Here is a 71309-nt window from a genome sequence, read left to right on the forward strand (position 1 = left end):
CTTTTTCTCCCCCACTTGATGGTGCGACACATTTGGAGACGACAGGATCATCGTTCGAGGAGTCGGCATCGTCATCGACTCTGCCACCGACTCGCATCCAGCCCACACGGCAAGCGAAGGCGACGACGCGCGCACCCGGATTCAAATATCCCGGGTAATGACGCGCCATCTTCGGTCCCGTTTACCGTTCTCGTTTTCTACATTTGCATTTTCTCTCGTATTTCCCTTCTTCGTACCAGCATTGTAGCAAGGGGAAATTCCTCTATGAGGATATTTGCCCCTCCTGTTTTGGGTCCAAACCTCTCTTTTGCATTTTCATTTTGTAGTTTTAAGGGGGCCCATCCACCCTATAAAGGGAATGGGTGGGCGCCATACCAAAGGCACTCTTGAATTTTTGTTGAAAGAAAAAGAACGTCAGAAGTTGAAGAGTCACTCGTGAAGGGAGTAAGGAGGAAGAAGAGGAAGAGGAAGAAGGGAAGATCAAGGGGCCCTGCTGCCGTTGCCTCTAGGTTCGCGCCGCCGCCACGCCACGCTGCACCGTGCTGCCGCCACACCGTGCTGCACTGTGCTGCTTCGCCACGCCCGCGCCCCGCCGCACTCGCACTCTGTCGCGCCGGCGTTGCTGCCACGCCCGCGCCGTCCCGGCAGCCAAGCATCGCGCCGCTTCGCCGCGCCTGCGCTCCACTGCGCCCGCGCCATCCCGGCTGCCAAGCCGTGCCCGCGGCCAACTGCCCCAAGCGCCCCGACTGCCGACGTCCTGCCCGGCCCCTAGTACTCGTGTGCCACCCGCAATCCACAGCGCGCACCACGCGCGACCGGGACACGCACGCAACCGTCCATGCGCGCAATCCCCTCGCCGGCGCCCATCCATACGGCAGTGCGGCCACCCACCTCAGTCGTACCCTTCTGCACTTGCACCCCCCCTCAGACTGCGTGAGTCACTAGTTGCAGTAGCAGTCACCGCCCTTGGCCGTACGGTGCGTCCTCATCTCGCCTGTGTGCCTGGCATCCTGCCTATCATCTTTGTAAAGACGATAGCCCTCAGCGTGCCAACAAGCGTCCACCAGAACGCGACCACCGGCGCCTGCTGCCACCCGCTCTGCCGCAGTCTACGATCGCCCCATCGCCGACGAAATTGCAACGAGTGGTACCAAGATAGCTGTCACCTGACGCGACAAAAGGTACCCTACCCTGCTCTTTTCGTCTCTTATCTTTTCCAGTATGCTTTCTATTGCCTCCACCGCGCTCGGATTAGACGTAGGTGAGAGGGACAGATTGAGAAAACGATGAAGAATTAGTCGAGACTCTTACTTGTTCGGTGTGAGCCGGGTTTGCCCGTCCCGTGTGAGCATCAAATGCGGGAAATTCCCGTTCGGCCGCTTAGTCGTCCTCGATCTCCTCGGACGAGGATTGAGCGGCCGGGACTACCCAGCCCTGGGTGACCCCGTTGAGTCACGGGAACGGCACTCACCGTTAGTCGGCACTTGCACATACCACATCTAGACATTTCGCATTCCATCATATATCATATCTGTCTGTTAGCATCATCGGACGATGCTCCAAACGTAGTCCGATAGAGCCCTTTTGACACCAAATCGTGACCCTTTGATGACGACCGGATGACGTCTTAGCGACGTCCGGCATCACCACTTTTTAACAATTTAATATCCTTGTTTTTTGTTGAGCAATCATGATTTCAATGTTAGTGAATCAGGTTAAATATTACTTAGGATTTACCTAGGAATCTCTGATTTTAAAATAAACCTCTAACTTCAATTTCATGTCCCCAGTTCTATAAAGTTCATCTTTCATTTGTGCATGTTCTTAAGCATCCCAAAATTGAAGGAACACTGGCCCAACTTCTGCGTTTCAGTATTTAGACATTCCTGTAGTGTATTGTTTATTTTTTCCTTCTTGGAGGACATTGTATGGATAATATTGAAACATTAGTTATTTCTTATACATTGAAAGCAGACATCAATCGAAACTTCTGAGGAGCCAAGAACACACGAGGTAGAGGAAGATCTGCAACTTGGACCTGACTTTTTTGTTCTATCAACAAACATAAGATAAATTATAAATTAGAACTTTTGTCCTGAACAAACTTTTATCTTTATAGTTTATTATTTATAGTTACAAAATAATGACTTTATCAACTCTTCATGTACAATTTAAAATTAAAGTCAGTTCAAATTTAGTGAAAATATTGAATTACAACGTCTTAAATAAAGAAAATAGGGAAAAATAGAAAATTTTGACAATGGTTTTGATCCCTAAAAGTTCCTCCAAATAAATTAATTTTTTAAAAAATATAAAGTTTCAGATCCCAGTTTTAAATTAACCCAGTCCAATTTAGATAAACATAAGGAATTTTTAGATGATAAAACAAATAGATGCCAAAATTGGACGTATAAATTAGGTCATGGTTGACTTTTTAATTAATCACAATAACTGGACTGTGGAGAATTCAGGTATTGTAACATGAAGGATGCGGGGATCAAACGGCTCGTGTTACACACAAGGCCATCTAGTGGAGACGACTAATGTGGGTGTAATGCAATTGATGTTGCAACAATGAAATCAGTGAGAAGTATAAGTCCGGCATCCATGAACACCAACGACCACTAGGCTACTTTAAGTGTGACCTGGGAATGCCACTAGGCTCCCGATGACCCGGATGCTGGGTTGAGGGTGGACGGTGCGAGTACAACTATTGTCGCTCGTGCAAGCACCGTTCGAAGGGCCAACCAAGATCGTACCAATAGAAACCTATTCCCACTAACTTATTCTTATCTATCACTAACCTAACCCCAGCGGTGGAGACACGCTCGTGAGGCATTGAAAGAAATAATTGAACGCGTAAGAGGGAAGAAGTGTGGGCGTACTCGATTCGTTACAACTGTTCTAACGTTTGTATCACTGATAACGGGGTCGGTAGGCGACCTGGCCAGCAGTCGGGTGATGATGAGCTACGATGAGGCACTGATGAACGACAGTAGTGACAGGAGCAGAAACGTCCATGAGGTGCGTGGTGGCGTCGTCGATGAGCACGGAAATGGTGACGATGGTGCGAGAGCAGAGTGGTGCAGGCGCGGCGGGAAGGCCGGAGCAATGGCGGGTGCAAAAGTGAGGCATAGCAATGGGTACTGCGGCCAATGTAGAGGCGGGCACACCAAAGGAAGATGCGGCAGGAGCGGCGTTAGGCACGACGGCGTAAGCTTTAGCAAGGCTCAACGGCATACGTGGCAGCAGGCGCAACGACAGTAGGGCGCGGTGGCATAGAGGCGGTGGAATGATTTGTCACGACGATGCAGAAGAAAGTAGGGTGCGACAGCTAGGTGATAGCAGGGTACTGCAGCATGGAGGTTGTAGGGCAGAAAGGCACGGTGACGGCTAGGTGCGGCGGCGATGGCAATGCATGGAGGTGGCGGCAAAGTGCGGCGGCGGCAATAGGTGGTTGGCGGCCACGACTACGATTGCGGTTGTGGTTGCGGCCGTGACGACGTCTGACAACTGCGGCTGTGGTTGTGGCGGCGGTAGCGGTTGGTGGCCGCTATTACCGCTGCGGCAGCTGTTGGTGGCTAGAAGGTCGTGGCGGCAGCGCAGTCGGCCCGGTGGCAGCACGGGCAATCCACGAGATGGCAATCGCAGGTAATGCGGCGATGGCGGTGGCGTCGGAGCTCCGGCAAAGATGGCGGCAGTTTCCGACGACCTCTAGGGTTTTTTCTCTCTCCTTACTTCACAATGGCATTTTGGTAAATAATCCAAAAACCTAAAAATAACTAAAAAAACAAGAAAATCCTTAAAAACTCACATTTGTTTCAATCTTTTGTTCCCTCTCTTCTCCTATGGACGGCCCCACCTTTTATAGGGGAAAATATGGCCTTCCCCCTTAGAAATAAAGGGGAGAAGGCCGAATTAAAGTAATTAGGGCCCTCTAATAGGAGAGAGAGACCCCTAACACGCCCACACATGGGCTCACACATGCACAAAAGTGTAGATCCATACAGTGGTCCAAACACGTGAGAACAAACAAACGCATACGCGGCCGACATACATGGCCTACTAAACAAGGAAAATGCAAGGAAAGATAACGTAAAATCTTTGTAGGGCGTTGACTAGGCCGGGTACTCCGAAGGCTGGGTCTCATGCATGAACCCTCGCTCGATGAACTGGTTTGACGAGGTCTTCGAAGTTGGGTGGTCCCCCATCATCAGGGATGAAATTTTATTTTTATAATATGGTTTTCTAACACTTTCTATTGGCTGAGGCATTCAATAGAATTTGAGACATTATTCAGTTGTTATCACCTACTTGAATAGGGAGAGCTTGGTCTTCTGTCTTTGAGATCTTGCCATGATTTATCCATGGATTTTTAAGGAAAGGCTTCTCATATTGGTGTAAGACATTTAGGTATAATCTGTATTTGAAAAATTGTTTAGTTAAATAAAAACTTGGTGTTAAAGGGGTTTATAACTCTTTTGAGTCTATGGGTTGTATAAAAGTATTAGCTTGAAAAAAGGTGATGAAGAGCTATAATAGTTGCTATGTTTTTCTAGGGTATTCCTTTTTACTCTATAAATCTCATTAGGTGGTATCTGACACCTAAGAAAGCATATAAAGTCATTTTTGGCAATTTATGGAAGATAGTGAAAATAGGTTTTAGGTAAGACAATATATAACAATAAATTAACTTCATGGTATCTAAAAAAATAAATGACCATGAGTCTCTTAACATGGACAAGCCCCATTAACATTTGAATGCCATAACATCATGGGCTAGAAGTATCACTCTAGTAGTGGATCGCCTGGTAAACCTGAATTTCCAGAATTTCAGGCCACAGAATGTTGATGGACTTTTTTTTGTCACTATTTTAAAACTTACTCACATCAAGTTCTAAAACTATGTCGGCCTTAAGGAATGGATCGTATGAAAAGGAAAAAGAAGACAGTAGGGACCAAAAAGTGATCTCATGTACTACCATTCGATGTGCCAGCCAATGTTTGGATTGTATGGCTCAAGTGGTAAGGACATTGCATTGAGGCTGAGAATGGATGTAGGCTTGGAGTCTCATTTCTAGTCAGCTTTTTTTCTGATGGATCTCTGCAGCATGGTGGGTCTGATGAAATCTTAAAATTATAAAAACATTTTTAGTTCTGCATTAATCAATTAAATACCATGCTACTTATAGGTGAAAAAACATCATTTAATCATAGGTTTAATTAGCTTTTTTGGTGAAATTAGTTTATTTATATACAAATTTATAACTAAAAATACTCAAAAAAATCATTGAAATAATAAATTCAAATTTTGATCAGACCTTTTGGGACCTTTGCATGAGTCAATGGTCATTAGTATTTTTAGTGTTAACCTGTGGGTCTAAAACCATTTGATTAATCCCACAAATTGTTTTGATTTTCACAGTGGTAAATCATAACTGGTATTTTACACCATTGAGAATATAAGCTCACTTAAGTCTGTGCCCTCCATCAAATCACATGGCCGCCACTTTGTAGTTGACACAGATGGTGAGAGGTTTGTTTCAAGAGCTTACCTAGCAGACAAGCAATTTCTTTGTGGGCTATTGTGTTCTGAAAATAATCTTATAAAGAACTATTATTTTAATATATCTCTAATAAGACTAATTTTAGTTGAGAAAGTCTATCTGTGATTCAAGTTTTCTTTCTTAATTCTACTTGCCTGCACATTGAATTATTCTTGTTTGTAGTTCTGAACTATTATCATATTACTTCCTAGTGAAATAATTTTGAGACGAATATGTTATTGGGATACGTAGGTAAAATTAAATTTATATTTTAGTCACAGTAAAAATATAAATATTTTTATAAATAAACAACATAATTAATGTATGTTTGAGAAGAAAATGGCCAGTAAAGTGAAGGTCAAATTGCAGGGATAAAAATTAAGCACCATTTTCCATGAATATTTTATAGAGAAAGAAAGTAAATAAAATTGGTAAATTTTTTCCTCTATGATTTTTTATCCAAGGAAAGGAATGAATTTGTATCGTCTCCTGCTTTTTGGTTAAACTACACCACAACAAATCACTTTTGAAATCCCATTATGTACAACAAAAAAGATGAAGATAATTACTCATAAAGTCATAAATTCGAGTTCATTTCATTAATCATAACCAATTCATTGGAGTTGAATTAGAAATTAGCGCTTAATAAAGCATCACGCCGTCTAATTTCACTCTGTCCCCCATAATTCCAGCTTTCAAGTCGATCTAAGCGGATCATAGCACGATCATCAGGCCCTTTCATTATTGTCATTTTCTTTCTGATAAAAATTCAATGAAACTATCAAATCAGTTAGAGATTAATCAAAACACAACAATGAGCATACTCTGTTCCAAGAACTGGGTTTTTCCAAAGACTCACCTCCCTCCTATTAAGAATTAAAACCATCCTAAAACAAAAACCCAAGACAAGATATCAACAAACCCAATAAGCAGTAGCCCATCCCTTATCCAAAAAGCCCATTAAAATGCAAACGAAGCTATCGAGACAAAATTCACCACCACTGAGCAATTGGTCGAAGCTCGCATCGATTTTCAACATCTCCGCCATGCCACTCTACTAGAAAACCCTTCCTCCGATCCTTCCTCGACGTGGGCATCTCGGAAATCGATCAAAATTCCAATCTTTGAAGCGGGATGAACGAAGAAAAGTCCGGTCTTCCCTTGGCCGCCTCGCTGCAGCTCCGCCCCAGGCGAGAAGTGTTCGAACACGGGCTTCTTCCCATCCCGAAGCTCATTTTCACAGATGGGTCTTTGATTCTTGGACCCATCAAGCAGAAACTTCTTCAGAAGGCCGAATCTCGCCAATCCGACGCTGTTAACGCTGCTGATGTCGCTGCTGCGCTGCAGATTTCCGACGAGCACGCTGTTCTTGTCATTGAGACCTTAGCTTCGATTCTTCCTGCCGAAGCGGAGGCGAGGACGGCTGAAGGGTCTGCTGATGTGCACGATTTGTTGCTGTTTATCTTTGTGCAATCATATAAGCGGCTTCTTCCTCGACCGCATAAAGATTCCGCTGCTGTTGCTGATGTCTGGCCTCATGCTTCTGCGTTTGATGGATATCTCTCGGCCCTCTCTCCTCTCCAGGTTTTTATTCTTCTGAAAGATCTGATTACTTGTTCGTAATTTGTGTCTCATGGGTATATAAAATCTCGTTTTTCGGATGCATTCTGTGGAATCAGGGTTGATTTTATTTTTTTGTATATTTACTGCGTGGAATCTGATCATCTTTTACTTTGCTTCTCAATTCTGGAGACTTGATGAAGCCAATCAAATATTTTTTGTCACCACTGATCAAACTCTCTCATATCTTTCAGCAATTATTTTAAAGCCGCAACTTATGATATTTGGAGATAGTGTTTGCCAGAGATATGGGTATCGAATAATGTTTTTTGAAATTGGTTGAGAACTTCTTTTAGAATTTTAAAAGAGTTTTTACTTCGCTTATTTTCTAGGAAATTATCCTTGTAACAATAATTCCTTGGAAAATATTTATAAATCGCTTGGAAAATTCTTGGAAATTTTCAAAGCTCTCATCTACTCAATCAAATCGGTGTTTTTATTTTCTGTTTTTATCTTTCGTGCTTATTTTCCTTTTATAATTATTTCATTGATTTGAGAGGATTTTATCTTTTTTATGAATATGGTTTTGACCTGCTAATTTGCTCTTGGATACTTTTGTAATGTTCATGAACTTCGTTAGGCTTACTTCTGAAGATAATTTTTTTGTTTATTTCTATGTTTTCCGACAGTTTATTCGCAGCAACAGTCGCCGTCTCATGCCGTCACAATCTGATGAAGAGGCACATCAGCTGTCATATCTTCAGAAGCACATGGCTAACATCCTCTCCCTTTTAGGACATTCAGTCGAGGGTGACGAATCTACGGTGCGTTAATTAAAGATATGTAATGACTTGTTGAGCTGCGTTTTATTTATTTATGTTTATCTGATAGTTCTGGAAGACCTTAATTCAGGTAAAATTTTGAATTATTTTATTGTATAGGCTTTACCAGTCATGTATTAAGATTTTAACTTTTCCAGATCTCATGGAGTAACATTGGATCCAAAAAGACCTTTGAAAAGAAGCATTGGATCTGAAAATCCTACAGATTCTTTTTGTTCCTTTTGATGTTTGAATTTCCTCCTGAGCTCTTTCAAAATAGAAATGGCTTTTTCCTACAGTCTGGCACCCAAAAGTCACCTTTTTGACCAGATCACTCTATTACATTAGTGCTCTATTCTGCCCATGATTTTGCAATTTGTTTTCCACCTGAGTAGGCGAGTAAAATGATGGCATCATAGCACACTGAGAGATCTTACAGGTCATTGGAGGCTTAGAAATTAAAGTTAATATTGGTTTCAGTTATGATAGAGAGGAAGGGGTGCCATGAATTTTGAGCAGGAATAATAGGCATCTTCTACGTTTTAAAGAGCACAAGAAAGCAGTCTTGAAATTACTTTTTTATTCTGCCATTACGGTTTGGCATCCTTGATGATGATGATGAGAGGACGGCAATTAGTTGTCGCTGTATTAATTCGTCCATTCCAGGATGATGATGATAATGACAACGATGATGCCAATGGATGATCACTATGTCATGGGTAAAATATCCATTATGACGGGATCAGTGCGCAGCTATAATCAGAAGCTATTCTCTGTGGAGTTAAGTGGACTTTAAGAGCCGGCTTGTGTAAGTCTTCTTAGCATGATAAGACCTGCAACTCGGAGAGTCCCTCCACCAGCTGTGATAACATTTCGGGATCATCATCTTAGGAGTAAGTTATGAACTTTTGAAAGTAGGGGGTCGTATGATCTGTTGCTATGGTGTAAAGGATCCAGCATAAGGGAATACGTTAGAGGTAGAAGTGATGGCTAGGGTGCTACACTCACAAGAACAGACGAGGAGGGAGGGTCTGAGCTTGCTCTTCAGTGGGTACATCATACGACTCGGGCTTGTATGAAGAACAACAATCTAATACTGGGAGGATTCAATGCAAGAGTTGCCACAAGATCTTGTATACGACTCTTCCACGCACATATGTGGGACGGAAGAAACGCACCAAGCCCACCCGTGCGGAGACACGCACGGGAGACGATTAGAGTCAAGATTCAAAGCTATAAATAAGGTGTGGGGATCGAGCAAGGGGGCGACAGCTGACTTTCTTGAAGAAGAGCTCTGGACACTCCGACGCTCTTGTGGGCTGGGCTAGGGAGATCCTCCCTTTCCTCCAGAGGACGGCCGACCAATTTGGTTTGGCCGTATTGTTTTCTTCTTCTCTGCATTCTTCTTTTACGAACTCTATTCTTGACTGCATTGATCAAATTGTTACCATTCCGAGCTATAATCTCAAATTCTTTGGTCCAAGATTCGTTCAGTATTATCTCATATTCGTCGGGAGCGTAACTTCTTGACAGGTGGAGAGAGGAAGAGAAATGAAGTGTGAATGAGGTCAGGGGGAGGGATAGATGTTGGAGCACTGCCAAATCAGAGTTGCCCCTCTGACTTGGGAGGATCTTCCATGGCCAGCGCAAGATGTTTCCTTAATGCAACCTTCTCAAGATGTCCAACTAACTTCTTGAAGGTGTCAGCCCCACTTAATGTACATGCTCTTCTCCCATGCCTGAGTTGCCATCTTCTTGCTTTGGTATCTGTTGATGCAACTCTGGCTTCTATCAAGAAAAAAATCCAATATTGAGAGAATTCAATGATGACTGGGGGGGAACTCGGTATCCTCACCATCCTCTCGTCCCTGACTAGGATGACGATAACGACAAAAATTTGTGTGGATGACCATGATGAGTACGAATTTGTCACTGTCTACCTACTGTTTCATCTCACAGCTCATGTTTTTTACATTTTTTCATGTAGTCATGTCTAGTATTGCATCCTAGACTTAATCAAAGAGTTAAAAGTTTGTCACTATCAAAAAGTGTTTCATTCTGAGTCTCAACGGTCAAAATTTCCATGTGGACTTTGTCGATGTTGCTGACCAGAAGACATTTATTCAATTTGTTAAACTAATTCTAACCTCTTAGTCTTTCTATTATTGGGTTGTCGGATATCCATAATTTTTTCCCCTACCTTTATTTTGACTTCCTTGTTTTCCATTATTATATTTGCATATTTTCCTGTAGGTATTGACACAAGAAATGTTCGAACGGCTGGGATTTCTACTTCACTTCGGGGACAAAGATCGCGAAAGAATATCTCTGACCAAGGCTTCACCTTTCTTTGTAAACTCTGATGCTGACATGCCCGCCGCCCCCGTCTCTGCTGCGCAGGTCTTGGAGTGGGTTTCAGATAACATCACAGTTTCTCTAGAGCATATTGCAGAGAACCAATATGCTAAAGACAATGGAGGAACAAATGCATCAGATTCTGATGTTGCGATGGCTGATGCCTGCCCAAGTCCAGTTAAAAGCCCTGGTCTGTCAAGAAGTCAGTCTTTTGTGGAAGGCGTATCAAAAACGGTTGTGGTTAGGCAACCTTCTGAACTTGGGGGAAACGCTGTAAAGGTGAGGATATGAAAATAAAAAGAGCTTGAGATCTGATAAATATCTCTTAATATTAGTTTTTGTTAACTTTTGTCTTGTTAAATCCCAACTTTCTGAAATCCGTCATATTGATTTAAATAAGCTTTTGGCTGGTAATGTTCCAGCCCTCCTAGAATCTTTATAATGATTTATATAAGCTTGTGGTTAGTTATATTAGCTTTTGGCTTGTTCTATCCTAACTTTTAGAGAATGTTTTCTGTTTTTTGTAACTACTAATGCTACGTGGACTTTGCTTTTTAAAGTAAGGCTTCATATGTTTGAATGTCTTACTGCAGGTTTTGAATTGCCACGACTCAGTTATTTACATCCTCGCACCTCTGAGATATGCCACAGTTTATGGATGTTCTGATACTACGATTGTTCTGGGTGCCGTTGGTAAGGTAAGTGAATCATCGTTGTTTCTAGTGTTTGCCATCCTCTGACAATGAGGAGTGATAAGTCATCGTCCTCCTTGTCATTCGTATATCCCACAATGATGAGCTGTCATCATCTTCGTCATTAGTCATCATCATCCTCTCTCATCTCTCCCTACGATGACAATAATCATTATTGTCGTCATTAGTCATCATCATCCTCTCTCATCTCTCCCTACGATGACGATGAAATCATTATTGTCGTCATATAGACAGACCATGTAGAAGATAATGACAGTAGAGGGATAAATTCCCCCATTTGCCCACTGCCACGAGCTTCTCATCATTGTTCAAGATGGCAAGTGATATAATTCCCATTGTATCTTGGGGTATTCTCGTCATTTCGCCTGCTAGGGGTATTTCATCATTTTCCTCTTCATATATTCTTCTTTAAAGAGGGCAGTTTTTTCCTTTTGGAGGCAGTCAAGAAGTAAATGGAAGTTGTTGGTTCTCACATCTCCTTCCTGGTGATGTTCTTCTTCCCCCTGCCTACCTCCCTCCTTCAATGATCTTTCTGGTGTTCTTCCCCTCCTTTGAGTTCCAGGTGATTATCTTACCGCCAGGTTGTCCTCCTCTATCCCCAATTCCCAATAAGAACTCTTGAGTTCTCGTCTACAAGATAATGATGACAAAGCCTCACCATCCTTGTCATTCATCTGATGACAATGATGAGATCTTCATTGTCATCTTCACTTTTTCGTGTCTACGATGACGATGACAGTGATAATTTATGATGACTGTAACTTCAAGCACTATTAACTGCTATTATCCACCTTTGGCTCCTACTTCGAAATTCTCTCCTGGCATAAGTTAGTTTGGGAACGTCTTCTTTGCAGGCTGTGAGGGTTGAACACTGTGAAAGAGTACAAGTTATTGCTGCTGGCAAGCGCATATCCATTGCTAACTGCCGCGAATGTCTCTTCTTCTTACATGTTAATCAAAGGCCTCTTATTCTTGGTGACAACCATAAACTACAGGTTTCATCTCCTCGCCATCATTCATACGTTTTGAATTTATCACTTCCTTATCTTCTGTAATGGGCATTTATTTACTAAAATATTATTTATTTTTGTATAGGTGGCTCCTTATAATACGTACTACTCAAATTTGAAGGAGCACTTGACAATTTCTGGTCTTAGTTCAGCTGAGAACAGATGGAGTGATCCAGTCGTGCTCGGAGTAGTCGACCCACATGACTCTTTATCTCATCCAGCTGGAGTTTCTGATTTTCAGGCAGAATCTGCCACGTGTCTTGAACCCGACCAATTCACCATGTTCTGCGTAAGTTTTCTTTTGCAACTGTATTTTCTTAATCTCAATTGTTATAAATAGTCTTTATATGATTTTTAACCTTTTCTGCAGATTCCTAGTTGGTTTGGGGGCGAATCTACCCAGCCCACCAGAGAGAATCCCTTTCGGCTTCCAGAGAAGTACTTGGCATCCCATGAAAGACGAGTCTGTCCCTAAACCATATAAACCTCTTCCTCGCTGATTTATCTCTACTCGTTTGCCTTTTCTTCACAAGCTTTTCTCGCCCTTTTCCTTTGTTTGTGATCAAGATTATATAACTATGCCATTGGTTGGCTTTATTTTTATAGCGGTCGGGTTTGGATGCTATCAAACAAGCTTTGAAAGAATCACAGCTCGGGGAATACCGAAGACAGGAATTATCATCTGCTATTCATGTACATTTCAAGGATTGGCTCTACGGTAATGGGCTGAACCCTCGCACATTTTAGTCTCAATTTTTCTTCCCTTTCGTTTATTTATATCTGCGTTGAAACCTTTAGTTGATCCAGCTGTACATCAATGATATCATATGATCAGTCAACAGTGTGGTTAGCTGTATAATGTATTCATCCTCATCATTCCCAAAAAATTCATCGTCATCTTGTACGAGGTGAATAACGAGAGAACGACGAGACACGATGGGGTGATGATGGAAATTCGGAAGGATGACTCAGGTGAATGGTGACTTCGATGATGATTCATCATCTTCTTAGTCATCATCCCCAAATTTTGCCGCTCTCATCAAAGTATGAGAGAGATGATGACAGATTCTTCATCATCCCCCAGTTGTGTAATCGTCATCGATGCCAGGGCAACGAGGAATCAGTCATTGGATAATTTGAAGGAAAATGATTAGTCATCGCCTTTGTCATCATCATCATCAACATTATTGGTGATGACAATTTCATCATCATCATCATCTTGTATAAAACGAATGTTAGAGGTGATGACAAGGCGATGATGCATTCGTCATCAGATGATTCAGATCAATGATGGGGACGATGACAATTCACCGTTGCCATCATCCTCTTGTAATCGCCATCCTGGTCGCAAAACCCTATTTAGCATAGCATAATATGAAGAGATACACTTTGGGTGTTTTGTACTTTTTTTACGAGAAGAGGAATCTGATGGGGCTCTGTTATGCCTTTGAACTTCATTTCTCTTCCGTTTCCTAAAATTTGAGTAGCTCCTGTTGTGTAGCGATGATAATTTGTATGATATATCATAATGAACCCAGCATAGGTAGGATAAAGAAATAATTCTCAGATGTCTTATATTTTTTGGATGTTTCTTTTGGTGTGCAAATTTTCATTTATTTGGGCTCTGTTTATCTTTTTGTTTTGTATTTTTGAAAATTTTATGATTTTGTTGTTCATCAGCCACAGGGAACATCCGCCAGCTCTACTGCCTGCAGGGCGGCGACTGATAGATTTTTCGCTGCTTACACTTGCCCTTGTACATGCGGTCAAACTCATTCTGGGAGTTTCCTCAATCCCCCAATCATCTGCCATGTTCATCATGATCGCGTGTTCTTTGTCAAATGTATTTTGCCATCTCTCAGTAAATTTTGCTTTTCTCTTGGATAATAATATTTTTCTTTCTCCATTTATATCCAGTTTCTGTGATTTTAATGCCATAAAATTTGGAATTTCCATTCTGCGGAAATTACCTACATTTTTCTTATCAAATGAGCCATCTCTCGGTAATTTTTTCCTGGATTATATTTTTTCCATTTTTATCCAATTTCTGTGATTTAAATGTCATAATAATTTGTGGAAGTTACCTGCATTTTTTCTGTCAAGTGTGTTTTAGAATATGTCGGTAAATTTTGCTGCTTTCTTGGATAATAATATTTTCTTTTACCATTTTATCAAATTCCTGTGATTTTAATACCATAAAATAGGAATTTCCTTTTTGCAGAAATTACCTGCGTTTTTTCTCCTATTTGTTTTGTCAGATTTTTTTTGTTTCTTCTCTGTCATGTCCCTCATCGTCTGAGTTTGGTTTCCGGGACCAAGAAATGAGAATCTGTAAGAATTGCATGGCAAGTGAAACGTTATAACTGTAATTGGTTATAATAGTGGTTTAATGAACTCAGTTTTATGAAACAAATTATATCCTTTATAATAAAATGTATTCACTTACTAATTATAAGATAAGTTAAACATTTATTGACCAACCTCATGTGTACTAGAAACGTAAAATATGATACTCATTTTAATATGAATGATGATTATATGATATAGGATGAGATCAGCTTGATAACCAAACAATCGGATTGTTTTTTAAACCGATAATTCATTGTTTCTATACATTCAAACTATATTTGGAGATAAAGGTATTGAAACTTCCATTATTTCTGCAAATGTTCTATATTGTGATGAATCCTTAGATGTGATTAGAAGTATGTAATATCATCAGAATCAAGGGAATAAGGCATGAATACTATTTTCCACTAAGTAGGTGATAACACTGTTGGGAATTTTATTTTATTTACTACCACTATCTTTCAGTGACCAATTCACCGGAAAGCCCAATTCAAATTGGACTCGAAATTCACAATACCGTTATTGGTGGCAAATTTTTATAAGATTCACAAAATTTATTTAAACATACAAAGTAGAATAGATAACAGCCTTACAAAAGGTTTGTTAATCGGATTGGAGTCAAATAAAATATACTGGTATCCACTTGGATATTATACTATTGGATTAATGTGAGCCAATTAGGTTGAATAATGTTAGGCCCAATTAAGATAAATTGAGCCATCTTCTATGAATTCAGGATATGTAGGACTTATATGTTTTTTCTCTATAAATATCTTTCAGTAATCAGTTTGTCAAAATCACAATAATAAGTTTTTAAAAAAATTCATTAATTTTCACCAGCCAAACACAAGGATGGACGTCTACTTGGAGGAAACCTTCTGGGACTCTGTACAGGGTACTACAAGTATTGGAAACATGGATGTATAGTTTACAAGCATCGGCCAGTCTTGACTCTTCATAGTCAAAAGGGCTGAGGGTGTGGTAGCTAGTAATCGCCCTTCCTAAGCCTGACATTGGATGACAATATTGGGATGGATGCGAACCAGATATTTGAAATGGACTAAAAATATCAGTAAGTTTCAGGGGCTAGATGATGAACCATCATCCGTCCCTAGATTACACCATCATGCATAAGTCCCACCCTCAGCACAAGCCTTCATGGCTTTCCATTCCATTATATCCAGCCTATCAGAGAGCAAATGGAACGGAATTGCAACAGATGATTGACTCCATTGCCGTCCCCTTTTGTCCAGTTCGTTGTTTACATTATCTATCATCTATCGTCTCCTCCCATTCCATCTCATTCTATTAGACGGAAAGTGGAATGCAATAGCCGATGACTAACCTCATCACTGTTCCATCTTGTCTCTTCTCATCCTATTATGTCATCTGACTATTAATTTTTATCGCTTGATTTATGTTTAAAACTATGACTTGATATCTTTGCCTTTGATACTGACTAGTCAACCTTACTATGATTCATCACAACTGATAAGGAAGCCATATCTACTTTTGGATATTCAAATATCAGCTTCTAATGATAGATAATGTAGTAGGATGGACTAGGTGTGATGGAACATGTTAGAAATTCTATGGCAATGTGGTTAGTCATGTATTGCAGTTGTGTTTAATTTCTTGTCGAATGTGCGAGATGGAATGGGTAACAAAATGGGAAGAGAAGATTGATGACAAAAGACGTAAATAACGAATAGGAGGGGACATAACAACAATGTAGTTAGTCACCTGGTTTTCTTCCATTTTATATTAGATTGACATGACAGAATAGGACAAGATGGTAGATGACGGATGGCATAACCTGAAGGATAATATGTGGGCGTCAAGCCAAATCACACCACCATGTTTTTATTGTAGTTTATTGAATAAAATATTAGTTCATTATTATTTGAGTATAAAGTTTACAATGAAATCCATGAATACATGTAATGAATAAGTGAGCTATGGTGAGATCATAATACAGTGATCACTAGTCTTTCAACATGTATTCAAAATATTCATGTTCGATGGATTATCGAGATGATCTACCTATACGACAAGTTTGGTTGTTCCTATGGTCATTAGTGATCAAGGGTGGAAACAGTTTTCATATACATTAGTGGTGATCAAGGGTGGAAAAATTTTTCATGTACATTAGTGGTGATCAATGGTGGAAAAAGTTTTCATGTAGTACATCAGTGGTGATCAAGGGTGGAAAAAGTTTTCATGTACATTAGTGGTTATCAAGGGTGGAAAAAGTTCCCTAAGAGCTACTCAATGTATTACATATTTTAGAGATCATTTATGAAATGGTCTAGAGCTTCTGCTAATGAAATCAAATTTTCGTGTATCAAAACTATAGCCCCAGAACTCAACATAACTAATGAACATGACGGATCAGAACAGCAACGTGACCGGTCATCAATTGCTGTTTCATTCCATTTTCTCTCCAAGAGGATAGACAAAGTGGAACAATGCAAAGTAGTGTTCATTCATCTGATTTCTGATATCAAACAATTAGTACCTGGTTTCCAGATAAAATTGGGGAAGTTTAGATACCAGATATCAGATATTGGATATCCATCAAATAGCAAATATCAGGATGGATATCATAGGCCTCTGGAAATTTCAGATGTGATACCGGATATCAAATCCGATGTCTGGATATCAGATATCAAAATCAGTACCAAAAATTGATATCTAGATAACAATATCTGATATCTAGATACTGGTTTAGAAAATGAGCACGCTTTGTCCCATATGAAAAAAATAAAAAGGTTACTAGTGTATAAATATTTCTGAACAATCTTAGTTGAAAGATACATTGTGATCTACCCATTGTGACTACTATAGGTTTATCAGACACACATTGTCCCTGTTGTCCATGCTGTTGCACCCATATCATAGTGCGCCAGACTAAGTATAAAATATTAAATGAAATATTAATTGTAAACACTTAAGAAACATAATTAATGCCCAAACACAGTCTCTATATAATTCCCTATAGATAAGTTATGCATTTATAAATTATTTTAAATATATTTCTATTTTTATGTTGGATATCGAAAAAAATGATATCTAAAATCAAGATCCCATGTCGTCTTCAAACCCTTAAAATAAAGGCGGATGCCAATTTTAAGACAGATAAGAATATTGGATATCAGTAATATAGCAACACATATCTGATACTGACATCATATCTGGAATATCGGTAAAGCCGGGTATGACCTAGCTCAATTCCGATCTCCATTTGAACATCTGTCTCGGCGTCAGCATCTGAGATCGAGTTCGGGTAAGGCGAACACTAGCAAGAAGGGGGTCAAGATTCAGGTTTTTGCTAACTTTAGGTTTAGGTATTTGCTATAAACAAATACGGTCATTCCGTCCCGTCAATTTCGTCATCCGTCATCGGTCATCCGTCATTTTATCTGGAACATCGATAAAGACAGATATCAGATCGCTCAATTCCGATCTCTGGTTGAACATCTGTCTCGGCGTCAGCATCTGAGATCGGGCTTGGGTAAGGCTAACACTTGCAAAAAGAGGGTCAAGATTTAGGTTTTTGGTAACTTTAGGTTTAGATTTTTGCTAAAAACAAATACGGTCATTCCGTCCCGTCAAGTCCGTCATCCGTCATCCGTCATTGTATCTGGAACATCGATAAAGACAGATATCAGATCGCTCAATTCCGATCTCCGGTTGAACATCTGTCTCGGCGTCAGCATCTGAGATCGCGTTCGGGTAAGGCGAACACTAGCAAGAAGGGGGTCAAGATTCAGGTTTTTGGTAACTTTAGGTTTAGATTTTTGCTAAAAACAAATACGGTCATTCCGTCCCGTCAAGTCCGTCATCCGTCATCCGTCATTGTATCTGGAACATCGATAAAGACGGATATCAGATCGCTCAAGTCCGATCTCCGGTTCAATATCAGTCCTGACGTCAGCATCCGAGATCAGGCTTGGGTAAGGCAAACACTACCAAAAAAGGGGTCAAGATCTAGGTTTTTGCTACCAGTAGGTTTAGGTTTTTGCTAAAAACAAATACGGTCATTCCGTCCCATCCCCTTCGTCATCCGTCATCCACCATCGTATCTGGAACATCGATAAAGATGGATATCAGATCGCTCAATCCCGATCTCCGGTTGAATATCCATCCCGGCGTCAGCATCTGAGATCGAGTTCGGGTAAGGTGAAGACTAGCCAAAAAGGGGTAAAGATTTAGGTTTTGCCTATTTTAGGTTTAGGTTTTTGCTAAAAACAAATAAGGTCATTCCGTCCCGTCCGGCCCGTCATCCGTCATCGGGAGGTGATAGATTAATATCAAGAAGCGGATATGGCTTCTTCTTCTTCTTGCTCATCCGCTTTGCGCGCAGGCAGCCGCTCGATCTCCCCCGACGAAGCTCGAACGAGCAAGAAGACGAAGCCGCCATGGCCTCCATCTCCTCTCTCGCAGCTCCCAATCTCCTTCAAAGGCCCGCCAATGTCGCCTCTCTTCGCAGGATTTCGCCCTTCGCCGCTCCTTCCCTTGCCAAATCTCAACCCTTGAAGAGAATCTGCGCTGTCGCTCAGGAGGCGCCTTCTGCTTCCGCGAGGCGGCTCTACGTCGGCAACATCCCCAGGAACGTCAAAGACGACGAGCTCTCCTCCATTTTCGGCGAGCATGGGTCCGTCGAGAAGGCCGAGGTCCGGGAATTTCATATTTTTTGCTTTTAAATTTGGGGATAATTTTGGGGGATTGTTGCATTGCTGACTGGAGTAGCTCTAGTTTTTGAAATTTCCGGTGGATTTCTGAACTCCGGATGAATTTGAGCCGTTGGTGAAGTCTAGTGGCGAATTCGGTGAGAGGGTTTTGGTTTTGGGGATGATTAGATGATTGACTAGAACGGCTCCGTCGGGGAAATTCTCGATGGATTTCAACCATTGGGGAATTTCCTTGTCTTCGCTTTTGAAATTTGGGGGAGATTTTGGGGGATTGTTGCATTGCTGACTGGAGTAGCTCACGTTTTTGAAATTTTCCGTGGATTTGAATTCGTCGAATTCGGTGAAGGTTGAATAGCTGACTTAAACCGCTGTGGTTTTCTAAATTCCGGACGGATTTGAATCTTTGGGGCAGTCTATTGGGGAATTCGGTGAAAGGTTTATGGTTTTGGGGATGATTAGATAATTGATTAGAACAGCTCTCGATGGATTTGAACCGTTGGGGCATCTGTTGGCAAATTCGGTGATAGTGTTTTAGTTTTTGGGGATGATTGAAATACCGTATGATTGAAATAATGAAGATTAAGGATTCCAAAGTTTTCCATTGGCGCATGATTTCCGCAATTGATTTCGGTTTTCAGTGACGAGTTATTCGTTTCTTGAAATGGACGCATGACTAAAACACCCTCTTATTTAAAAAATTTCTAATAGGCTTGAACCATCGAAGAATCAGACTAATGATGATGAAGAAATCCAAAATTTTCTTTTAGCGCATGATTTCCGCAATAACATGCTGTTTTCAGCAAAGTTCTTCGTTGTTCTTCAAACTGAAGTCATTACTTGACTACTTTTCTCTTTTTCGAAAGTTCTTCAAACTTAAACGGACTATTTGTTGTTCAAACTGAAATCTACCGTTTTCGATCAGGTAATGTACGACAAATGGTCTGGAAGAAGCCGGCGATTCGCCTTTGTCACCATGGTCTCAGTCGAAGACGCTGAGGCAGCCATTGAAAAACTGAACGGCTCAGTAAGCAATTCACTCAACCTCTTTATTAGGGTTGACCTATCTATATCTAGACATGGTCGTTCTGTTCTTTTTGTGCGAATTTGTGTGAATTGTTCATTCTGTTTGGTTTTCCAAACAGAACAAAAACAAATTCAAACAGAACATTGCACAGACCCGTATGCAGTTCTTTTGTTCGCTTTGTGCGAATTTTGTTCTAGTTTTGTGCGAATGTGCGAATTTTGTTCGTTTTTGAAAAAAAAAACAGAACAAAGAACAATGCCCTGTGCGGTTCTTTTGTGCGAATTTTTTTTCATTTAAAACGAACAGAACAGAACAACCATGTCTATTTATATCCAATTACGTCAATGGTTGATGTGATGGTGTGTCAACTGTTTACATAATTGGATACTATGAAGTAGGGATTGGCCGTGCCCAAAAACAATAATGTAGATGGATACTGATGACGATGCCGTAGTATCCTGTACCGTCAACCTCAACCGATGGCGGGTTTTGATATGTGATAACAAAAGCGGACATCGATGACGATGACAGTCCCTCCGTCTTCATTCCCCATAGTTTTCCGTCAACGGATGATGACATCGGTGACGATAACGGATATCGGTCTGGATGACGGTAGGCAATGCCTACTGTGATGGACAAATCTGACTTCCCATCCTCAGAATTCACAATTCATGCAGCTCAATTCATCTGAGAATCTTGATCAACAGGACATTGGCGGCCGCAAGATCAAAGTCAACGTGACGGAGAAGCCATTGGCAGGACTGGACCTCGCTCTTCCGCAAGCCGACGAGTCGTCCTTCGTCGACAGCCCGTTCAAAGTCTATGTGGGTAACCTGTCGAAGAGCGTGACCAGCGAGGTTTTGATCAAGTTCTTTTCCGAGAGAGGGAAGGTGGTCAGCGCCAAGGTCTCAAGAACGCCGGGAACGTCCAAGTCTAGTGGATTTGGGTTCGTCACTTTCTCTTCTGCCGAGGATGTGGAAGAAGCCATTTTGTCGGCAAACAATGCTGTGAGTTACATCTGTCATCTCCTCTATTCTTTCTGATTTCGTATTGTCTTGTTTGAATATTGACGAGGAAAAATGGGTGGTTTTCAGTTCTTGGAGGGTCAGCGCATTAGGGTCAACAAGGCATAAGCTTGGAGGTTTGAGGAATTTGAATCATCAGCTCCCATCATCATCTTCATCTTGTATTTTGTGCTTAATTGCTGACATCTGCAATTGGAGTTTCAATGCTTCTGGGTCACCAAGTCGTCGTCATCATCATCTTCGTAGTCGTTGTCCATCATTCTCATTGTTATCGTCGTCATTACCATCATACTTTCTTGATTACATCTATCATTACCATCTTTTTCTCTCCATGCCATCGTCTCCACCGCCATTTCTTCTCCACTTTTTGAACTGTTGAGGTCTAACTAAGAACAGTGGGTGGTTTTCAGGGCATGCAAGGTCAACTCATCCGGCTCGGAGAATTGGCGCATTTGAATTTCCAATCGCCTTCGTCATCACCATCACCATCATTTGACATCGTCATCATCATCATCATCTGTCTAGAATAGCTGAGGTGTAAGCAGTCTCATATTTCATGTGGATTTTGCAGCCCATTTGAGACTACTTTTCTATAAAATTGGCAATTCCCATTCTATCCCTTTCTCTATCTCTCTCTCCTACCAAGTGGTGGGGCACTAACATGACAATGTTACACCTCAGCTTTTCTCTCTCTCTCTGCTTCAAGTAAATTGAAAACATGGCTTCACAAATCTGGAGTTCCAAGACAAAATCCAAGAAGAAACCCAACGATTATTTCAGAATGGAAGAGAGGGAAGCAGGGGGGTGGCCTCCTTCTGGGTCTTCACTTTCTCTCTCTAGAAAGTCCACTGGCTATGTCCTTGCTATAACTCTCTCTCAATCACTCAATTCCATCTATGTCTCTCTCATCCGTTTCAAGCAAAATTGAAAACATGGATTCACAGAATCTGGTGTTTGAGAGACAAAATCCAAGGGAGAACCAAGGATTTATTCCAGAATACGTCTTCTTCGGATAAAAAACGAAGAGAGAGAAGCAGCAAAGAACAAACAAGAGAGAAGCAGAGGTCTCACCTTCTGGTTCTTCACTTTCTCTCTCTAGAAAGTCAACTGACGCTGGGCCTCTTCTCCACTGTGTATGGGTAGTACTCTTTGCCATTGTCCACCCTTGTGGTCTGCCCACCAGCATCCAGAACTGCCGACGTGAAGGCCAAGGCCGAGCCGGCCCCGATAGCCGTCTTAATACTCCGGCCTGCAGACAAAAAATATAATTTACTAATCCCAATTCTATTTATTGTATCCAGAAATTTCATTTTCTAATGAAAAATCAAATGGTAGGCATGACAAGTTGACAAGTTGAAGTATGAATTTAATTTTCATAAGGCATGCAATCAATTGCATGAGTTTATTATTTATTCTGTTTTAAAGACCCATGGCTCAGAAACTTGAGAAACCAACAATAGAAGATTGACAGGCAATAAAAAACCTGAATAATCATATAAAAGTTAAGAACTCAGTTTTTTTCAGGATGTTCATCCCATCAAATCAATGATCACCAAATCAGCCAAGCTATGGCATTGAATCGCCAGAGGGTTGTAATATAACATAGCAGACGATAAAATAAAAGCTGAAAAAGCATGTACTGTGTCCTAGATGCCACCAGTGCTATTTAGAGAGGTTGAAGATAATAATAAACAAATTATTAATAGAAATAACATCCAAAGATTGCATGTTATTATAAGTTTCCGGCAGAAACCACGAATTTTAGAACTAAATAAATCACCTATATTGGCTAATACGGAAAGGCATCAATGGCATAAAATCTGAAATCATCTGCCAGCGTTATGACCAAGATTATCAGAAATGATCAAGACTCGGCCTTTAAGAAAAGACTCGACGAGCTAATAACTTCAATGCAGGAGGATGTAGTCACGTATGATGGCATTATATTCCATGTTACAATAAATAGGATGAAAACCAACATCCAGAAAGATAATCACGAAAGTACTAATAACTGATGAAGTTTTTAAATCCATGAGGCTAATCAAGAAAGAAACTAGAGCTGATGCTCGACAGATTCTGAATTTGACACGAGATGTATAATCAAGAAAATAAGAGTGGTTGATGGGCGACGAATAATTTGAATCCACAAGGATAATCAAGAAAAGAATTATAGTTCATGTTTGACAGATCATGAACTCGAATCCACAAAGACCAAAGAACTTGTGTTAGACAGATCATGGATTTTAATCCATAAGGAAAATGGAGAACAAACAAAGAGCTGATGTTCGGTGGACATTAATTTGAATCCATGTTGCTAATCAAGAAATAATTAGGAGATGATGTCCGACATATCGTGACTTTGAATCCATATGGATAATCAAGATGAATCGTATTAGTTTTTTGGGTTCCTATCCTCAATTCTCTCATCTCCTGAACTTTTTCTTCGCTATTTCTCAGATCCAAAAACACATCCCCTTTTGATCAAATTCCTCTTTAAGATGATCATGAATTTTAATACGTATGAAAAATCAAGAAAGAATTGGTAGTATATGTGATAGATCGAAGAACTCTATAGTGGAAAGAGATGAACAAAAAAGTTTTTTTTTCAAAAAAAAAAAAAAAAAAAAAAAACAGCAGTACAGTTCTGGGTTAGGGGCTCGAGGAAGAGGATATGACCGACCGTTACGGTCATATTATTAGGCATAGACTGAGAAATAAGAAAAGAAATAGGGGGCATTTTATACACATGGCCCCCAACTTTGGAACAAATGCAATATGCAATGATCAATGGGATCTGGGCCCCCTGGCCTCACCTCACTGTCTACCTTCACTGGGGGGAGTTGGGAATAGATGTTAAACATTCCCAACTTGGACAAGTGCTAACTTGAAACTGTGGTCTTAGAAATGCCTTTGAGCCTGCTGCTCTGTTGTTGCTCTGTTGTCGGAAGATAGATGTATGTACATGTTTGATATAGTGATATTGATATAGTGTCTGCTGTAGCGAGCAGGCATGCTCTCATGTTGGATTGATTTTTATTTTTCCATCATCTATCTGAGATTTACTATCATATTTACTATCTCCCCTCCAAGACTTCCCGAAAAAGGTGGAGAATGCCCTTTTCACATACACCCTTACATACACCCTTTTTAGTTTGCCTTTTTAGCTTTCTGTCCTTTTCTTCCTTTTGCTTCCTGCTTTTCTTTTTCAAGTTTAACTGCAATATCCGGAGGTTGACCCCAAGAAAACAAATGAACCTGGTTAGTCTGGGTATAGTCTGAATCTAACGGTGTACAGACCTTTCAGTGCCTAGATCGGTGGGAGTGCCTCCTTTCTTGAACCTAACACCTTGATAAACTCCCCTCTGCTGATAGCAGCCTGCTCTGATTCCATGTTCGAACTGACTGCTTCCAGAGGATGAAAGCACTGGAATTGATTGACGACAAAGAAGATGAAGTGAGTAGTAAGTATGTGTCAGAGGCTCTGAATGAGTGCTTGTCCGCGTTCTGCTCGGGGTGGAGTATTCGCCGTCGCTTTATATTCGCGCAGACGGGAATCCAACTGCGGAGAATAGCAACGTGTGGACAATCAAATCAAGAGGAGTTTTTATTTATGTGTTTGAGCAGGATTTTTCCTGACTTTTTCCATAAGTAGCTTACCTGACTGCTTTGATGTCAAAGGTGGACTGAATGTTGATGAGGTTTCTGAATTTCCATCTGATTTTTCAGGTCTCAGAATTCCATCATTTTTTATTGATGGTAAATTCATACTTTCTCAAGAATGAAGAATGCACATATTGATGCCGTCCCCTCTTATGAGGTCATGTGTGTGATCATAGTGTTAACTACTTACCTGACTTACTGAAAAGTGTTAAAACTTACTGAACTGGGCTTATATCGACTTTCTGAATACGACTAACGACTTGTCACGACAAACCCACTAACATCCTTGTCATCATCCATGTAGACATCCCTCCTCCAGAGCAGACCTCCTCCCCCATGCTTCCAAAAATCTTCAAGCATCTTCTAATCGAGTTCCAAATCGAACTCCAATCTTGACTATTGCTGCTAGGGCTGATGTTGCAATCAAGGGGTTGATGGTGTTGAATTGTGTAGATCCAAAGTACCTGTGACCACCAATCTGGTCATCAGGGCCCTACCCATCTTCCATCGGGCTGGCATCGGGTGCAAACTGTACCTCCAAAATGGTACTGCTGCCTACTCCCTTCTTCCTGCCTCTAAGATGTACATTTTCCTTTCTTTTTTAGGTCCATTATTTCCTGTATTCCTCATCCTTCCTGCCCCTGCTTCCTCTTCCAAGTCTTGAGTTTGCAGGAATTAAGGCAGAGATAATCTTAAAGTATTCGATAATCTTACTGAGAGCCGAGAGTAGAGCGAGTAGGAGCTTTGAGTAGGAGATTGCTCTCTGCTTCTTGATGGACATGGTGCATTCTCTCTGGACTTGTTGGTTGGCTGCAATGCATTCATTTCTGTTCATTATCCACAGGCTGTTCTGTTCATCTCCTCCCTGAGGCTTCACTGTTCTCTTCGGTCTTCTCTGGTCAGGTGGCAGACTTCTTCAACGGCCTTGTTGCCAGTTGATCTTTGACTTTCGGAAGTCATCTTCGGGAAGGTGGGAGGATGGGGAGGAGACCTTCGTCCTGGCTGGGATGGCTGGCTTGCTTCTGGCCTATGGGGCTGGCTGCCTTCTTCCCTCTCGTTTTTCTCTTCAAATTCCTTTTCCCTTCAAAGGTCTGGCCATCGTCATCGTACTGCCGACTTCATGGTATGCGGGCACCTTCAACTTCTAGAGCTGGCATGGAATACCCTAGGTAGATGCATTTTGATGGTGCAGAGGTTGCATTTTCCTGCATTAAAACATGAATATAAAAGCATTAAAAATATACTGCAGCCAAAGACCTTTTGCAAGTTGTTAGTTTTCAATTTTTATTAGAAATGATTAGAGACAAGAGATCTATAGATCTATTATAATTCAGAGACCGAGAGATGCTAAGATCAGTATGGATGCTGCATGCCACTCCACCATAACAATAACTGAAATAACAGATCCTCGTTGAAATAAGCAGCCAAATAGCAAGACATCTACTGTGCAAGTTCCTTTTCCTGAAGACCATTGTCCAAGCTGAGGATTTTATGAGAATTGTATGATTCTTTCCTCTGATTTTAGAAAATTATTTAATAATTCATTGCTTTCTTTGCTTGCTGAAAAATCTTAATCCCTTTATTATTCTGAAATTGAACTGAATTTAAAAAACTATCAAACTACTTGAAATTAACTACTAATCTTACTTTAGAGTTCACAGATACATATCAGATATAAAATCATCAATAATATGAATGAATAGATCATGATGCCCCATACATGACTGTATGTGATGGCATGGTATTGTTCCTTAATGATACAAGTTCAATGGTCATGGGTATTTCTTGGTCATAGTCTGCTTAGCATGTTTACAAAATCGTTTAATAACACAAATCAAAACAATCAACATTACAACATTAATGAAATTAAATCAAGATTGAAGTTGAAGGGTAGGGGAGATGATGGAGGAAAGGATGGATCTGTCTGTGACCTGTGAGTGTGGAGGTCCCTGTGTGTGTGACGAAAGTGATCTGGGCCCTTCCTCACCTTCTTCCCTTCTAACCTCCTCCTTCCTTCCCTAGATAAAATCCCTCTCCCCGAAACAAGATCTTCCTAAAAACATAGATCTGTGTCCTGTATCATTAAATAAAGTTGTCAAAACTAACAGATTGGCTTTGTAAGCTTTGATAAGATTTGTGATTGACATGCAATACATTTTTTGATCTTTTGACTCTTTTACTTGATCTCCCACTTGGATTTATCCTTTATCTTTGTTGTCCTTTGTGATTTATGAATTTGATTCATTGATTTTTAAAAATTAAAATCTAAGGGAGACATAGACATGGATCTTGGAAGACCTATAGGATCCATGACATGGATCTGGGATGCCATATCTGATATTGAAGTTGCATAAGAAGAGTGTTCATTCTTGTGTGGCGTAGGGCTGAAGAGGCTGGATCTGAATCAGTTTTCACATTTTGACTGCATGTCAATCAGTTTGTTTCAAGCTGCCCTCTTTCTTTCCGGGCCGCAGGGCTTCCCTTCCTCATATGTAGTCTTTCTCAGGCTCTCTTCTGCCTTCTTCCTCTTCCCAGGTTGAATTTGCTCCTCCGAATTTGCTTCTCCTTCCAGGCTAACTTTCTCCTTCCTTCCTGCAGTATGTCCTTCACATCCTTTCTGACAGTTTTCCTACCTTGTTGGGGTTCTGTCCTTGTTTGGTGGTGTTGAAGACTGAAGCCGGTGCTTGGCTCTGGGTGTTCCAGCTTTCTTTGCTGTGATGGCAGGGCTCTCTGTGTAGTGGGCCTCTTTCCTCTCCTTTGGCATCTTCTTTCCTCGACGCTCTGCACCTTGTAGGTCTTGAAATTTGTTCTCGTCGGGAATCGGGCTTCTGCACCCAATAGTTCTCAAATTTTCATATTCAGGATTCAAGAGAATCACAGATTCAATACTTCCGAATTTTCTTCGGGAGGCTTCATTGTCTCTGTCTCCAGTCAGCCAAAGGGTGTCAGTCTAGCTATCGGCAAATGAGCGCTTGCTTAGCTACAAAATGTGAGCAAAGTGCGCTTGTTCAGTGTGCGCTCAACGCCTCCGAAAATCCACCGCTCCCGACAATCACTCGGTGGGCCATGACTCGACTTCTGTTGCTCTGGTCTCACTGCATATCTGTATCTATGTAATCATATCTCTCTCTTCTTCTTCCTTTTTCTGCTAATTCTTTAATCATCCAACTTATAATTTCAATCATCCATTTTAACATTGAGTGCTCCTTACTCATCTTCATCAGGAGGATCATCTGGTTATCGTCCTGCCATAGATGTGTTTTAAACTCATCCTCATTATAGGTTATCCACTTCTCAGACTGTATCCTGCTCCACAGTAGTAATCTGAGCCAACTGGCCTGATTTATCAATACAGAATGAATAGTACAGATGATGAAGCTCAGCTTCTTTTTTTTTGGATCTTTGTTTCATCTATTTGGAGAACACCCTAATGAAATTTCCACCACCTTGGATTCAAACAAAAAACGCCGTATGTAGAAAGTGCAAAGTGGACTCCGAGTCACCTCTATGAATCCTTGAGGGTGCTGTAGTGTTGAGAACTTCCAGGTTCTGAAGTACTTGAGACTGCTTGAGAAGTCCCTGAAGTTCTTCGATCAGCCCGATACGAAGAGAGAACAGTTCTTGATCACCCAGAACGAAGAAAGGAAGAGAAGAAAGTGACGAACCAGATTCCGGAGAACCAGATTCCGATGATGTCTTCCGGAGAACCAGATTCCGGAAACCGAGAGCGGGCGAGAGATGATCGAAAAGTCGGGTAAGATTCGAAACTTGATCGAAAACGACTCGAACTTCCGGATCGACGAACGAAACTTCCTTCGAACGAACCTTCGAAAAAAAAACGAACGGCCAACGAGAACACTGCACTTCCGCACTTCTTCAACCGAGGATCCGAAACCGGACGGAAAAAACCAACTTCAACGAAAAATCGCGGTAATCCCGATGCGGGAAACGGAACGAAAAGGAAATCGAACGGAATAAGTGGAGCGAAAAAAAGAAAAAAAGAAATCAAAAAAAATCGAAAAAATCAAATAGAAAAAAAGAATATCAAAAAAAGAAACATGTACAGTCAAGAATTTATAAACTCAAAAGGAAAAATAATCAATAAAGGGCATTAGGGCTCAAAAGGGGAAAGTGGGCCAAGGATACAGAAACAATGGACAAAGGCAATATTTAATAACATGGGCCCAAGAAATAAACAATAAGTGGGTGGCCCTATTATAACATGGGGGCCAATATGCAAGCCGGATCATGAATTGGAATCCATTAAGATGATCAGGAAATCAACTAAGAGCTGATGTTAGACGGATCATGAATTTGAATCCACGACGATAATCAAGAACGAACTAAGATCTGATTTTAGACATGCCATGATTTTGAATCCACAAAGAAAGAACCAAGAGATAATGCTCGACAGCTCATGAACTTGGATCCACAAGGACAATCCAGAAAAAAAAACTAAGAATTGATGTTCCACGGATAGCGCATTTAATCCCACAAGTATAATCAAGAAAAAAACTACTAGTCGACGCTCGCCGGATCCTGAATTTCAATCAACAACGACAATCAATAAAAAAAAACACGAAAACTGTACAGGATTACTCAGAGAGAGAGCAAAATTCCAACCTTTGAAACCGAGAATGGCGGCCCCAGCAACAAAGGCGCCCGCAGCGCCATTATAGAAATCCCTCTTCGCCCGGTAATGCTGAACAAGCTGCTCAACACCAATGTAAACCCCACCGATCGCCGCAAAGGTAAGGCCATGAGATCCCATCAACTTGACAGTCCTGAGAAGGCCAGGAAGCGCCACGTTCCTCTCCACCCGCGGCACATCATACCAAGTAGCAACAACCGTGCCCCAAATTGTGCCGGCGGCGAGCCCCATGGTGGCGCCCTTGATCGTCTTCATCGTCGCCGAGTCCTCCTCCTCCAAGTACCTGCGCTCCGTCGCATCCATCTTCTGCAAAAGAAACCTAAATCCATCATCCGCGAAGATCAAAAACCGAAAAAAACCTAAATTTCGCATCAAATCGTGGCCGATTTGAGGAAGAAAACGCGCCTGATGCAAGATTTAAGACGGTTACCTTACCTATAATGCGAGATTTTGCGGGAAATACTCACTTCGAGGAAGATTCACAGGGCGATTTGATCGGATTTGGGGAAGGAACAGAGGCGATAATCGAGCTTGACGAGGACGTAAAATGAACTAGTTCAGCTTCGGTTAAGGAACTCGGGTCTGAAGCTGATGGCCGTCCGATCAAAACTCGACGGTTGTAGATTTTATCCTGCCGTAGGCATCATGTATATTTATTCTACTTATATGCAAATCAGATTTAAATGATTTATTTAACTAAAGCCTCTTTAAAAATAACCCATAATTAGTTAAAGTCCAGGTAGGTCTAGAGAGATTTGGGGTATTTTAAATTGGATTTTTAGAGTAATTTAAAATTTGAAAGGCAAAAGAAAAGAAGAATATCCAGAAAAACGTTGAGATTAAACTTCAAGATATCTAAACATGGAAATGTCACTGACATAATGCTCTTGGCCATAATTCTTGTAGTATGGGCATAATTATCCTTAGAAGATATCCAAGATATGTAAAGTTAGAGGGAAATGTGATCTTCAAATCCTCCTAGTCATAATTCTTGCTAAGATGAATGCCTGTGTTGTCGTATAATACTCTAGTTTGTTATGTGCCCAAACAATAGATTATATAAGGAATAGGACTTGTACAGCTTTGGTTAAGCAACACAGATCTGAAGCTGATTACTGTGATCAAATACCAATGACTATAAAATCAAGCTGATCTTAGCTCTAGTGATTACATTGCCTTTTGCATAACATTTATAATACCATTAGGCAAATGGCATTGCCATCTCGTAAGGGTTAAAAATAATTAGGAATCTGACATTGTCACGTGTGCATTTATACATATCATTAGGCAAATGGTTTGGGATGTGCGAGCTGACCAACAAACTACTCAGAATGATATATTTCACCAAAATTAGAAAAAAATGAGGTGTATGAAACTATGGAAATTATTTTAATTCATGAACTATTATAAAATTTCTTTTCATCATAATCTTGGCAGTACTCGTGAACAACATTTTGTACCACTATATATGTTATGTTATGTTTACTTTGTAATGTATGGAGAATGAACAAAGCACCCCATCGAAGCATTTGTGTTGGGAACCATGGGCCTTGATCAACTTATCTGGTTATCAATTGGGCAGTGGAATACTGAATACAAAATGGATCTGGAAATCATTTATACGTATCACATAACCTTTCCATTTATTGAATATATGATTTATCGGTTCCTTGAACGAGCCTCTGTGAGTTATTCACATGTTCGTTCTCTCGAATTATCTTTGTTATCATCAAAGTGTTGGATAGCCTCATCTTTCCTTCAAATTGTGTAGCTGTATATCTCATCTTTTTCTCCATCTAGTATCGCTAGAAGTATCACTTAGGAGCAGCAAGAGAAGAGAGGGAGAGCACTCAACAATGACTCTTAGTGGTATTAAAAGAGGGGGTAGCTTTTTTATAATATATGAGAACATTTCAAAAAAACCTTGGGATTTTTTAATAAATTTTTTGACCATATTGTTGAGTTATAGTAGCATAGATATGGACGAAGACGAGGATTCCACGCAGCGGAAGACACGTAACAAAATCAAACATCATCGATAAAATCATTGAAACGAAGTATATTTGCACAGATTGCATCCATAATTTCTTGGATCCCGAGGCAAGACGAGTCGAGCTGTTCAAGTGTCCCGCCTCTAGACGTATCTGTTGGGTCCGATGCTTTGGTTCATCCGCAGAAATCACGTTTCCATGGATGCGGAAGCATGGTCGATCGATTCACAATCGATCTTTAAAATGAACATTCTGAGTGTACCTTTTGGGGAACTCGTTCCACCCTTGACTTTGTCGCTCCAAGATTGTTCTGAAGCCGTTCATGCGTCTGGCCTCTAGAAGTATCCACGGGATCACTCGGCGCTTGGATCTCCATGTCTTCTTCTTCAACTCTTCTTGAAAATCTGGAAAATATCCTCACCAAGAAGACACTCTTCCTTGGATGAGTGGAGAAGAGAGTGGAGAAGGGGAGTGGCTCTCAAATTAGGCTTGCATGGGTGCTTCAAATGAGACCCCTTTCTCTCTTTATATTTCACTTAAGGTTTTTCTCAAAAACCCTCCAAAGTAAAATATATCCACCAATGCCCTTATGACCTTGTGCGTGTAACCCTCTAGGCCCATCTATCATTCTAGTTAATAACTTTGATGGCCCAATAACAATTATTGACCAACCTTATTAATTAATTATATCAACATATAGATTAATTAAATAAGGATCGATTTAACCCAATCGATAGGTTAAGTTTCCAGTTAGTGGGGTGCCAAGCTACACCTCATGCTCTAGAAGATACCGAGTAGTCTCGAACTCTCTCATGGAACCTTTACCGTCATCGATTATCGTATATGTATAATATATCATCCGCGCAAAACTCTCGAACGACGTAGAGTATGGTTTATCGTCAAACCCTAATTCGTCATTCGATTAGTACTAATGCGTAACGGGAATCATTGGAGAACACCTTCTCCAAATTCTTCACTACCCTGGCCAGGGATTTTTTCTGCATCGTCTTCCTCGAGTCAATCTCCTCTTATACCGAGGGTGGATGATCCCATCTTGACCACTCAATCATCTCCGTAGGCTTCTTACTACATCCAATCTACAACTTATTTGAATCACTTAATTAGAGGCTCATAAGTCGTAGTCAAAACATAGTCGTCCACTCACGAGATGTCTTTGGTGTCTCAGGTCGGTAGATCACTTATACAACTGTGACTTGAATCAACCTGATTGATGTTTAAGTACAATACCACTTAGGGATTCATATGGATCGATTAAGTGAACTCTTTCTCCAAAGATCACCCACAATCTGTCCTTAGTGTCACCGCACTAATAGCTATAGGATATGCTATACTTATCGTATAAGTAGGATCAGCTATTGTTTTTCTATCCGGATAATTTGATGTTCGTCTTGACTATCCATCGAATAAGAATATTTAGAATACATGTTTTAAGACTAGTGATCATTGTATTATGATCTAATCATAATTCATTCAGTCATTGCACGTATTCATGGACTTCATTATAAACATCAGACAAAATAATAATGAACTTAAAAGAACATGGAATATGTGATTGACTTGACGGCCACATAATATCCATCAGTATCCACGCGGTCCTCTACACGTTGGATCTCCTCCTTCTCTTGACGAGCCCCGTTTTACCTCCATTGTCGTCATTACATCGGCCCATCGCATCGGGAGTGGAGAGGGGGTGTGGGGAGAATAAGGAAGAAGGGGAAGGCCCCTAAACCATTCTGGCATGGATGAATTTTGTTCAGGGCCTTCCCCTATTGATACTAAGTGAATATTTTTCATAAATACCCCCAAAACTTAAGTATATCTTCCAACGTTCAAAAGACCATTTGTGCGGGACCCTATAGGCCCATGTATTAGTCTAGTTAAAGACTCCAGCGGCCCAATAATCTTTGTTGGCCTTCCAAATTAATTAACTATATCATCATATAGATTAATGAATGTTAGATCAATTTAACCCAATCGATAGGTCGAGTCTCCAACACGTGGGGTGCCAAGCTACACCTCGTATTCTAGAAGATACAAAGGAATGAGTATCGACTCACTTCATGGAACTTATTCATCATCGGTTATCGTGTATGTATAATCCCCCATCCACTTGACGCTCCTTGGACAACTTAGGGTATGGTCAACTGTCAAACCCTAATCGGTCGTCCGAGTTAGTACTGATGCATTTCGAAATCATCATAGAAATCTTATCCCGATATTTCATTGCCTTGGCCAAGGACTTCATCGCATCATCTTCTTTGAGTTGTCCCCTCTTGACCGCTCAATTATCTTCGTGAACTGCTTGATGTACTCGAACTAAGGCCCTTTGTAATCCCATGATTGGAGACACATTGGCCATAATCAAAGTACAACCATTCGTCCACCAGATGTCTTTGGTGTCTCATGTATATTGACCAATTACACAACCATGACACGAATCGACATGATTGACTGTTCGGTATAATACCATTCAGGTATTCATAAAGATCAATTCAATGAACTCTCTCCACTAAAGAGCAACCACTATATATCCTTAGTGTCTCCACACTAATGGCTATGGGACTGGCCATACTCATTATATATGAGTGAGACTAGATAGTGTTATTCTTCGATGTCCTTCTTGTATATCCTTCGAATAGGAATATGTTTAAAGACTAGTGATCTCTGTATTACGATCTCATCATAATTCCCTAAGTCCGATCATGTATTCATGAGCTTCATTATAAGCATCACAGATGCACTATAATGAATATGTTGTATTAATGAACATGGAACGAGATGTGGAATGTGTGATTGGCTTGCTGGCCACATATATTTCCATCACAATCACTTTTGGAATCATATGATCAGAGACTCATAGGTCATAGTCAAATGCAACTATCCATTCACTAGTTGTATTTGTTGTCTCAAGTCTATGGATCACTTCAACAACTTGTGCACGAATCATCTTGACTGGTTTTCGGGCATGATACATTTCGGGGCTCATACAAATTAATTCAATGAACTATTCCCTCAAAGAACACCCATAATGTCCTTGTCGTTTCCACTGTAATGGTTATGGCTTGGAAATACTCATCATAAGAGGGGGACTATATTATGTTGTTATTTTTTATTATTTAAATGTATTTCTCCATAGGGATATGGGGCTATGGTTCATTTCTTAAAGCCAACTTTCATGCAATGAAGGCTCATATCATTTCAAAATTGATCTGTAAAATGCATTACACATAGAGTACCTTGCGAGGAACTTATTCCACCCTTGACTTGCTTCCTGGGAGAGCTTCTCAGGTTGGTCAATTGTTCAACCATAAGAAGTATCTATGCAACTAAAAGATTGTTGGATCTCCACTTCTTCACCACCTCTTCTTGAAGACCTTGTGGATCTTCTCACCATCAAGGAGTGATTGTAAAGTGAGTGGAGAAAGTAGAGAAATAAGAAGAGGGGGGGGAGGCAAGTCTGGCAGGCATGGTGATAACACCCTAAATTCGGTCTTTATTTCATGCTATTAGCACAATTTTATGCACTTAAAGAGCTTAAAATGGGGTTATTATCATCTATTTACATGAAAATACTGTTTTCAAGTGATTTCTGATTTTTCCCTAATTTTCTGTTAATTCTATGAATTTTAAGGGATTTATTTGAGCTTGAAATAATTATTTTTGAATGAAGATGGCAAGTTTAATATTTAATTTTGAGATTTATCAGTACGGGGATGAATCGGTGAATTTTCTAGAATTTTCTAGGATTTTTTAGGATTTTCTAGGATTTTTCAGAGATTTATTTGAAGAAGAAATGCACTTTTTCTAAGAAAAAAAGATATATTTATAAGAAAAAATTGAGTATTAAGTATATTTTCGAACTTTGAAGGGATTTTTGTAAAATTTCGTTGCAATGATACCCTCAAAACAGCTCTCGGTCGTGGTTGCAGGTGTAAAGATGTTATTTAAAGTATTCTAGGGTTTTATTGAAATTATATCATATTTGTTTTACTGTTTTTTAGAAAAAAATCGGAGGAGAGAGAATGCGCTGAGGACATATACACGATTACATGTGGGCAGCGTCAAGCAGCAATTCCGACTCTTAAGGAGGGCTTTATTACAAAAGGGCTAGAGGGATTTTCGGGCGACTGACGTGGCCTCATCACCGCCGTCAGATTGGGATCCGACGGCGATTGATGAGAGTCAGCGCCGGGGGGTAAGTTTACTGCCCGTGCGGCGCATACAAAGCGCACGCACGGGCGGTGATGTGGCGCACCACGAGTGGATAGCGCATTGAGCAAAGGCACCTTAGGTGCTTGGCGATATTTATGAGGCTGATTTCTCTCATTTTTTTTCTTTCTTTTTCTATTTTTGCCAGGGGTACGTGGCGCAACAAGAGTCCACCCGCCCGAAGAATTTGAAAGGTCACTGCCAATGGGAGGACGACACCTCAGCGAGCGGTTAAAAGAAAAATATTATGAATAAATGATTTAAATCCAATGGCTAATATTGGTTTAAATTCATTTATTCATAACTTTTGATCCAGAAGTCCGATTGAGATGATTTTTTTATGGATTTGCTCATCTTGATCCCCTCTTTCTATCTGTATGGCTGGATCTAGTGTTCTTCGTCCCGATATCCATCCAATATCCGGTATCGGACAATCGATATCCGATATCCAGAAAAAATGGGACGGTTCCGGATATCGGATATCGGATATCGTGCGATATCCGTCTATCAGGGGTTAGACGGATATCGTGCGATATCCGTCTATCAGGGGTTAGACGGATATCGGTATCCGATACCGAGGGGTGAGGACGAAGACGGTATCGGATACCGGATATCAGAAAATTGATATCCGGATACCGGTTTCGGTAAAATAATCATTCATTTCGCATAATTATATTTAGTTAAAATAACATGAGTAGATTTCAATATGTATGTTAAGCCCGTTATCATATAGTAAAAAATTTTTTTATCTTTCCATATGGGATAAAGGATTCCGAGTTTACCACAAAACCCAGAATCCCTTTATCCCATATGGAACAAATGAAAAAACGTAACGTGTATATAATGACGTGGTAATATAACAAAATAACAATTTCTTCTGGTGCCCCTTGCCAACGTTACCTCTGCGAGAAATGAAATGTCAGACGCACATATTTTTAGAGAAACATGATTCCTGTGCTTCTCATATTTTTAAAGAGCGAGGCATGAAAAGCTAGAGAGATGGGGAGAGAGGGAGGGGGAGGGGGAGAGGGATAGAGCGAGAACTAGAGAGAGAGGGAGAGGGTGAGAATGAGAGAGAGAGAGAGGGAGAGGGAGAGAGAGAGAGAGAGAGGGAGAGGGAGAGAGAGATACTGAGAGAGAGGGAGGGCGCGAATGTGAGCGAGAGATACTGAGAGAGAGAGAGAGCCTGAGAGAGAGGGAGAGGGAGAGAGAGAGGGAGGGCGAGAATGCGAGAGAGAGATACTGAGAGAGAGGGAGGGCGAGAATGTGAGAGAGAGATACTGAGAGAGAGAGAGAGACTGAGAGAGAGAGGGAGAGGGAGAGAGAGAGGGAGGGCGAGAACGCGAGAGAGAGATACTGAGAGAGAGGGAGGGCGAGAACGCGAGAGAGAGATACTGAGAGAGAGGGAGGGCGAGAACGCGAGAGAGAGATACTGAGAGACAGGGAGGGTGAGAACGCGAGAGAGAGAGAGAGAGGGAGAGAGAGAGAGAGATACTGAGAGAGAGGGAGGGCGAGAACGAGAGAGAGAGAGAGACTGAGCGAGAGAGGGAGAGGGCAGGGATGAGAGAGAGACTGGGACTCTGGGAGAGGGAGAGAAGGGTATTCGATGCAGATATCGAAAACCGATATCCGCATCCGATATCTGGTACCGTCATCTGCCCCCCTGAAACGGGAGACGGATGCCGGTATCGGACGGATACTGGAAAATTCAATTCCGGTATCCGGTTCAGCATCCGTCTTGATACCAGTATCCGATACGGGCATCAGGACGGGTGAACACTAGTTGGATCATTGATCAAGCCCACATTGATAGATAAAAATTAATTACTAACTAGGGGTAAAATGGTAATCTTTACCATTTTACCTAGGTATAAAAACAGAATTTTGAGAGGAGGGGGTCATTCTTGATGGTGCTCTATCACAGCTGCAAGACAGAGATGAGCTCTAGCTTGGATCAACCTATATGGTACCTTTTTCTTGTTTGTATTTGAACTTTTAGTGTACTTTGGATGATGTTTTAGTGAAATTTCTTCTTCATTCTTCTTGATCTTGGTATGAACTTCTAAATCGCTAAGCTTGAGCGGAAGGTACAAGCCCTTACTGAGATTGAGAGGAGAGAATGAGAGATTTACCTAGCTATTCCAAGTGCACATTAAAAAACTATAAAAAACTTCAATTCCTAGGAGAGTAAATTTCCCTTTGTATTATCTAATTGTGTAGTTAGTTCTGAATTAAAAGACCTACAAAACCAACCAACTCAAATCAAAATTTCCCTCTCAACCTCTCTAATTGACCCCTTGGACCCTTTTCTTTGGATCAAAGAAGCCAATTTAGAGCTCCCTATTTCTTCTATTCATCCCATCTCTTCTACCCCCCTTTATAAATTTCTCATCTAATTAGGGTGATTTGATCTTCATTGAAGATCAAATTAACTCTAATTAGGGTTGAATTACCAAGAACACCATCAAATTGAATTCCTTACTAGCTTCCCTTGGACGACGCTCGTACTTATCACTACACATCTTAAGTAGAGTTTTTATAAATTTTATTGTATAAGCTAAAATTGACAACGACAATGGTAAAAAATTACAAAAAATTTACCCCCATTTTTGGCTTATCACGTGGGCACGTAAAATCGGTGCCCCCTTATTTGTACTTGGACTTTTTAAAAAAATCCTTAGTATCTTCCCATTTCCTCTAGTCTCGTGGATGTGACCCTATAGGAATATATATCAATTTAGTTAATAACATTAAAGCCCCAATAATATTTATTCACCAATCTTATTAATTAACTATACTAACATATATATTTAATTAATCAATGATCGATTTAACCCAATCGATAGGATAAGTTTCTATCCCGTGGGGGGCCAAGCTATACCTTGTGCTCCAGAATATAATTAGTATTTGAACTCTCTCATGTAACCTTTACCATCATCGGTCACCATCTATCTATAATCCTTCATCACACGAGACTATTGGACGACTTAGGATAGTCGTCAAACCCTAATCTGCTGTTTGATTAGTATTGATGTATAATGGGGATCATTGAAGAATGCCTTCTTCAATATCATCACTACCCTAGACAGGGATTTAATTGCATGATCTTTATTGAGTTAATCTCCTCTTATCCCGAGAGTGGATGATCCCGTCATAACCACTTAGTGACCTCCATGTGCTTCTTACTATATCCAAGCTAAGAGTTGTTTGAATCCAATAGTTAGAGACCCGTAAGTCTTAGTCAAAACATAGTTGTCCCTCCATGAGATATTCTTGGTATCTCAAGTCAACGTATCATTTATACAACTATGACATGAATCAACATGATTGGCGTTCAGGTATAATACCACCCAGGGATCCATACGGATCAATTCAGTGAAATATTTCTCCAAAGAGCACCCACGTCTGTCCTTAGTGTCTCAACACACGAGCTCAGCCATACTTATCATGTAAGTGAGATCATAATGTGTTATTATATTAGGATAACTTGATTTCCATCTCAAATTTCCATCGATTATCAATATGTAAAATATATGTTGGAATATTACTGGTCATTATGTTATGATCTCAACTTAATTCACAAAGTCATTACATGTATTCATGCACTTAATTATAAACATCACACAACGATAATAATGAATAAATGTTTCTTCAAACGAACTTAAATAAAACCTTGTGGCATGATCAGCTTGACAGCTACATAATATCCATAATTCTTGAGTATCCACTAAATATAAATATTTAGAATACATGTAATGACTAAGTAAACTATGCTGATATCATCATATGGTAATCATAAACTTCATTTATAAGTATTACACATGCATTGTGATGAATATATTCTATGAATGAATATTGAACAAGATGTGGAACATGAGATTGGATTGCTTTAAAATAGTATTGGTGGTTTTATACAACCTTTTGTACATCATAAACCATTGATTCTCAAATAGAATATGCTATAACTTGAAAAATGTACCTTTTTCAACCATCGTGAAAGGGTGTGTGGCAATTTATTCCTATTTTCCTTTCTCCATTCTTAAGGATTTCTCTACTTATCATGCTCAATGCCCAAAATACTTTTCATGTGAATTTCCTATTTCCAAAATTTTCATTCTGAAATTTCAGTGCATAAAATCGATGGGTGTGTACAAAATATTAATCCTCTAGTGATAGGGTTACTATCTAACATCTCATGTGTTTCACTCTATAAATCATTAATAAAAAATTGGATGAGCTTAAATCTCTAGAATACCAGTTACAAATTCATCGGTCCTTTTATGAAACACAAAGCTACCATAGTTGAATATTTGGTAGTGATAATAATGTTCATTCATCCCTTTGCAACTGATTGGAAAGAAAGATTCAATTTCTAAGGCTTGTAAACCCTTAAATTTATGTAAGCCTCATATTTTTTGCTAGTGTTAACTATAAAAACTCAACTTATTACATTACACCAAAGTAAGATTTATTTTGATGTCCTTTAGTTAGATTCTTATTGAAGGACGTGTGATCTCCTCTTAGATTTTACACCTTTAACCTATGCCCAGTGAATAAACTCCTCTGTAGTTGGTCAGCTTGATTTCCTAAAAAAACCTTTTTGCCATTTATTTCCTCTAACGTCAATGTGATTCATATGAGAACTCTTCCCATTATATACACATTAAATTCACCTACACTTCTCTAGATAGTTTTCTCATATGATACAACTTTAACTTTGGTCCCGTTGTTCATTCATATGATAACCATGTTATAGTTAATATTGGACAAGTCATCGTCTGACTTATGACTTACATGCTTGGAAAAATTCAACTTAAGTTATTTTTTTAATGGGACGTTTGTTATATGCTACTTGGTTGTTTAAGCAAGGGCATTAGAGGCATTCCTTGATTTTTTTTCCAGAATTTACCACAACAATATTTAAGGGTAGTGTTATGTTTTAGTATGATGTGTTCTCTGTTTTGAATGAAAAGGTAATGTGGCTAGTTCAAACAATAGTTTGGGAAAATTATCAATGATTTTACTTATGCCAATAAGACATTTGAAAGTACTCATGTAATATACTCTTATTTATTTATTTATCTTGAGATGAAATCAATATCCATAATAAATATATACTTAAATAATTTTAATATTTATATGATACCCATCCTATTTTAATTAAATATTTTTCTCTAGAGAGTTTTTAAATAATAATGCTATTAGTGTAGCTGTTAAAGGGGAATTTGAATGAGGGTGATCAATCTGTTTGCCAATGTAATACACTCTGATGCTGAAAGTATGAAATAAATATATTGATGATCCTGAGTTAAATTATATATATGATTTAAATTCAAAACACACGACCATCGCATCCAATAATGAAGATTTAGAGGAAGGACAAAGAAGGTAAAGATGTAGGATGAGAGAAATTCCTCAACTTCTAAGGTTGGTATCCAACAATCATAAATGAGTTTTTGGCCAGAACTTTGAGTTCTGGATCATCTGTTAATATCTTATATTATAATTCGTGCATATAATCTAATTCACACCCATCAGTTTACTAAAAAACATATTGTGACTTCTCCTGCAATTACATTTAATGAGAAATAAGTAATTGTAAGACCTATCAAGTTTTTTATGGAACATCGAGTTGAATGAATGTTGGAACTGAGCTAGTAGTGAAAGATTTGATATGTTGGGAGGAACTCACTTGATCTTAATGTCGTAAAGGATCCAATATAAGTTAAGTCTAAATAATCTTTTCCCAAAAACCAATATAGTTAGGTCATCTTCCCAATTATCCTAACATGTATCAAGCCTCTTCACCCAAGGGATTACTCTAGATTCAATAATCACTTTTATATGCCTTTACTTATTTATTATTTCATGTATCTTTAGTACCTACTCTCATATTCTCCCTCCACTGTTTAATTAATATAATGTTCTTAATCATTAGTCCCTTTGGAGACTACCATTTCTTGTCCTATGTATATTATATGTAACGAGTTAGGGCAAACTTGTTTTTATTGAATCTAACTCTGATGATTAAATATTCAATACCCAAATTAACTTCAGATTGGCTTAACTATTTACATAATAAGGTAAAAATATAGATTTTTAAAAATTACTATGTCATCAAAGTTAAAAATGACAGTTGAGTGACTATATACCCATTCATTGAGTGCATTACAGAGAGGCTTATTTATTAAATATGTGCAATAATTACACCTCTTTCACGTCTGGTTGTAATCACTAAATCAAATGGAGAAAATATTTATTTTTGCTTCAATCATCAAGTGCACGAGAATTCTAATTACAGATTAATAATTTCTTAAGTTTCATTTTACAAGTAACTGATTAATATCTCCCAACAAAACATCAAAACTGTTGCTAAATCCAGCAAATCCAAGTTTGATTTGAGCTAAATTTACATGTAGAGCTAGCTTTTCAGGAATTGAAGAGTTAAGCAAAGAATCGAAGTACATTTCATTACTAGATAAGAACATCTCAATCTACAAGCCCAAGATCCAAAAGCCCATGGGGAATAGTCTCAACAAGGATTATAAAGAGCACCAAAATTCTAGAAAATAATGACTCAATTGGTATGATTAGAGATAATCCTGATGATTATAGACATGAATACTAGTGGGTCTCATAAAATAGTTGATTTTGAGGAATATGAGTTGCATCCCCCACAGTTTTCAATTCATTCTATGTGCATTGCTTGGCTCAGTTTACTACAAATGTGAACGCCTGCTGCAAGAATTCCCAGTTTGACAGTAATCAGGAGAGTCGCATTCAGGGATTGTATTGACCTCTCGATCTCGGATAGAAAAAAATTCAACTTTTATACTGTCGAAGCATGTTTTAAGGGTTTAATTGCTGAAAATCAAGCACAATTCCTTCTCCGGCTGCTGCGTGGGGGCTTTCATAGCGTGGAAGCATCATGCAAGACCCGGCAGACATTCGAAATCTACCCATCGATATCGCTTTCTCTCGTCTTGGAGGTGATTTGTCTTCCCGGCTGATTTTTCTGGTTAATCTGCTTCATTTTCGTTGACAGATTCTTGTTTCTGTTCGTGGGTTTCTTCAGAATGGCTGGTGGATCGGAGGAGGATTCCAGTCGACTGGAGGAAGCGCCTCGCTTCAATCAGATCGCGGATCGCTTCGTCGTTCTCGTCGCTTCCCAGGGATTTGGATCCCTTCTTTCAAACTCTGGATCCGGAAGGTAGATCGTTCTTGATTGATTTAATGAACGAATTTGTGATGTTCATGTTCTCTGTTAGCATGAACGCATGATTCCGTTCTTCAAGGAAATCTGTTGTATGAATTACAAGTCGCATTTCATTAGAACTTTCTGATCTGATGATTGAGATGTCAAACGTGATTATTGATATTCCGCTGTCCAGAAAGAATGTAAATCCCGTTTCGATCTCCCCCGAATCACAAATTTTATGAATTTCTTGACATCAGACCCGAAGAATTCCTATAGATTTACTTTCCTGTGATTTTGCTGATCATATTTTTTTCTAAAAAGAAATATTTTTCTGATTTCCTTAATCATCTGATGCAGCTATTGGATACTTGGAAGCAAAAAAAATATACACAACTCTGCTGAATTCTACGTCTGAAAGCCGCAATATTTTTGGGCGGCTTTCAGGTTCAGCAGTAAGCTTCCTTTAAACTGTAATTTTTTAAAATTCAAATATTTTCTTAATCAACGCAAAATTGAAGGAGTTTTTTCAATTTTCCTTACCTCTCAGGGGGAGTGGGAATCCATTGCGAAGGCTTTTGAGAAGGATCATGTGTTTCTCGGAGAGGCTGCTCAAATAATGTCCCAGAACGTCAACTATGAAATGTAAAGTCGTTTGATATGATTATCAGAAATTTATTCGATATATATTCCATATGACTGCCCTGATGTTGCCTTAGTCTCTCTGTGAAGACCCTTTCAGAGAAAGCTGGTGCAGAAGACCCAGCAGCAACTGGCTGAACTGGAAAGAAAGGAAGCTGATATCAAAAGAAATGCAGCTTTATCTGCAGCTAAATATCAAGAAGCTTGTCGAGAACTTGGTTTAAAGGTATTTTAGGGCATTTTTGGTTTATTCTGGTTTAATTAAGATCCAGTTTCAAAATTTTTTGATTATCTACAGGGCGAAAATGTAAGATCAGAACTCCTTGAATCGGCGAAATTGCTTCCAGACACATTCAGCAGAATATTGGAAGTTTTGAATGATCAGTCAGTGTTTCAGGCTATAGATTATTACTCAAACTTTGTCAGAGATGCGCATACGGAGAAAGATGTCAGTACCAATAATTTTTTTCTGTTTTATTCTGCAAAATATCTCCTTTTTCTTGTTTAATTTGATTTGTGCCACAGAAAATCCCCAGTGGGGTACTAACAAACCTGAAGCGCCTCCATGAAGATCCTCCAAGCCTCAACGTATCCGTTTCTGCATATGTCCTTGACTCTCTGAAAGAGTCGGGAAAGTTGAATTCTGCTCCACTAAATAGCGTTGAATCTACCGATGGAATTGATTGGAATATATCTGCCGATGCTTCTCAAATCGACTGGGATATTGTGGAAGAGCAGACAGAAGAATCAACAAACGTGTTTGGATCCTACGAAATAATTAATCCGACGGGATATACAGAACATTCTGAGAAAATAAATGATTTGGCTTTGGATCTCGATTCCAATTCTCAAAAGGAAGAAGTACTTGGCATTGGAACCTCCAAATCTGAAATATGTTGGGATATTGGCGTTGAAGATTCCCATATCGACGTTTTAGAAGATGCTGGCCAACAAGAAGCTCCACGAGTTGAAGCGACGGAGACTTTGGATTTGAGCGAGGTTGGGGTAGGGGAAAGAAGCCAATTATTGGATACAGAGTACAGGAACAGTATTCTAGATGATTTGTTTGAGGTGAGATAATACCTTAACTAGACTTTTGACAGCAGTTTCTAGGGTTTGGCGTCCAGGATGATGAAGACAGAGTCGACGATGACAAATTGTCATCGCCATCTATTAGTTGATGGTGAATTGTCATCGTCATTCACCTAAGCCCATAAATGGATGTGTATGGCCAGATTTGGGGATGGGGAAATCCAAATCTTCCACCAGTGGACAATGCAGTTTTATCATTGGCATCGTCATCTGGTTTCCAAGATTTGCCTGTGTCATCATCAATGATGCTTTCAGCATCGTCATTAGTCCAAGTCCAAACATGAATAACAATGACTAGAATGGAGGATAACAAATTCACTATTGTCCACCTGTGGATGATGATGCGTCTCGTTGACATTGTCCTCCTGCTTTCAAGACATCATCTTCATCATAGACATCATCTTCGTCATCCAATCATCAATGAAGATTTCATCATCATCATCATCATCATCATCATTGTAATTGTCATCTCCAAGCCCTAGCATGAATGAAGATGACGTGATTTGGGGACAACAATTTGGTCATCGTCCGCCAGGGACAATGACAATTTTCATCGACAGCACCATCCAATTCCCAAGCGATGTCATCGTCCTCCGTTGGTTGACGACGAATCATTGTTGTCATTTGTCCAAGCCCAAAGATGGATGATGATGACGATTATGAGATTCGGGGATGACAAACTAGTAATGTTCTACCAGAGGATGATGAGGTTTCTCAGATACATTATCATCTGGCTTCCAATATGCGTAGTCATCATCATCCAAATGTCAATGATGATTTCATCATCATAATCATCACCGGTATTCACCCGAACCAACCCTAGCAGGCAGTACCTGATTTTTAGCTTCTAATTGGTGCTGAAATGCATTAATTGTTAATGGTCGTCACATATTCATAATTTGTCGTCTGCCCTCTTTCTTTCTCCAGTTGAAGGCTTTTCTTGGTCAGCGTTTGGCTGAAATGAGAAACGAAGAAACATCTTCTCTGCAGCATCAAGTCCAGGCTGTCGCGCCGTTTGTTCTACAGCAATACAATTCTGATGCAATTGAAACGATGCTGTCTGCCGTATCATTGGGTATTCAAGTACTTTCAGAGAGGAAGACCAGGGATTTGATAATGATCCTCAACTCCAAGAGGTTTTAACCTTTCTTTTTATTATTATTTTTTCTGATAGCCATTTTGCACCCATTTTAGATTCAGGCTTCAGAGTTATGAAAGTAGAACATCCTTGCACTAGGTTAGAATTTGTTTGTGATCCTCATTGCTCCTTGCATTGCATTCATTCATAGTTTTGGCTTGAATTTTGAACTTCTCGAGGAAAAATCTTGGGTTCTGCATGACCAGGTTGGAGTTCAAGTTTGGGATGAGCAACCGGTCGAACCGACCTTTAGTCGACCCTGGACTTGGCGTTTTGGTTGCTTGCAGTCCGGTCAAGTTGTCTCATAATACAACTCATCATTCATTTTTAATTGCATAATCTCTTAATTATTTATTATTATTAAAACAAATGAATTCCTAATGGGCCAACTGGATTGGGTACCTGGACTTGGCCCACCTACCCAGCCCTCCTAATGGGCTTACTGGGACAACAGGGTGGGGTGACCTGGTCTGAACCCGCTACCTGGCCTCTTGGTCGGGTCAGGTCGGCTGACCCAATCAGAATCACAAACCCTAGGCAGAACTTTTAGAGATATATCTGGAATTTGCTCATAATCTGCAAACTGCGAGAGGTGGTGGCCATAAGTTTTTATTCTACAAATATGCTTGTGTGGATTTAATTTTGATCTTTGAGCCCAACGAATCTGTTTTTGCGTTTGCATTTTTCTTCTAATAATTTGAACCTATTCGACATTTTAAATTCTTTTTGGAAATATGCAGATTTCTCGACAGGTTAGTGTCCACTTTGGAAGAGAAGAAGCAGCACGAGGTCAAATTAAGGAAGAGTTTGAATGACTTGGCTGTTAGACGTATGGAGCTTCAGAATTCTCTCTCTTCAACTTGGCCCAAACAAGTAAGTTATACTCAAAGTTCAAACGGTTAACTATTTTTCCTTCACACTAGAAGTCTCAACAAAATCTGTTGACGCTGAAATCTCATCAAAAGTCTGGATGAGAAAGAGAGGGAGAGAGAGAGAGGAGAGAGCTAAAATGAAAATAAAATAAAATAAAATAAAACAAACTAAATGATTTCCTTTTTGAAGTCAACCCATGAGAAGAAACCCAGTCTTCAGAAAAGGAGGATAATAAAATAAAAAGTAATATGGAGATTTTCTAACGGATTCATCTGTTCTAAAACAGGAAGCGGCGCTGGCGAAAACCAGGGAGCTTAAAAAACTCTGTGAGAGCACCTTATCTTCCATGTTTGATGGGCGACCGGTCAACATCATTGGAGAGGTCAACGCTCTGCTTGGGCCCACCACTGCCAGTTCTTGATCCGCTGATTTAGCAGATGACTAAAAATAAAAGAACAGGTTAATTGTGAAAATTTCCTGTTGTCGACAAATTACCCCTGAATTTCACTAAAATGTACTGCTGCCCCCTTTGGCACATATTTTCATCTATAATTTACAACCTTCTTTAGTTTAGTGCAGCAAACACTCTATGATCCATTTTACGTCGGCCCTGGGTTAGCCTGTTGGAGGCCAAGTCGGCCGATCAGACGATTCAACCAATAAGCCTGTTGTTTCGTCTCGTACCGTCATCTGTCATCTGTCCTGACCTTGGAACGGGAAATGGGACAATAAGTTTCGTGACTTCCGTTCCGTTCCGCCATCGGGTGCCAGTGAATTAGTCTAGGTTTACAACTGTACTCGTGCGTGCAAGAAGCCATGCACATGTATGAGGCACGAAGCTCATGTGGGTGTTGAAACATGCATTGCCTGTGCATGATGCATGTCAAGTTGTGCACTCATGAAAAAAACAAAAAAATATTGAAAATATTATTGTGGAGACATAATAATGAAAGAATACTTAAGTTTATTTTATCAGAGGAAGGCGTAACTTTAGAAGGGAACACACCATACTATTTCAAATTATAATGACTGCAAGGTATTATGTTTGTCGCAATATTTCACAAATGAAGATGAATCAAAAGCAACATTTTTTGTTTTTTTCCTAGTAATTACAAGTTATAATGTTAATTTCAGTAACTGATTAATGAAAGGTAATGACTGACCAAAATGCCCCTCCAGTCCTGAAAACATTGAAAATATGCTTGCGGAGCCATAATACTGTATGGGACTTTAGGAGCACCGAGGGATGAAGCGAAGAATGAAAGAACACTTAATTTTATTTCATCATCAGAAGGTGTGACTTAGCGAAGGAGCCACACTATTTCAAATTATAATGTGATGCAGGATGATAGGGGAGACCGGGTAGGAAAGGCTATCTAGTGTAGGGTGGGATAAATCAGACCACAATTCACACCGATTGAATTCGAAGATTTAAGTTCGGTGTAAATACTGATGGTGCAGCCCTTTCCTCGTTCGAGGGCGGGAGTACTATCTTACAACCACCGTGGTGAAAGCAAAGCAACAATTTTAATAAATCAAACTGTTGATCGCTACAAGATTCAAAGGCCTAATCAACTAATGGCGAGAAGATTCAAAAGCCAAATCAGCTAATCTGACGGCGGTGGAAAAACAATCGAGGAACACTAGATGAAGAACACCGACACCAAAGAGGATAAAATTTACCTCGGCACTAGAGCAGTGTGCCGTGGCGGTGCGGGTAATTCTCGATGCGTTGTTGGCGAGGGCGAGTGAAGTGCACTTTGACAGGGTGTCGCGGATCCAATTGTGCAGTCATTTGGCGGGTGGGGGGGGGGTCAAGGGGGGAGTCGCCCCCTTGCGCGGTTCGGGGCAATGCCCTGAAACCTAAACGGTAAACGAGGCGCACTGTTGCAGGACGTAGGATCTGAAGCCGTGGATGCTGAATGCAGGGGCAGCATGGACAGGCGGTTGCGCGCGACGATTGTGGGGCAGGCAACCACGTGGACGGGCGGCTGTGCTTGCGGTCGGCACTGGTTGACGACTGTGCGTGCGACCGACGCGGGTGGACGTGCGCACGGCACGTGCGGGCAATTGACAGTGCCACAGGCGCAGGAGGACAGGTGGCCTTCTCTCGATGGCGGCAACGGCGGCTAGAGGCGGCGACGGTGGCTTAGACGGGAGACGGCTAGGGCAACTTCCGTTTAGAAGAAGAAACTTCAATTCCAAAAGAAATTCACCAAGTCTTTCTTATAACATTGGCCTATGTATAGGCCTTGGAGGAAAGAGAAAATAAGATAACCATAAATTTAAAAACCTAATATTAATCGACATTGGCGACGTATCAACGTGTCATGTCAAAGGACGGTTCTGAAGTTGGCGTTGGTGACGTGCCATGACGCGGGATGCCACATGAGAAGGTGGAGCCACCTCCGGTACTGGTGCATTGTCGTGGTCGCCATCATAATGATTCCAAAGTGCTATGTCATACATGAAAAGGAATAAAAAAATTAATTCTTCGTAGTAATTACAAATTATATTGTTTGTTTCACTAATTTATAAATGAAAGGTGAGGTCTGACTAAAATAGCCCTTCCGTCCCGTCCCGTCCTTGCATTTTCGTCATCCGTCCCGAGCTTTAAAACAAATAAAATTTCTATCAGAAGCTTGCTTGAGCAATCATGGCGGGAAAAGAAGAGGGCGAAGAAGACGACTACATGGGCGATCTCTCCCGCTTCGTCGCGCCGGAAGTCTCCTCATCTTCTTCCTCCTCCTCCTCAAAGAAGGTAGATCGTGGAATTATTCTGCTCAATCGGAGTTTGTGATACCAAATTGCTTCTCGGAAGGGCCCTTGGATCGGAGTTCCGGAGTTTTTTCTCAAAAAATTGCTTCTTGGATCAAAATTTCTGAACTTCTTTTCGAAAAATTGCATCTCGGTAGGCATTTTGGATCATGGTTTCTGAATTTTTTTTGAAAAATTGTTTCTTGGATCGGAGTTTCTGACCATTTTTTTTTCCAAAAATTGCTTCTCCGAAGGCTTCTTCGATTGGAGTTTCGGGATTTTTTTCAAAAATTTGCTTCTTGGATCGAAGTTTCTGAACTTTTTTTCAAAAAATTGTTCCGTGGATCGAAGTTTCTGAACTTTTCTTTTCAAAAAATTGCTTCTCCAGAGTTTTCTTGGATCGTAGTTTCTGATTTTATTCAAAAAAATTGCTTCTGGAATCGGAGTTTCTGATATTTTTTCCAAGAAATTGCTTCTTGGAAGGCTTCAGGGGGGGATCATAGAGTGAAGCCGCAGCGGCCGAAGGGCGTCAGCTGGCAAGAGCAGAGGAAGATCGACCGGGAGAGGAAGCAAAGAGAGGACGACGAACGGACGTTGGCAGCGCTTGAAACGTCCATTCCGTCATCCAATGTGGGTTATAAGCTGCTGGAGAGGATGGGATACAAGGCCGGATTGGGAAGGGCGCAGCCAGTTGGGCTTGAAATCAGGCGATCTAGGGCAGGAATCGGAGCCCTAACTCCCCAAGAAGAGAAGATTAGGATAGAGAGGGAGTTTTTGGAGAGGAAGAGACGCAGGGAAGAGGGATTGTTGCAGGATTTTGGGTCTAGGCAGAAGACTCTTTGGAGGAGCAGAAGGGTTGTATGGGATTATCAAAAGGCTGAAGCTGCGCTGGCCCAGTTGGAGAATCGCGAGGTGCTGGAGCCTGAATTGGATGGGGAAGAGGAGCAGAAGAAAGAGGATGAGGAAGAAGAGGAGAGTGTGACTGAAGAGGTACTGCCTTCTCTCTTTTGATCTTTATTGGCTTCAATTTTAGCTGTTGATTGACTCTACCCTATTCTTTTCTTGCCTCCGTTTAGAGAATTTTGATTCTTCATGAGCAATTGGAGAGTACAAATTTAGCCGGTGAAAATCTCCTGGTGATGCCAAATTGGCTGAGATCATTGATGATGATTCTTCATGGGCAAGTGGAGAGTAATTATTTAGGTTATCATACCGAATTGGTGGATAACACTGATGATGATTCTTCATGGGCAAGTGGAGAGTAATTATTAAGGTTATCATACCGAATTGGTGGATATCACTGATGATGATTCTTCATGGGCAAGTGGAGAGTAATTATTTAGGTTGTCATACCTAATTGGCTGATACTGATGATGATTCTTCATGGGCTAGTGGAAAGTGACTAAGTAGCTCGGGATACCAAATTAACTGAGATTATTGATGATTATTCTCCATAAGCAAGTGGGGAGTGACAATTTAGCTCGTGATACCAAATTAGCTGAGATCATTATTGGCTTCAATTTTTGCCTTCTCTCTTTATATCTTTATTGGCTTCAATTTTTGCGGCTGATTGACTCTACCCTCTTCTTTTCTTCCCTCCGTTTAGAGAACTTTGACTCTTCATGAGCAATTGGAGAGTACAAATTTAGCTGGTGAAAATCTCCTGGTGATGCCAAATTGGCTGAGATCTTTGATGATGATTCTTCATGGGCAAGTGTAGAGTAATTATTTAGGTTGTCATACCTAATTGGCTGATATCACTTATGATGATTCTTCGTGGGCTAGTGGAGAGTAACTATTTGGCTCGGGATACCAAATTAGCTGAGATCATTGATGATTATTTTTCATGAGCAAGTGGGGAGTGACAATTTAGCTCGTGATACTAAATTAACTGAAATCATTGATGATTATTCTTCATGAGCAAGTGGGGAGTGACAATTAAACTCGTGATACCAAATTAGCTGAGATCATTGATGATCTTTGCAGAAGGTTAACAAATTCAGAGCAGGAATTCAGAAATTAGGGGAGTTCGAGGGGTAATCAGGGGCGTTTCTTTGAATCCTGGATTTCTAGGAACCTCTGCGCTAGAAATGGGAAGGTATTTTGGGAATTCATGATTTTGATTCTGGCTGAAGGTTTTCGGAAAAGCCATATTATGCAAAAAGATCATACGGTTTGTCCAAGATTATGATTGAATTTTCGTTCTCTCTGATTATTGCGATTTATTTTTTCCACAAACCTTATGGCCGCACCCAGTCTAGGATTCCATTCCGTTGAAAATATGCTTTCACTCAATTTTTTGCATTTTAATGTTGATTAGTTGGAACGTTAATAATTTTTCTCTCATAGTCATATCCCTCGGCCTTTTGCTTGTGATTTGGGGCCGCTAAATCATTCAATAATATCATTTGGTTTGTTATAGATTACGGTTTTATCTTCTTTCTTGCTGATTCTTCTGTTATTTCTTCTCCACAAATCTCTTAAAATATGTTCTCCATTATTAGTTTGCATTTTAATGGTCCCTCTGTTTTCCGCTTGTGATTTCTGGCTGTTGAATTTGAAGACAAGAAGAAAGAACAATTCTTGATACTCAAACAAAGAGATTACAAGGAGTTTTATAGGGAGCCCTAATGGGCTAATAATAGAAAGGGCCCTTAATGGGCTAATAATAGAAAGGAGCTAATAATAGAAAGAAGAAAAGAAAAAGGAAAGGAGACAATAATGTCAACACTCCCCCTCAAGCTAGAGCGTGGATGTTTTCCACACCCAGCTTGGAACAGAGCTCCTCAAACCGAGGGGCATGAAGCCCTTTGGTGAAGATGTCTGCAAGCTGTTCAGCTGACGGAACATATGGCGTGCAGAAATTTCCCGACTCAAGCTTCTCTTTAATGAAATGTCGATCGATCTCAATGTGTTTTGTACGATCATGCTGGACAGGATCATGAGCAATGCTGATAGCCGATTTGTTGTCACAGAAGAGCTGAACAGGGAAAGAAACCGGACACCTTAGTTCACGAAGCAGTTGGGTAATCCAAAGTGCTTCACAAAGACCATGCCCAAGGGCACGGAACTCCGCTTCAGCACTTGATCGAGAGACCACTTTCTGTTTCTTACTCCTCCAAGTAATAAGATTGCCTCCCAAGAAGGTGCAGTACCCAGAGGTCGACCGATGATCAACCACAGATCCTGCATAATCGGCATCAGTGTAGACTTCTAGACGCAGACCACTGTGACGACGAAACATTAATCCATGGCCAATGGTGCCCTTCAAGAAACGGAGGAGGCGATGGGCAGCATGAAGATGACTCATTCGAGGGTTCTGCATAAACTGACTTAGAACACCCACTGTATATGCAATGTCGGGACGGGTGTGGGTGAGATAGAGCAGTTTGCCCACAAGTCTTCGATATTGTCCGGGCTCAGCCGGATCTTCATTCTCATCCGCACCAAGTCGATGACTCACATCAATCGGTGTCGAAATAGGCTTGAGTCTTCCTTTCCCAGCTCGCAAATAAGATCCACTGTATATTTCACGATGATGAAAATCCCACTCGAAGAATAAGCCACCTCAATACCAAGAAAATATCGTAATGGGCCAAGATGACGTATGGCAAAGTCCGATGACAGATACATAGCCAGTTGAGTAATGGACTCCGTATCATCACCCATGATGATAATGTCATCCACGTACACGAGAAGAATAGCCACTCCCCCGGACGTGGAATGACGGTAGAAAAGCGTGTGATCTCCATTACACTGACGGTATCCCCGGTTCTTCATGGCCATGGTGAAACGGCCAAACCAAGCACGAGGAGATTGCTTCAAACCGTACAGCGCTTTCTTCAGGCGACAAACAACTGAACTCGGAGTAGATGGCACTAAGGAGGCATATCCAGGAGGTAAGGCCATATATATCTCCTCAGTCAAATCACCATGAAGAAAAGCATTCTTGACATTATATTGCTGCAATATCCAGCCCCGATCGGCGGCAAGAGCCAAGAGAATCCGGACAGTGTTCATCTTGGCCACAGGGGCAAACGTTTCCTGATAATCAATGCCATACTGTTGGGTGAACCCTTGCGCCACAACACGTGCCTTGTGCCTTTCAATAGAGCCGTCGGAATTGTGCTTTCCAGCATAAACCCAACGACTGCCAACCAAGTGCTTGCCCGGCGGTAGTGGAACCAGATCCCATGTGTCATTTAGGGCAAGTGCTTGTAGCTCCTCCTCCATTGCCCGACGCTAATGAGGAAGAGAGAGGGCTACGTCCACCGTCTTTGGAAGGGAGATAGTGTCAAGGGAGGTGAGAAGAGCGTGGTAGGATGGGGAAAGACGATGAGATGAGATGGATGCGGCTAATGGATACAATGGAGAAGGATGAGGGCAAGACACAAGTGCTAATGAAGGATTTTCAAGAGGAGTGGATGAGGAGGATGAGGGAACTTCAGGGGTAGGAGGAACACGAGGCTTGCGACGAGCAAGAGTGATACCATAGCGTTTTTCTGGCGGGCAACGGCGTATAGGTAAAGGGGCACAACATAGTGGGATAGAGGATCCGATGGGGACTCTGCAGGAGGGTTCGATGAAGCAGAGGATGGATCTTTAGTAAGGACAGGTGGATTTGGGATTGGTGCAGGCAGAGGATCAGAGGACAAGGTGTTCATGGGAATATCAGATGGAGGCTCTTCGAGAGGAACAGGCAAGGAAGGACTTGGGACTGGTGACGAGGGAGATGAGTTAGGAAGAATAAGAAATTCAAGGATCTGATTGAGGTGGTAAAGAAGGAGAAGGTGGAGAAGAAGAGGGTAATACGGAGTAAATTCGTTAAAGGTAGCATCCTTGGTGACAATAAATCGACGAGAGGGTGGATGATAACATCGATAACCCTTTTGAGTAGAAGCATAGCCGACGAAGACACATTGGATGGCCCGAGGATCAAGCTTGTCACGACCAAGATGGTGGTTAGGAGTAAAGCAAACGCACCCAAAGACACGAGGGGTAAGATTGGTTCGGAGAGAAATGTTGGGGAAGGAATGCTGGAGACAATCAATGGGAGTAGAGTAGTTAAGTACGCGAGACGGAAGGCGGTTGAGAAGATGAATGGCAGTTAGGACAGCTTCAGCCCAAAAATACTTTGGCACATGCATGTAAAATAAGAGGCTCCGAGCCATTTCAAAAATGTGACGAAATTTTCGTTCTGCAACTCCATTTTGCTGGGGGGTGTAAGGACATGTGGTTTCATGGATGATGCCTTTTTCTTGGAAGAAAGTACTTAACGTGGAATTGACATAGTCTCGGGCATTGTCGGAGCGGAAGCGACGAATAGAAGTGCAGAATTGAGTTTGAATGAGAGAGTAGAACTGAGGAATAACAAGGGAGATCTCTGATTTATTTTTCAAGAGATAGGCCCACGTGAAACGAGTAGCGTCATCAATGAATATACATAACCACCGAGCACCGGACGTGCTATGAACAGGGGAGGGTCCCCACACGTCGGTGTGAACGAGAGCAAAAGGAGTCGTCAAATGGGAAGAAGAAATAGGATACGTAGTACGATGATGTTTAGCAATTCGACAAGCATCACAAACAAAGCGGCCCACAGAGTGGCCTTGGAAAAGTTTTGGAAATAAACGATAAAGAGTAGCAAAGGATGGATGGCCGAGGCGTCGATGGAGAAGCCACAACGCTCATGAGGCGCCGAAGGGGAACTGCAGCGGCAGCAACAGCGAGGAGACAAGGGAGATCGAACAAGATAGAGACCCTCATGCTCCTCAGCAATGGAAATCGTCCTCCCCGACACCTTATCACGATAAAAATAGGTATTAGGAGTGAATGTAAGATCTTGGTTCAGATCACGAACAAGGCGGGATAAAGAAAGAAGATGATGAGCAAGCCGTGGAACATGAAGGACTTTAGTGAGGTTCATCGAAGGAGAGAGAGACGACCAATCCCAGCCATAGTGAGAAGATCACGGAAGCTGTTTTAACTTTGGAGGAGCCGGAAAGCGGGTTCATAGGTCACAAAAGCTCTAGGATTGGGTGTCATGTGGGCGGTGGCACCAGAGTCAAGAAGCCAAGTGGATGATGATGGCACGGAGATGGTGAAGGAGGAGGAGAAAGAGTGGTGGACATACCCGCGTTAGCTAGAGAGCACGAGCCCACGACTGGAGGGTCAAGCAATCGCCGGAGACGTTCCACGTCTGCAGGTGTAGAGCCAAGAAGAGAATTACTCGCCGAAGACGCTCCACTTGGAAGAAGACCATAGGACAGAGGCACTTGACCAGGCATCGGTACTTGGTTGACAGAAGGTGCAACCGTAGCGAGATTGCTCTGTTGTGTTCGCTTCCGTTGAAGCTTAAAGCACATCTCCTTGGAGTGACCCCGCTTTTTGCAGTAATTGCAGAAAAGGGAAGGATCACCTTGGGAGGATTCCTCAGTCCGAGTAGATGGACCATGAGACGAAGCTCCTGCTCCAGTCGATGTGGTCGTTACCGAGGAGCGCGTGGAGGAAGACGAATGTGCTACAAGTGCAGAAGTTGGGGTCTGGGACTGCTGAAAGCGAGATTCTTCAATTCTCGCGCTGCGAAGCGCATCCTTGAAGGAAAGCTCTTTCTCCCGGTGTATAAGCTGAGCCCGTACCGCTTCATATTCCGGGTTAAGTCCTATAAGGAACTGAAAAACCCGAAGTTGAAGAGTGTACTTGCGATCCACCGAGTGAGGGTCCGGAGGCATGTAGTGATCAATCTCATTCCACAGAGAAATGAGTTTTGTGCTGTACTCCATGATCGTCCTGTCTCCTTGACGCAGATCTGCGGCCCGATGCACTAGCTCATACAGTGTGGCAATATTATTTTTCTTGGAGTGGCTGTCAAGGGCCGCTTCCCACACGGCCCGGGCAGACTCAAGAGACAGAAATTCACCCTTGATACTCGGTGAAATACTATCCAAAAGCCATCGATGGACCACCCCTTCAACGTCTAGCCAGTCATAGTACTTAGAGTCTGTCTTGGAAGGCCCTTCTTCAAGTAAATGACGCATCAGTCGTCCCTTGAGAGTAATCTGGACATATTGCTGCCACTGAAGAAGGTTAAAGCCGGTGAACATCCCATCTGGAGGCATCTGAGGTAGAGAAAACGGTCTAGGTGAAGCCGACCAATTCCCCGACTCAAGAGGTGCCTCCGAAGCATTTGACGTTTGACCCACACTGGGTGGCGTCGATGCTAGCGTCGATGCTGGCGTCGATGCTGGCGTCACACCGGAAACCGATACAGGCTCCGTCATCTTGATCACAGAATGAAGTGTCGCACGAGGAGCACACGGCTGCAGGAACGCCCGCGGCTATTGGCTGCATGCGCGGCTGAAGAGTCGAGGAGGGAGCGCAGCCGCGACCGAGAGGAGAGCGCGCGGTCGAGAGGGAAGCGTACGCTGCCGAGAGAGAAGCACAGCCGAGGAGGGAGCGCAGTGCGGGAAGTGGGAAATGTGGCCGGAAAGAAGCTGCGCCACCAGGAGCAGGTAGCCAACCGGAAGGAGAAGGAGCTCAAGATCGTGGCGAATGTAGAAACGCCAGAGATCGGAGCTACGGTCGAACCCAGGAACCCGGATTAGGGTTAGGGTTAGGGCTCTGATACCATGAAGACAAGAAGAAAGAACAATTCTTGATACTCAAACAAAGAGATTACAAGGGGTTTTATAGGGAGCCCTAATGGGCTAATAATAGAAAGGGCCCTTAATGGGCTAATAATAGAAAGGAGCTAATAATAGAAAGAAGAAAAGAAAAAGGAAAGGAGACAATAATGTCAACAGAATTGACATAGCAGTAAAGGCCAAAGTTTTGTAATTTCAAATATTATGTATGCAGGACTTGCTGAACTTGTTGACGAAGCTGAGAAATGAACATCACTACTGCCTCTACTGCGGATGCAAGGCAAGTTTTCTTGCTGGATATTTGTATATTACCATTCGAATGCATCTTCATAATGGTTATTCTCTGATTTTATTAATTAAGCTTATGTTTAAGGTGCATATCTCTCAGTTAAAAAATTATCTTTGTCAAACTAGTGGTCTTATTTGAATTGGCCGATATATTTGTTCTTTTTGTGGAGTTGTTCGGGTTTTTTCTTATCCATTTCTCAGTTTTACGCCATTTCTGAAAACTTCTTCGCATTAATTTCAGTATGAATCAGCAGATGCCCTGGAAACCAGCTGCCCTGGGATTACCGAAGATGATCACTAAACTAAAGGTATATGACTGCCCGGTAATTTGTTTTATCCTGGTTTTATCCTGTTTCTTGAATATGTCCTGGCAAGTGGAATGGGATGATTGGCCCAATTGGGCGCCCCTAGGAGAGGGAAATGCCCCTAGTGGGCATAGGAGAAGGAATAGACCTTGACTTGTCACTTAATTTTAATTTACGCCAACCTTATGGCTATGGAAATGGCCATAGTGTGCATAGGAGAAGGAATAGATCGTGATCATGTGATATGGGAATGTAATGGAAATGCCCCTAGTGGGCATAGGAGAGGGAATAGATCGTGACAGCCAGTAAACAATGATACGAACCTGGATCTAGGCTCGTATCGGAAGGAGGGTAGAGGACGAGGCGAGGTAGAAGTTCCCGGGGAAGAGAGATGAAACGGGAAGGATCCGAGAGGAGGCCGAGCAGAGGGGGTAGGGATCGGCCGAAGACGAGTCGCCTGAAGATGTGGTGAGGTAGAGATGATCACGAGGACCAGGGATCGTTGAGGGAGAGAGGGAGACCAGACCTAGACGAGGAGAGGGGTTACAAGAACACTACTTCACTCTTCTTCTCGGCTGCCCTCTTAAAGGGAGGACATCCCTATTCAAAGGAAATACAATGATAGCAAAATGACTGAAATGCCCCTGTGGGCTAACATGATGAAACTAGGATCCTATCAAACAAAAGGGGAAATGATATCTTAATAATCTGCTTAATTTTATGGGCCTCACATGGAGATGATTTTTTCGTTCTTGGTTCCTTATGCTCTGATTGGGATGCTCAATCTGATCAGTGAACCTGATTGATTAAATATCAGTGAGTTTCTGATCTTACAGATCGTGTTTGATTTTGCTGTTCTGATCGCGGCGATCTAATAAAAAATAATTTAACCTGACCTCTAGGTCTGGAGTAATTTTCTCCTTAATTGGTACATGCCAATGTTCAAAGGGAAAAAAATACCCTATTTACTCCATAGTGATGTGGCTCCTGATATGTATGTAGATCGATAATTACCAGAAAAAGTAATGGATTCAAGAATATGCTGAGTTTTGAGGAAGAGGGAGAGCTAGACAGACGAAGTAGTGCGGCTGGCTGAAGATACAAGAAGCCGCAAACTGGAAGAGTGATCTTTTTTTTTTTTGAAGAATGTTTGTGGTTTAGTCTTTGATTAATGAAGGCTAAGAATGATACCATCTTGGACGAATGAAATTATTCATTCGGCAGTTATTCCATGTGATGGAGGTGAAAATAATGTGTTACATGATTTGTAAGTATATGCAAAATTGGAAACCTAATCTAGTCTGATTCAACAAGGGGAGTGGGAGAATCTACCCCAGGATATTATTATACCTTCTTCTGATAGATAATCAATCAATAAATCAGACTTTAATACTGGAAGAGGTTCCAAGATCCTTCAATCCAAAATAGGAGGATTAGCTGTCATCATTAAAAAACAAGAGGATAAGGAAGTATCTGGTGATGCTGCACCAGGAAGAAACTTGAGATAAAGAAAAAGGATATGCATTTCAAATCCAATAAACTATAGGGTATGTTGGATATGATAATTTATGACCTCTGTAACTAACATTTTTACAACCTAAAGGTACACGCAAATTTGTAAGTCAGCAGAAGAAGCCTTAGGAGAAAAGCAATGGCCTTTGAACATGAAGCTCTTAAGAATAGTGATACTTCGGACGTTGTAGAAATGCATCAAATTATTAGAACAGAGGGATGTCTGTGCTTCCAATTTTTAGATGGAAGCTTGAGAATGTATAAAACTAGAATGGTCACATAAGGTTACACTTATTCTTATGATATTTACTACAAGAAAATATTGTCTCCGCTTCTCCAACTTAAATTATCCCCAACTTAATTTCTTTGGGTACTACTTGTGGCGGGGAAATGAAATGATATAATATGAATAATGTATTTATTAATAGAGACCAGTCTGAGAAGATATGTATTAAAATTACACCAGGGTGTTATCGACGCCTCTATATAAAAAGGATGTGAAAAGTCAGGGTGAAGAGAAGTGAAATATACTTTTTTGCTACCTTTTTGGGTATTCTAGGAGAGAAAATACGAGTTTCATTGGATTTAAGATTTGATCCTAGATCTGAATATGACTCGAGAAATAAGGTAGTTTTCTGTTTAAGGGAATCCAATAAACAATAAAAAACCGTTTCTAAAATCTAACATCAACTGTAGAATATCATTGCCCTACATGTAACCTATTTATAAACTCAAAAACTAGGCTTGGCAATGCAGTTCACGATGGCAATGCAGGTCACGTTTTTATGATTGAAGTCATTATATGGGAGAGATGGTAATGCAGTTCACAATGCTACACTAAAAAAAATTATTTTTCATCCGGTCTTATGATACCACACTAGCACGTAATTATTCTTGATTTTTCCAGCATTCATTGCTTTTGAACCAACACTTTTTTAATGTTGACAGATGCACTTCCTTTATTGTTCTCCACAAAGGTTTTAATTGCACTATTAGATTCAATTTTGTCTATTGGTCTATGTCACCCATATAATTAAAAAATAAAATTCTGTAAATTAATGAATGGCTGTTATGGCATATTGTTACAATGATTAGCTGAATTAATTATTTCCAAGCATCGTGATCGGTCACCATTTGATTGAATTGAATGGTGACCGGTGGGGGGGGGGAATGCAGACAGGAAAATATTAAATAAATTTCATTTAAATGAAATATATGTCATCCATACATATAAAATATTATTTTTGGCTTAAAAAGGTAATATGTTCCTGAGTATAGCGTCAAAAATTCAATTAAAGTATATTTGAACTCAGAAAGGTAATTTTTGTATGATTTTGATAAAAAACTAAAAAATACTAATAAATACGAAAACCCATGATATCCCTTTAAAAATAGCTTTACTAATCAGGCTTCATCAGAGTAATATATAATTAAATTAAATCAGAAAATATGTAACCTTGATCTTATTAACATAGTTATTCGCTCCTTATTACCTCTTATAGATCACTCCTTATAATTAGTGATGATTGTTTATCTTCTATTTCCATAATTATCAAAAATAATTTTTTAATTTTGATATTTCAGAAAATACATAATCTCAAAAGTTTTAAAAATATTCATGATATGTCATCAATGGCATGATACCATCAACGATTCATGGTTAGAAATACTGAGGGCATGTAAAATCCTTGATACTATTACTGCATTTCTGCATTATCAACACCCTCAACTTATCTCATTTATATTCCTTATAACTGGTCTATTCCTCTTATTGAGTGTTTTTCAACCTTGAACTTGGTTGGATGCATATAATGGGTGTGACGAATGTGAATTAACCCTTTTTAAGAATATCTTAATGAACCGTAGAAACCATCCATACTTCATGAACGGAAAGCCCCTAGCCGACTACCTGATTTTTTTGAGAACCTAATCTAAGGTTGATAAAGGTTTCAGTATATCTATGAATGTGACTGAATGTATATAGGCCACTTATAAACTAAATTAATTTTTTACTCACATAATATGATAAGAGACAAATCCTCAAGGGCCTTGCATATTGAAATTAGTAATTTTCTTGGAGAGAGAGTAAGAAGAATGTATTATTAAATGATTTAGAGATTCAATTATTCGTATTCAAATAGTTTTTATATTAAATTGGGAGAATCATGGTGATAATAGGATTATAATTGGAAGACATGTTATGTTATTATTTTATAGTCTTGAAAAATTAAGATAGAAATATAAGACCTTGACCAAAAATAAATGAGGTGAATTGTGAAAAACAAGGGCAATGTATTGAGGTTGTTTTCAAGTGGGTGATCAGGATGGGGATTGACATCCTGTGTTAATGAAAAAATGACCTTAGTGGGGTAAGGGAGATAACTGAATAGCACAAGTTCATAACTAGCATATGTGAAAGTAATGCTATGTAATGCTCAAGGATATGTCAGCAAGATGAGGTCTTTGAAAAGGTAGGCTACATAGAAATGACACAACATCATAGAAGTAATAGATATTTAAGGGTTGTATAAAGGCTTCTTGATGTAGTGATAACATAAGATGGTATACAGATGGATAGTGGAGAATATGGCATAAAGAGGGTGAATCTCAGATGACAAGAAAGGGAGTCACAAACATTTGATGGGTTATAGTTCTTAGCTGAGTGGTTATAGGCTTCTTAATTCCTTGAGTGACCTCCAGAGATTCCTCTCAACTGAAATTTGAACGATAATGAACAAGGATGGGCCTTGTACTCTCAACATTTCACTTTTGTAGACACTATTTGGGTAAGAGAGAAATAGAGGTTGAATAGTTCTAGACAACTTCCCCATTCTGTCTTGATCTTGTAGCCCATAAATTGAGGTTCAGGCTCACTTGTTAGAAAACTCTAGATCTACATCTTGACTCATCTTAAATAAGCCCTAAAAGTTCTATGAGTATGACTTAATGCTCTTCTGTGGGCCTAGGCAGGTTGGGGCCTGAATTCTCCTCTCATAAGATTCATCAATTCAGTGTAAATTACCAAAGCCCATGCATCCAGTGATAACTCAAGAAGATATGAGCATTATACCAAGAGGCTTAAAGGAAGTTAAGTGGGATTCGTTCAGTGGCCAAAATAGGTCATAAATTAATCTAACTGAGGTTTTAGTGAAAAATCATGATATGAGAAATAAATAAAAATTTAAATTACACTGAAGTGGAAAGTAAAATTGTATTTTTACAATGACACTCTGAGAAATACAACATATATGTTTTTTGGTAGTGGAGTACATGAGCTGTTCACTAGAGCTGAATAGAAGAGCAGAAATTGATTCAATTTTGATGGTCTGGATTGCACTTAATATTTATAACAGAAGTCTTTGATCTTGGGCATTGAAGGAATAAACATGTGATGATTATGATATGTGTCGAGGCTGGGAATTTATAAATCCTATGTTTATTGATGAGTTGAAAGCTCATGATTGCAAGAGTGATCTTGAACATTTATTTTTAAACTATTGGCACAAAGTTAAGAAATCTCCCTTTTTGACATATTAACCCTCGATGAGGTAACTTACTATGTGGCAATGATTTTGATGTTCAGCAGTCAAAGTCCTCTTGGAGGCATCTTGGTGTTGGATGTAACCAGCATGGTATTAAAAAATGGTGATATTATCACCACCCTAATAAGGGCACACTTTTTTCACCTTTGGCATAGCAGTGAGACTTGAGCAATGCATTTTGCAGAAGTCTAAAAATTTTATCTCAAAAAGATATATATTTTAAAAATTAATGGATTTCTTTTATTCAATAGCCAAATAATTTCTAGTGCGATTACATTTCAAATGAGACCTGATTTGAGTACATTTGAAGCTCAAAGATGAGAAAAAAAATTCAAATGTGTCACAACACATTGAATTATTGATGATAATATGAACTTTCTTGATAGAATGATAGAATGATATTTTCACCTTTTTTATGACGTTTGAACCACAATTATTAGGTTTGAAACTTGATAGTCAATTGAAATTGGCTTCAGTGCAATCAAAGGTTAAATGAGAGATGTTCTCTAAAAGAGTTTGGGGAGTATAAAATACTATGAATATTATGAATGGGGAAAAAATATCATGAATCCCTCTACCAAAATCACTTGTATTCGTAGACATGAAGGTTAATATTTCATAATATTTTCATTTTTGACGATATGTATGAGTTAGGGGAAATATTTATGATCAATGGTGTACAAAGGAGGTGCATTTGGGTTTTCATGGCCCCACCGTGAAGGGGAGCCTTGGCATATTCATTTTTTGACGATACGAAAAGTGACACGGACTTGAGACACATGAATACCCATTAATATATTCATTTTACTTGGAAAAAGAAGAAAAAAAAACCATCACGTGATGTTTCATCTTGGTTGTTCAGCTTGAATCAAGGTTATTATCATACGGTCAAAAGGATGCCAGAAAGCCGGGGCCTCTCCAAGAAACTACAACTGCACGTCCTTTGGAATAAGACTGGTCGAGTGAACAATAATCCCCCATGGAAGTAATTTTTGGCGGTCCAATCTAGTGAATAAATAGGAGAATTTCAAGTGGACAAGTTAAGCAACAAAAACCCTTGTTGTAAAGTCTAGTAGTTTTTTTTCTTATCACTTTTTTTAAGATTACCGCCAGAAGTGTCTGGCCGAATTAAATAACCATTATTTCCATCGAAATCATATTGAATATTTATTTTTTCAATTTTCTCTTTTAATTCTTGAATGCACTCTTGATTGATGCAATGTCTTAGGTGAGCATTCTGTGTGCTAGATAGCCACAAATCACTCTCTTACATCAATATAAAAATCATAAGAATCAAGGGATAGCCTAGAATCATGTATATATATTCATGATGGATGAATTTATATATTTGATGAATGTGAGGAGACTACATAGACCAGAAGAATCTCTGACTTCGTAGACATTAATGTTTGGAAACTAAGATCATGGGGGGAAATTAGAAATTTTATTAATATTTTTTTAAATGTTACTCAATATTATTGATAACACCCTAATTTCTGTCTTTATTTCATGTTATTAGCACAATTTTATGCATTTAAAGAGCTTAAAATGGGGTTGTTATCATATATTTACATGAAAATAGTGTTTTCAAGTGATTTCTGATTTTTTCCTAATTTTCTGTTAATTCTATGAATTTTAAAGGATTTATTGAAGCTTGAAATAATTATTTTTGAATGAAAATGGCATATTTAATATTTTATTTCGACATTTATCAGCATGGGAATGAATCAATGAATTTTCTAGAATTTTTTAGAATTTTTTACGAATTTTTAGGATTTTTCTGAGATTTATTTGAAGAGGAAATGTATTTATTTCAAGGAAAAAAGTATATTTATAAATGAAAAAAAAGTATTTTTATTATTTTTGAACTTTCAAGGGACTTTTTACGAAGTTACGTTGCAAAAAGACCCTGAAAACAGCTCTCGGTCGCCACTACAGGCATAAAGATCCAGTTTAAAATTTTACAGGGTTTTATTGCAATTTTTAATATATATATTTTAATGTTTTTAGGAGAAATCGGAGGAGAGAGAGTGTGCAAGGGGCATATACGCAATTACTTTTGGGGCGGTATCCAAAAGCAATTCCAGGCTTTTTAAGGACTTTTCTGCAAAAAGGAGGATTCAAAATGCGCCAGCCAATGAGAGAGCGACACGTCATTGCGTGTTTAAAAACGAAATTAATAAATAAATCAATTCTAAATCCAATGGATTAAATTGGTTTAAAATTGATTTATTAAATAAATTTTGATCCTGAAGTCCGATTGAGATGATTTTTTTATGAATTTGTTCGTCTTGATCCCCTCTTTCTATTTATATGGTTGGATCATTCAGATCCAGCTACATTGATAGATAAATATTAAGTACTAAACGGGGGTAAAATGGTGATTTTTACCATATAACCTAAGTATAAAAGCTTAATTTCGAGAGGGGGAGCTTATTCTTGATGGTTCTCTATCACAGCTACAAGACAGAGAGGAGTCCCACCCTGGATCAAGTTATCTGGTACTTTTTCCTTGATTGTATTTGGATTTGTGCATTTTGAATGAGATTAGTTCAATTTCTTGTTTCTTCTTCTTGGTTTTGATCTGAAATTCTAAATCGCTTGGCTTGAGCGGCATGTACAAGCCCTGATTAGGATTGAGAGGAGAATTTGAGGGATTCAACTAAGCATTCAACTGCATTCCAAAGAAAAACTCTAAAAAAATTAGTTTTAATTCTTAGGAGATTAAATTACCCCCATTTCAGTTCTGAATTATCAAAGTTGCAAAAACAAACCAAACTCAAATTAAAATTTCCCTTTTAACCTCTCTAATTGACCTCTTGGATCCTTTTATTAGGATCAAAGAAACCAATTTAGAGCTCCATATTTCTTATATTCATCTCAACTCTTCTACCCCCCTTTCTAAATTCTCATCTAATTAGGGTGACTTGATCCTCATTGAAGATCAAATTCAGTTTAATCATAGTGAAACGACCAATAAAATCACCAAATCAAATTCCTTACTAGCTTCCCTTGGACGACAATCGTACTTATCACTATACGTCTTAAGTGGAGTGCTTATAAATTTTATTGCATAAGCCAAAATCCACAACGACAAGGGCTTAAAATTGCATAGTTTTTACCCCTATTTTCGGCTTATCAATTATTCAATATTACCTCAGTTATTCAATATTACCTCTCAGTGTTCTCTCTTCCTCTCATTCTGTCTTTGTGGTTGAAAAAGGAAAAAAGAAAAAAAACTCCTATGTCATTTTATCTCTTCTGAAAATCTTCGAGATACAACCTTCAATTCTTGAATAAAGCTTCATATAAAAAATGAAATAATCATCTTCAAAAACATTGAAGAATCAGATTCATTCATATGAATTTACAAATTCTAAAGATCTTACGCATTGAAGCACATACATTTTTTGCAATCCCAAGAATAAATATTTCTAAAAATTGAAGATAAGTGTAATATTAACTGTAAGTCAGGCCATTTCAAGTATGTGATCATTTTTTATTGTATGTTATTTCCAGCACTATTGTTCCATGAACTTGATTTGGACATAATCTTCCCAAGCTTTTGTAAAACACTTCTGATTAAATGTTTTTTTAGTAAACATTAAACATTTTAATTGGTGGAATAAATTTAATTAAATGGTTTTATGATGCACAGTTTTTTTATTTTCTGAAAGAAAATTCGTAAAAAATTTATGTGGAGTACACAATTTTTCAAAGAGTCGAATCTATTCAAAATAATTTTCACAGGGATATTTATTTTTTATATTTTACTATAAATATTTCATTTAATTATATTTAACATTATTATACAAGCCTTATGAATTGAATAAAATGGAATATATTCTTATCTATCTATCTATCTAGTGATTTATATTTGTATCTTCTAAACATATTACTCCCTGTCATTTACCAAAAATAGATTGACAGATTTGAAATACATTGATTTAATAAAAGTTCAATAATAGTTTCATATCCATATATCTGGGAGTTTATTTTGATGATACAATTTCCAAATCTTCTTATGAATTTTCATTACCCGTTTTATAATTGGTTCTAGAGTTCACATATTTCTGATATGAATCTTACTAAAGGCTTTATTGTATACAAGTTTAATTATAGGTCTTCAAACCAACAGTTTAAATCTTAATAAAGATCTACAGTTCAAATCTTCTGAGTTATTGCTCATCTATGATATAAACTGAATTAATTCTGTATATGTTACTTGTAAATCTTCATTGAGATTAAATTTGACTTAAAATATATAAAACACTGTTTCTGATTGATTAGGATTAATGTAATATATTTTTGGCATTATTTAACCATATTTACATTTCGATTTAGAATATTGATTTTGTGAAAGTTTCATTTATTGTAATAATTATTTTATCAATAATTTTTTCATTTCATTTGAATATAATATCTGATTTGAAATTTAGCTCATAATCTACTACCCTTACATGTTATATTGATAATTCAGAAGATACTGCTAATACAGGTGGTTATTGTTGGAGATCATAATTATTACTTAAGTGATGGCATAGATTTAGCTAGATTATATTAAGTTATGTGATAAATTATTTATTTTTGGAGATCATTAATTAGGTGATCATAATTATTAATTATCCCTTGTCTTTACAAAAATTATAAATGCACACCTTGAGCTTGATATTCATTATTATTGAATAAGGCACATTTTGTTCATTCATAATTTTGATCTATCCATGTGAGATGTGATTTGTTTCACTATTAATTAATTATTTTATTTGAGTCATGAAATTAGATAAGAAACCAACATTTTATATTTGAGAATATTATTTTATCCATATTGAGAGATTATTTGAATATATATTGATCATCGTTGAGAGTATATTTTATTCATATTGAAACTTTAATATAAATATTAATGTTAATTTCTAAGGTGTTTGCACATTAATTTGAGTTCATATAGGATCTAATAAAAATTGTGTATCAATTGATACGGAACGAAAGTTTTCATAAGAAAACTAAATTTGCTTTTTTTTATTTGACTTGAAAGATTCATGTGGTTTACTCGAGTATAGTCTTATGTTTCACTCATGAAAGTACAAGAAAGGGCTCAAATTGAGACACAAAGTGGCTGGTAAAGAGTTGGAGTTTTGCTCGGCAAAGTTGAGTTAATTTGGAATAGTGATTTGTATTGGTTTATGGCTTGATCGCACATAATAGGTGAACTGATGTTAAGAAAGCTTAGTCAGAGGTGGGATACTAGTGATGACATCAAAATGGCACTTGAGATGAAGACTGATTGAAAGGAAATAGGGAGAAGTAAAAGTATCTCATAAAGTCTACATTGATGAGTTAGGGTAGACATTAATATCTATGGAGATGCATCAGGTTTGCCGGTATGAAAATTGTATGTGTCTTGTACAGTATCTGCAAATAGTACAATCAGTTAGGATTTACTACATTTTTTTAGAATTTATTAGACTCATAATAGTCTGGATTACATGATTTTAATGTTCCCCAAAGAAGGTAAAAATATCTTTCCAAAAATATTTTGTGAGGTGGTTGAAATTCGAAAAGATAAAAGGAATATAATAAAAACAGATAAAAGAAAAAATTCACCAACTTATCCCCAATTAGTTCATATCACAACTATATAGCTTCCAATTATTATTGTATGAAGATTTGTCATACATGCATCTTGAAACTTCATGATTTGATCACCACAATTTTTTCATTTATGTTTTCAAATTACATAAACCTAATAGGATACTCCTTCCTGCACATCAAATCTGGTACCATAACTAATTTTTTTACTCAAAAGCTTGTCAAAAATAGATATATAAATTTATTTATACCAAAGTCTATATATCCATTAATTTAACTTATATGCTTCCATGTTTCCTAATTGGATCCTATTCCATTAACATCAAAAACCATTAAATTCATAAAAACCACCTTTTCCATTCGTGAATTACGTCCCAGACATGCTTTCCTTAGCGTTCGAATTTTTAGGCAGACAATTGGTTACATCCTATTAAATATATCACCTTTTGGTTTATATGGCCATTGACTAAACTTGGAGGGAGGGTGAGTTAGGTTCTATTAAAAATTAAACAAAATTTAAACTATGATAAAGCTACTGATGGTACTCCTATGAATAAAATGTAATAGATAATATAGTGTGACTCACTTATTTTCTTCAACTTAGTCTAATCCTTAATTATGTATTGGGGATATCCAGTTCAGAGTTTTAAAATCCTTAACTGATGGGTTTTAATGAACCTTCAAGCCAAAAAGGGTTGTATAGAGGGGCATTAACACGGATGTCACAAAAATAAAATTTTGGTGTAGCTCAATTTTAGGGTTTTAAGTCGCATCGATAATTGAGATTATCAAATAAATATATACCAGTATTTACCTATGAATACTTTTCTAGCAATGAGTACGGATCATCTCCACAGGGAACAATGATTAAGACTAGACAAATACGAGAGTTTACTTGGCGAGATAGTGATATCGAGTAAAAGGTTGTAAATAGTTATAATTCCAACTTAAAATTAGCAAAGAAAAGAGGAAATGGAAATAGAATTACACTAAGCGTTACATGAATGGGGTGGAGAATGTGTCGGATATGAGAATTTTTGAGTGAATGAACGGTATGATGATAGAGAGATGAGATTATGGGCAAGTAAGGATGTGGTGTGATAGTGAAAATGTGATAGTAAAATCTAACTAAGCTAATGACGATGTCGGAAAAGAGCCTCGTAAGGCGAAGATTCTTACTATAGATCCTTATGTTCTGCCAGGATCACGGTCATTTACGAGGGCCGGTAAGCTCTGCTCTTCTATAATACTTGTTTCCACACACCGAAGGCACCAAGAACACACTTAATGGATGTCAAAATTCACTATCTTTCAATCAGCCCACATGAGTAGGAAGCAAGTTCAAGATGAGTTTCACAGTGATCCATGCCTTTATTTATAGATCAAAGGAGATTGATGGAAAGAGGAGGGGGAGAGAAAGAAATGCTGAAAATTTCAGCTCAATCGGACATGTGGATCGTCAGATATTGTAGTTTGAATTTGGAGGAAACCTAGCTCCTGATTTTTTCCTCTCTTCTCGTGATCGGCATCAATGCTTCATCTTTTTCTGTTTTGATGAACTATCAAATTGTTGATATTCCTCATCTTCTCGTTTTCCTTGTTTGCTTTTTTCAGAGCCACCATGTGTACTTTCAAGGCCAAAAGATAAAATAGGGTCTAATTGGATTTTATTTAAATATAAAGTTAATTGCTTTTGCTGCAACTGATGTGGCGGCACGTTAACGCGCACCACGCCAACCATTTGCCCCTTTTTATCCAATAAAAGGATGACATGTGAGCGCCACATGTACAAGTGGGTACCATGTGTTCATGTGGCACAATGTGGCACTGACACGTCGTCGGCCATCATTATTGACCATTCTAAGGGGAAAGATGGAGAAGATAAATATTAATATTTGAATTAGCTCTTTCTCAGTTGACGGAGCGCATTTTTTGCAAAAGAAAGTAATTCTTTTTCTGATTCGTTCACGTCACCTGTTCAGGAAAAGTCAAAAAAGTGATTCTGTTAGCAATTAAATGGCAATTTTGGCATCACTTATCGCATTGCCATAACTGCTCAGTTAAATGATTTTCTGACGCCAATCATTAACTGAGCTTAATGATTGGCTGTTGCCAACCATTATACTCACTCCTGATTCATTGTCATTCAATGAATTGAATGGCGACACGTGGCATCGCAAAATGAATGACCTAAAATATATTCAAAAATTCTTATTTAATAAAATAAAATCAAAAAATAAAAATAAATATATTTTTGACTGAAAAAATCATATCTTTATGAATTTAATGTCCAAAAATTCATGAAAAATCATATTCTGACTCAGAAAATCATAATCTTTCAGAGACTTTTGTCAAAAAAATATCTAAAAATTACAAATTCCAAAATTTTATAATATCATTCTAAAAAATAATTTTAAGCTTTAGAACATGCACATTTATTTGAGTTAATGCAAATAAACATGTAAATATACTTAAAGGCATGTTATCAAACCCCCTAAGTCTTTCACTAAGGATCAGAAATCTGCTTTCTTCAAGTTGGACTCAAAATATTTTTTCTATTTCTCCACAACTCTTTCAATGAAATATTAAAACATACTCTACCTATTCAATTGAAGTATGCACAACTGCGATGAAAGTTTGATCCAAGTATATCTTCAGTATCACAAATATTTCTCAAATAGTTCTTTCAAACAAAGGACAAGACAGTGTTTCACAAATATAAATTCTTACACATTAATCAATTACATTTAGCATGTCTTTGTCAGATTTTTTAGCTGAGCATGAAACACTGAATTCAGATATAAGTTATCTAAAAGAAATAGATGGCCTTGGTACTTTTTCTCCCTTCACAATGTCTTTGACACCCCGAGACTTTGGTTGAGATTTCATCTCAATGCTTGAACCAGATCATATGTTTCTAGATAGTATTTATTTTATCTTATGATATGAAAAACATTCGAGCTGAAGGAAAAATAAAAAATAATTCATAAAATAAAATAACTTATAAAGTACATTGTTGATCAGGGGATTGATAATCTAGAATCTGGAATTGACATTGGATGTAGGTTTGCATAAGTTAAAAACGAAAATAACTTTTGAAA

At 39.3% G+C, this 71309-nt stretch overlaps 5 protein-coding genes across 9 annotated transcripts; 4 read left to right on the forward strand and 1 right to left on the reverse strand.

Moving 5' to 3' along the window:
* The first annotated feature begins 6541 nt into the window (after positions 1-6541).
* On the forward strand, positions 6542-13915 carry LOC144709126 (uncharacterized). The gene is made up of 9 exons (XM_078582546.1): positions 6542-7130; positions 7796-7930; positions 10181-10561; positions 10876-10980; positions 11850-11990; positions 12091-12294; positions 12376-12468; positions 12612-12723; positions 13686-13915. The coding sequence occupies exons 1-9, from the start codon at positions 6681-6683 to the stop codon at positions 13730-13732; spliced, it is 1668 nt and encodes a 555-aa protein (XP_078438672.1). The 5' UTR covers positions 6542-6680; the 3' UTR covers positions 13733-13915.
* A 4752-nt stretch (positions 13916-18667) lies between these two features.
* PSRP2 (RNA-binding (RRM/RBD/RNP motifs) family protein) lies at positions 18668-21711 on the forward strand. Of its 2 annotated transcripts, none has more exons than XM_078582550.1 (5): positions 18668-19030; positions 19971-20072; positions 20780-21079; positions 21167-21213; positions 21494-21711. In XM_078582550.1, exons 1-4 carry the CDS (start codon positions 18776-18778, stop codon positions 21203-21205), a joined length of 696 nt encoding a protein of 231 aa, XP_078438676.1. In that variant the 5' UTR covers positions 18668-18775; the 3' UTR covers positions 21206-21213; positions 21494-21711. The 2 variants fall into 2 exon arrangements, with proteins under 2 accessions (XP_078438676.1, XP_078438675.1); XM_078582549.1 differs by having other exon boundaries at positions 18670-19030; positions 21508-21711.
* Positions 21712-22009: 298 nt separating this feature from the next.
* Positions 22010-30017, reverse strand: OEP16-3 (Mitochondrial import inner membrane translocase subunit Tim17/Tim22/Tim23 family protein). 3 transcript variants are annotated; one of them, XM_078582553.1, is made up of 3 exons: positions 29876-30017; positions 29381-29714; positions 22010-22346 (listed from the first exon to the last, which is right to left on the reverse strand). In XM_078582553.1, exons 2-3 carry the CDS (start codon positions 29709-29711, stop codon positions 22201-22203), a joined length of 477 nt encoding a protein of 158 aa, XP_078438679.1. In that variant the 5' UTR covers positions 29712-29714; positions 29876-30017; the 3' UTR covers positions 22010-22200. The 3 variants fall into 3 exon arrangements, with proteins under 3 accessions (XP_078438679.1, XP_078438677.1, XP_078438678.1); XM_078582551.1 differs by having other exon boundaries at positions 29844-30002; XM_078582552.1 differs by having other exon boundaries at positions 29839-29991.
* A 12284-nt stretch (positions 30018-42301) lies between these two features.
* LOC144709125 (CDK5RAP3 protein homolog) lies at positions 42302-47152 on the forward strand. Its single transcript, XM_078582545.1, has 10 exons — positions 42302-42618; positions 42705-42839; positions 43185-43279; positions 43375-43469; positions 43557-43692; positions 43765-43914; positions 43992-44537; positions 45486-45694; positions 46437-46569; positions 46856-47152. Exons 1-10 carry the CDS (start codon positions 42558-42560, stop codon positions 46988-46990), a joined length of 1695 nt encoding a protein of 564 aa, XP_078438671.1. The 5' UTR covers positions 42302-42557; the 3' UTR covers positions 46991-47152.
* A 2079-nt stretch (positions 47153-49231) lies between these two features.
* On the forward strand, positions 49232-58833 carry LOC144709127 (uncharacterized). Of its 2 annotated transcripts, XM_078582548.1 has the most exons (5): positions 49232-49330; positions 49810-50316; positions 57184-57249; positions 57499-57565; positions 58565-58833. In XM_078582548.1, exons 1-4 carry the CDS (start codon positions 49262-49264, stop codon positions 57556-57558), a joined length of 702 nt encoding a protein of 233 aa, XP_078438674.1. In that variant the 5' UTR covers positions 49232-49261; the 3' UTR covers positions 57559-57565; positions 58565-58833. The 2 variants fall into 2 exon arrangements, with proteins under 2 accessions (XP_078438674.1, XP_078438673.1); XM_078582547.1 differs by lacking the exon at positions 58565-58833 and having other exon boundaries at positions 57499-57743.
* The last annotated feature ends 12476 nt before the right edge of the window (positions 58834-71309 follow it).

The sequence above is a fragment of the Wolffia australiana genome, chromosome 11, assembly GCF_029677425.1.
Source record: "Wolffia australiana isolate 7733 chromosome 11, ASM2967742v1".
Lineage (NCBI taxonomy): Eukaryota > Viridiplantae > Streptophyta > Magnoliopsida > Alismatales > Araceae > Wolffia > Wolffia australiana.

Coding starts and splice junctions, on each gene's coding strand:
- LOC144709126 (XM_078582546.1), top strand. CDS start 6,681: ATGAACGAAGAAAAGTCCGGTCTTCCCTTGGCCGCCTCGCTGCAGCTC. Junction 7,931..10,180: donor TCGAGGGTGACGAATCTACG/GTGCGTTAATTA, acceptor ATTTTCCTGTAG/GTATTGACACAAGAAATGTT. Junction 12,469..12,611: donor TGGCATCCCATGAAAGACGA/GTCTGTCCCTAA, acceptor TTATTTTTATAG/CGGTCGGGTTTGGATGCTAT.
- PSRP2 (XM_078582550.1), top strand. CDS start 18,776: ATGGCCTCCATCTCCTCTCTCGCAGCTCCCAATCTCCTTCAAAGGCCC. Junction 20,073..20,779: donor TTGAAAAACTGAACGGCTCA/GTAAGCAATTCA, acceptor CTTGATCAACAG/GACATTGGCGGCCGCAAGAT. Junction 21,080..21,166: donor TTTTGTCGGCAAACAATGCT/GTGAGTTACATC, acceptor GGTGGTTTTCAG/TTCTTGGAGGGTCAGCGCAT.
- OEP16-3 (XM_078582553.1), bottom strand. CDS start 29,711: ATGGATGCGACGGAGCGCAGGTACTTGGAGGAGGAGGACTCGGCGACG. Junction 22,347..29,380: donor CGCCATTCTCGGTTTCAAAG/GTTGGAATTTTG, acceptor TTTTGTCTGCAG/GCCGGAGTATTAAGACGGCT.
- LOC144709125 (XM_078582545.1), top strand. CDS start 42,558: ATGCAAGACCCGGCAGACATTCGAAATCTACCCATCGATATCGCTTTC. Junction 42,619..42,704: donor CGCTTTCTCTCGTCTTGGAG/GTGATTTGTCTT, acceptor GGGTTTCTTCAG/AATGGCTGGTGGATCGGAGG. Junction 44,538..45,485: donor TTCTAGATGATTTGTTTGAG/GTGAGATAATAC, acceptor TTCTTTCTCCAG/TTGAAGGCTTTTCTTGGTCA.
- LOC144709127 (XM_078582548.1), top strand. CDS start 49,262: ATGGGCGATCTCTCCCGCTTCGTCGCGCCGGAAGTCTCCTCATCTTCT. Junction 49,331..49,809: donor CCTCCTCCTCCTCAAAGAAG/GTAGATCGTGGA, acceptor GCTTCTTGGAAG/GCTTCAGGGGGGGATCATAG. Junction 57,250..57,498: donor GCCTCTACTGCGGATGCAAG/GCAAGTTTTCTT, acceptor CATTAATTTCAG/TATGAATCAGCAGATGCCCT.